Source organism: Schistocerca americana, chromosome 2, assembly GCF_021461395.2.
Source record: "Schistocerca americana isolate TAMUIC-IGC-003095 chromosome 2, iqSchAmer2.1, whole genome shotgun sequence".
Lineage (NCBI taxonomy): Eukaryota > Metazoa > Arthropoda > Insecta > Orthoptera > Acrididae > Schistocerca > Schistocerca americana.
Window position 1 is genome coordinate 712,306,022 of NC_060120.1, and position 58,731 is coordinate 712,364,752.

At 42.7% G+C, this 58,731-nt stretch overlaps 1 protein-coding gene across 1 annotated transcript; it reads right to left on the bottom strand.

The window, feature by feature from the left end:
* Positions 1–328: 328 nt before the first annotated feature.
* LOC124594368 (mitochondrial 2-oxoglutarate/malate carrier protein-like) lies at positions 329–10,834 on the bottom strand. The gene is made up of 2 exons (XM_047132736.1): positions 10,627–10,834; positions 329–432 (listed from the first exon to the last, which is right to left on the bottom strand). The coding sequence occupies exons 1-2, from the start codon at positions 10,832–10,834 to the stop codon at positions 329–331; spliced, it is 312 nt and encodes a 103-aa protein (XP_046988692.1).
* Between the last annotated feature and the right edge of the window lie 47,897 nt (positions 10,835–58,731).

Genomic DNA, 58,731 nt, shown 5'->3' on the forward strand with positions numbered 1-58,731 from the left:
ATTGAATTTTGCTTTACAAATTAAGATCGCATCATGCCGTGTTATCTGTTTACCGAAGTGACGACAACCAAGGATATGCACTGTCTGCTGCAACGATAGCAGAGATGTACATTAATCCAGCCGCCTGACGAGCAACGAATTTGGCTATTTTCAGCATTTTGTAAAAATATTTGCAGTGTGACTTAGCAGCTAAAATTTCGAGTTTGTTTCTGTCGGTGTATTCTCCCCGTGTAAACAATGTCAGGGCAAGTTCGGACCTGTAGGATTGGACCATTTCTTAGTCAACTCAACTAGCGAGAGCAAGATCCTATGTAGTAATGGCGACTACTCACCTTGTCTTGGCGAAGTCACTGGGCAAGGTGACTACGGAAGCTATGAGTCCTGTGCCTGCGCTGCAGCAGAAGTGCAGGCTAGCGCTGTCTGGTGCCATTCCTGCACACATCACACACATGCACGCCAGCGTCAAACGGCTGTGGGAACCTTCGAAATCGGAGGACACGATACTGAAAGAGGCACTTATTATATGTCAAGCCAATTATAGACCTTACTGCATTTTATATAGTCACACAGATACACACACGCATTTGGCTCACAGATGAGAGTTGAGGGAAAAATAATGCCTCCCTCCTTAGTAACTTTTTTTATGCAAAAATTTTAATAAGTAAAACGCAGAAGCAATTTTAAATAGTGCTCTTTACTTAGAGATGTTCACTTTTCCACATAATAACCCGGAAGTTGGATACATTTACACTACTGGCCATTAAAATTGCTACACCACTAAGATGACGTGCTACAGACGCAAAATTTAACCGACAGGAATAAAATGCTGTGATATGCAAATGATTAACTTTTAAGAACATTCACACAAGGTTGGCGCCGGTGGCGACACTTACAACGAGCTAACATGAGGAAAGTTTCCTACCGATTTCTCATACATAAACAGCAGTTGACCGGCGTTGCCTGGTGAAACGTTGTTGTGATGCCTCGTGTAAGGAGGAGAAATGCGTACCATCACTTTTCCGACTTTGATAAAGGTCGGATTGTAGCCTATAGCGATTGCGGTTTATCGTATCGCGATATTGCTGCTCGCGTTGGTCGAGATCCAATGACTGTTAGCAGAATATGGAATCGGTGGGTTCAGGAGGGTAATACGCAACGCCTTGCTGGATCCCAACGGCCTCGTATCACTAGCAGTCGAGATGACAGGCATCTTATCCGCATGGCTGTAACGGATCGTGCAGCCACGTCTCGATCCCTGAGTCAACAGATGGGGACGTTTGCAAGACAACAACCATCTGCACGAACAGTTCGACGACGTTTGCAGCAGCATGGACTATCAGCGCGGAGACCATGGCTGCGGTTACCCTTGACGCTGCATCACAGACAGGAGCGCCTGCGATGGTGTACTCAACGGCGAACCTGGGTGCACGAATGGGAAAACGTCATTTTTTCAGATTAAACTAGGTTCTGTTTAGAGAATATTGATGGGTGCATCCGTGTTTGGCGACGGTGAAAGCACATTGGAAGCGTGTATTCGTCATCGCCATATTGGCGTATCACCTGGCGTGATGGTATGGGATGCCATTGATTACGCGTCTCGGTCACCTCTTGTTCGCATTGACGGCAATTTGAACAGTGCATGTTACATTTCAGATGTGTTACGACCATTGGCACTACCCTTCATTCGATTCCTGCGAAACCCTACATTTCAGCAGGATAATGCACGACCGAATGTTGCAGGTCCTGTACGGGCCTTTCTGGATACACAAAATGTTCGACTGCTGCCCTGGCCAACACATTCTCCAGATCTCTCACCAACTGAAAACGTCTGGTCAATGGTGGCCGAGCAACTGGCTCGTCACAATAAGCCAGTCACTACTCTTGATGAAATGTGGTATCGTGTTGAAGCTGCATGGGCAGCTGTACCTGTACACGCCATCCAGGCGCTGTTTGATTCAATGTCCAGGAGTATCAAGGCCGCTATTACGGCTAGAGGTGGTTGTTCTGGATACTGATTTCTCAGGATCTATGCACCCAAATTGCGTGAAAATGTAATCACATGTCAGTTCTAGTATAATATATTTGTGCAATGAATACCCATTTATCATCTGCCTTTCTTCTTGGTGTAGCCATTTTAATGGCCAGCAGTGTATCTCAACGATGAAAAGTGTCCTGAGGCCGTCACAGAAGAAGGCGCTACACTGTTTCCGCAGCCAGCCTCTCACACTTCCCACGGCTTCTTCTTAATACGCATAGTGACGTCTCAGTAGCATTTCTTTCATTGCGTGGAACAGATGGAAGTCAGGCGGTGCTGAATTTGAGCAGTATGCAGGATGCTGTACAGTGGTGAACTTCAGTTTCCGATGTTCTGTTATGATGACATGTGAGGTGTGTGGTCTGGCACTGTCATACTGCCGAAAAACATTTCCCTTTGCCTTCTACACCAATGTTAGTAGACGAATCAAAGTTGTTGTTCCTCTTTCAAGGAAATCGGTGTGGATAAACGCCATTTGTCTCCCATAATACTGATGCCACGATTTTTCCAGCTGAGGACTGTACCTCGAATTTCTTTTTCTGGAGAGAGCTTTTGTGTCGGTACTCCACATACCAACAAGTCAACAAACACCATAAATGGGAGGCATTCTTTGATAAAGTTAATATGGGGTGACACCTTCTGTAAAATACCATATGCACACCTCATCTTTTTTCTAGTTTCTGTGACTATTGTATACGTCAGAGAAAGCCGTTTCCTGCATCATGGAAGTAATGGTCCAGTTTATCCCTTATCCCCCAAAATGTGTGATGGTTTGGACCGATCATGCTGTTTTCAAGTGTGAGTGATTCTCACAGGAGGGTTGGTGTTTCCTAACAACCTCTAGGAAATAAACCTGAGAAGCCCTAGGCGGAAGCAGTTCTTCGCTGAGTTCTATTAGTGGGAACCGAAAGCAGTCAGTGGAAAATTTAAATGCGAACATTTTAGGGTAGGCTTTACCGTGACTGTTATTGACATTAAATGAAACAACAAGTTTACTGTTGCCAGTCACCGTTTTATTTATTTCCACGACGCGTTTCAAAGGTTTAAACCTCCATCATCGGGTGGATTTACATTAGTTAGTATGACATTTGTGTGTGTGTGTGTGTGTGTGTGTGTGTGTGTGTGTGTGTTGTGTTACGATTTTTTGGAGGAACTTGTGGCACTGTCTCCAGTGGTCATAGGTTCTTTTCGCTGTCGTAACACATCACATGTATACTGTCATATTTGTAATATTTGTTTACAAATATGGCAGTATACATGTGATGTGTTATGTCAGCGAAAGGAACCTGTGAACACTGGAGACAGTGCCACACGTTCCTCCAAAAAATCGTAACACAACACGCATACAAATTTCATACTAACTAATGTAAATCCAACCGATGATGGAGGTTTAAAACCTTTGAAGCGCGTCGTGGAAATAAATAAAACGGTGACTGGTAACAGTAAACTTGTTGTTTCATTTAAAGTCATTGGAAATGTTTGAATTCTATTCCTTTAGCTGAATAGCCGGAAGGTCTAAACGTTAAAATTGAAAGACTGCAGTCAGTCCACCTTTCATGAAATTTTGTAGATTAACAAGTTCTGCAGACAGGCTTTTCTTTGCCTGTTTTTTTCTCATTTCTTAAAATGCAAAGGGGGAGATCACTCTGGGAATCGAGTTAAGTGAGTTTCATTTCTATTACGTTTGATATTCAGAATGCCATGTATCTTTAACCACCTTTCCTACACATTGATGGTCGTTAGATCCTATAAATGTGGGTGTAATTGCAAAAGCATGCACTTTGATGATATTCAGATGGACTTTCTTGGTTCAGTCTTGTGATATACGTCTGGGAACGGTCGTAGGGTTGAATTTTCGAACCTGGCTTGAGTTACCACTCCAGCAGGGTAGTTATCTGCCCGAATTTTCTTAACGTTCTGCCTCGCCACTGGTTCCTTCAGACCCAATCATATGCCACGTGGTTGTTCACATTTTAAAAGTTGAACCGATGGGAAATTTTGGGCGAAGTAAACAAAATACGTGTTGTCTCTCGTGTCTTCTGATTGGAGAAAATACCTGGTGCCACTGAAAAATTCGACTTGTCGATTGGCGGCAGTTCACCCCCTCCAAGCTTTTTTCGATCTCTTTGTAAGGGAGACAAGTTGTATTTTTGTATAGAGTTGGTCAGTCGCTGAATAGTCTTGGTGATGGCGTGTGGTGAGTACGATGTGCTACTTCTGAGGACATCTGAAAGGTAATTTTGTGTGGAAGTTAGCTCAGTCTTTCGTGTTACGAATTTTCTGTAATTTTTAACGTCATTTATCAGAAGTTTTATGGGGTTCTCACGAGTGATGTACAGTATATGCTATCATTTAATTAGATTCAGATAGGGTCGATTTTGTTTTTTATCCAGTTACAAATCACCGCATCCATCGTAATTCCGATTATGTTTCGATCTTCTTTTCGTTGTGAGTCACAAGCTACTTTTAACAGCTCAACCTTTACTAGAAAATGGGAATTCTGCCTTCAGTTATTCTCTGGGTGTTTGAATCTTTGCGTGTGAAAAAATGCACGCTCATGTTGCGTTCCTTAGTTTACTTAATCCTCGCTGAATAATGATGATCAATATAACGACAAACATTTTCCTTTACGGAACCACGGTGTTAGGCTTTTATACTTGTTAAATGTTTACTGAAATTCAGGAATACTCTCCATTTTGTGAATAAATGTCCGTTTGAAATCAACTCCCTTCGTCAAACTCTTCCCAATGTGTGTTTTAGCACGCCATCGCGCTCCTGTGGTCATTAACCTCATATGCCGTGTAAGAAAGATACTAGGAAGCAGTTAGTAAACTTCAGTTCTTGATCGGTCGGTCTGAAGCCAAACAGTTAAATTCCCATTGCGATATTTTTTTGTGGTAGAATGTAGGGGCAACTTCAGTTAAAGTTTATGGGACTTAAGACGGCTTGGCATTCAGTGAAAGACAGAGAATGACAAGAACTATTTTTTCAATAGGAAGCTCGCGACTACGAAAAAAAAAAAAAGTTTCGTGAAGAAAGTACGTCCCACAGAAGAACCAGTTACCATTATTTAGACATTTTCGATACTTGAATAAACAATGTGCGCCTTTTAAAATAATTTCGTGAAGTGGTTTGGTGGTGTCGTATGTGCTCTGGGCGGACATAGTGTTCTGAAGTGTGTTTCTGAAGTCAGTAGTTAATGGTATGGAGTGACCAATCAAGTTATTTTTTCAATTACGGCAAGTCTACACGAAACAAACGTGCGTTCCTATGAGACAGCGTGGAATTCTTTGCTAGGCCTGTTGCTTTGAACTGTGTGTGCAAGTGTCCGGCCGGTAGAGCCCTCATCTTAAATTTCGTGTCCGCAGCTCGTGGTCTAGTGGCTAGCGTTGCTGCCTCTAGATCAGGGGGTCCCGGTTTCGATTCCCGACCAGGTTGTGGATTTTCTCATCATTTCATCATCACCACTTGTGGATTGTGTACGAAAAATTGGACTGTGTAAAAATTGCGACTTTGTAAGGGCGCTGGTAACCGCATTGCTGAGAGCCCCACAAACCAAACATCCACGCTGTAATTCCCCTTCGTGTTTTTTTGCTACTGACAGCGTTTGCGGGTGCGGCATTCAGTTTTTCAGGGACTTTTACAGCTGTTGTCCTCTTATTTATCGCCACAATTCTCTTCAAAGATCATCTGTCACGATCACAAAATAAACACTTTTGTTCGTCTTATGACCTAGCGGACGATGTTTCCCCGCTTTCCCCGTATGTGGTACAAATCTTTGACTTGGTGCCTGTTGAAACTCTCAGCACTCCGGCTACCTTGGCTATGGAAGCGTTCATCATACGAGTACCAATAATAGGGCCACGTTCGAATTCGCTGAGTTCTGACATAATGCACGCAAAACCACAGAGAAGACCGTTCTGAAGACGACCAACGCTTGCAACGTATTGATGCACAGGTCCTTTTCCTGATCAAATACAGCAGCGCAACGTACAAGCTTAGTTAGCACCTGCATTTATATGCAAGCATGCATTTCCCGTGGTGTTCCCATACTTTTGTCCAATCCCTGTATATACTCCAGTGCAGCAGTCCGATTTCGGAACTGTTCTGGAAGTCCTGATTGTGGCGCTCACCTGCACGGCGCCAAACACGCATACGACCATCATTGGCACCAAGGCAGAAGCGACTCTCATCGCTGAAGACGACACGTCTCCATTCGTCCCTCCATTCACGCCTGTCGCGACACCACTGGAGGCGGGCTGCACGATGTTGGGGCGTGAGCGGAAGACGGCCTAACGGTGTGCGGGACCGTAGCCCAGCTTCATGGAGACGGTTGCGAATCGTCCTCGCCGATACCCCAGGAGCAACAGTGTCCCTAATTTGCTGGGAAGTGGCGGTGCGGTCCCCTACGGCACTGCGTAGGATCCTACGGTCTTGGCGTGCATCCGTGCGTCGCTGCGGTCCGGTCCCAGGTCGACGGGCACGTGCACCTTCCGCCGACCACTGGCGACAACATCGATGTACTGTGGAGACCTCACGCCCCACGTGTTGAGCAATTCGGCGGTACGTCCACCCGGCCTCCCGCATGCCCACTATACGCCCACGCTCAAAGTCCGTCAACTGCACATACGGTTCACGTCCACGCTGTCGCGGCATGCTACCAGTGTTAAAGACTGCGATGGAGCTCCGTATGCCACGGCAAACTGGCTTACACTGACGGCGGCGGTGCACAAATGCTGCGCAGCTAGCGCCATTCGACGGCCAACACCGCGGTTCCTGGTGTGTCCGCTGTGCCGTGCGTGTGATCATTGCTTGTACAGCCCTCTCGCAGTGTCCGGAGCAAGTATGGTGGGTCTGACACACCGGTGTCAATGTGTTCTTTTTTCCATTTCCAGGAGTGTAATTAACTTTTTACGTTACACACCAGAAGCGCTAACATGAAGGTCTAATTTTTGCGAATCGTTAGTAACGAAAAGTTGTGTACTGTAAAGTGTGTTAAGTGATTTAATTCTATTTTTGAGCATTTAATCTGTGTTGCAATGTGTAATAATGTGGGTGTTGCCATAGGGTAGTCAGACACACAGAGTGGTATGGGTAAATTGTAGGTTGGTATTCCACTAGGGTTACTGTAGAGGAGAACTGAATCAGGAATTCAGTGAGAGTCTCCCATGGAACCGTTGTCTCTGCGAAAAAGACAAGAGAATCGCCGGGCAAGAGATAAAGATTTGTGCCCTTCAACCTGAATTAGAACATGCGGAATTTGAACTCGATAGGCTGGAGGGGGAATAATATTGTAGGAACTGGGTAAAGGTAACAGGTAATGGATGAAAGATTAACAGCTCTTCAACTACATTTGGGCTATCAGTTTTTAATTTAATAAGTTTGACTTATTACCTGAAGAAGAGAGGGTAGAGCCTCATACAACTGTAGGTCACATTAGGCTACAGCAGACTTATAGCAAAGAAACTAAGTGTAGGTCGGGACCAAAAGATAGAATGAAGGAAAGTGTTATGGTGCTAGGTAGTAGCCCTGGCAGGGGTGTAGGCCAGGTGGTACAGGACAAGTTAGGAATAGTGTACCAGGTCGCAAGTAAGTTGAAGTCAAATGCTAGCCTTAGCCAGATGAGAGAGGTCGTAGGGAATCTGTGCAAAGATTTTGACGAAAATGGTCAGGTTATTATAGTAGATAGAGTAGGAAACGGCGTGGCTAAGGACTGAAACTACACTACTAGGGGTGACATGGATGAAATAGGAGTACAAACTACACTCACAAATGTGAGTTTTGTGGAGGTCCTAGAGCATCGTTCATTAGCCCTGGGTTAACACTACTGTGAATTGTGTGAACACTGAGTCGAGCAGGCTGCTGCTGACTGAAATGAAATCTCATATGATCGCAGTGCCTGTCGTTACAATTGGAAGACGAGATATACTAAACATGGCCTAAAGCAAAATCCCAGTAAGTACTAGTATCGGAGAGTTACATTTTTATTTTATGAAGACTTAACAATAAATAATTTCGGTGCCAGATGGAATATCATGATCTCTGCAGAAAAACAGTAGATATGTATAGGTTGATCTTGTTTTGTCGCAATTTTGGCGTTGAACGGAGTTTGGGCAAATGAGAGTAGGCACATTCATTAATTAATAATAATCATTCAAGTGAAAAAATCGGTGTAAACAATTATTGTTGTCCTGTGGCACGTTTTATTGCAGAGAAGGCGAAAGGGTTTTGCTGCTCATCGAGGTTGTAAAAGGAGGTACGTGAAAAAGGATTATTTCTGGCTGGCTTGGACTGTGTAAAATGGCCGCTTGAGCGGTACGTAAGAATTGAGTAGAATTCTCACACTTTTCAAGAGCTTGCAATCTTTACTTTCCGATTTCACGGTCACAGCATGAAAGGACTAATAGTTTTCTCCGGGTCAGCTCATCGCAGAAGCCCTCTGCCCCCGCATACCGATCTATTTCGAGCCAGTTATTTTTTTCTAGATCGTTAAACTAGCTACAATCATGAAATAGGGCACTATGAAATAACCCGTTCGTACCTCTCTCGCTAATGCAATTTTTTTTTGTGCTAAGACTAACGATTCCATCGAGTGTCATCCTCAAATTACAGGCGTATCTAATTTTAAAAAATCATTACATAATTTTTCTCTCACTAAGCAGTCAAAATGCTTGGGAAAGTCACACAGATGGAGCTTTTATACTTCCAATTACGGTTCAGGCTGCCTGTTATAAAAGAAGCTCAAATAACAGAAGAGCCTCACAATATGCTTAAGAATACACTGGAAAGTAAGGTTAATTGATTTCATCAGAATATTGGGGGACTGAGAATTAAGATGGAAGAGCTTCTTGTCTGCCTGGAAAATTTAGAGCGCTCAGAAAAGATCCTGTGCCTAGCTGAGCACCACATAGCCAAACGGTTAGAAAAGTTGCAAATAAAAGATTACGCTGCACCATCTCAATCATCCAGAACTAGTATGGGAAAAGAAGGAGTTGCTACTTATTTTAAGACAGAATAAAAGTTCAAAAACATTGAGTCTTGCAGATTATGTGTTGATCTGCACATAGAAGTGTGTGCTGCTGAATTAATAAGTGAAAATGGTTCACTTGTAATTGTAAATGTATATAGGAACCAATGGGAAATTCTGGACTGTTTATGAGGAATTTGCATTCCTTACATTGCTGATGGTCAGACAACAGCATGCAGTTAATAGGCTGTGGTGATTTCAATGTAGATTTTCTAAATGATTCTGATAGAAAAAGAACATGGAAACTTAATGTAGATCCTCCTACTTGATCTCAGTAATTAACTTTCCAACACAGGCGGACAACGACAGTAGGACCCTCATTGATAAAGATTCCTTTGAGGAAGTTCAAAGCAACAGAATTACTGTTTACTCACTAACAAATACTGTCTCTTATCACGACGTTCAGTTAGGATAAATATGATAATTCCCTCCAGTATTGATACTCCCCATAAGGAGAAGACAAGAAGTACCATGCCCCGATTTCCCAGAAACTCCGCTGAGTGGAAGAGGGGTCAAAATAAGTGAACATGTATCTCGGCTTATCCGTTGATACTTGACCGTTTCTGAGAAAACGACGGTCAGAACCCAGTTATTATTTTATTAATTTTTGTTTTTCGTTTATTTACCCCTGTCCATAGGACATAACTACAGAAATGCTTTCCATTGTACCCGGAAATAACGTTGTCTTTATTGGTCTTCTAATTGTATGGTGAATGAATTAAAGAGAAAAAAGACAATAAATTAATGGAAAAATTATTTTAAATTGTTTTCGGCGAATTCCTGTGATTTATCTCGATTCATACAACCATCTTATTTTCATTGTTTTCGTTTTGCCTTTTCCCATATGGAGTCGTCCTTGTTATGTATCGGTTTTGGCGATGTTAGTGATGTCTGGTGGCCGGATGTGCTTCCTGATACCACCATTCCCCCCTTGTGAAGAGATCTACGTGTCCCTCTTGTCTGCGGCTAGTGCAGCTCTTTATACTGAACTTCGAAAGTCTTTTTCTAAATCTTTGTTCAGTGTGCAGGACGTTGGTACGTGTCCGGCATTTACCCAGATGGATGTGCGAAACAGCCCAAAAAACCACATCCAGACTGACTGTATCAACAGCTCACATCATTAATCTGCGAAGCTGGCTTCTACCCGGGGCTGGCTTGTCTCCCTGTGTCCAGGAAGTGTGAGTGTTAGCGCTCTTGGGTCACTGTCATACAACCAGTAATTAGATAAAATATTATTTCATCAAAAAGTAGAATACGATATTTGTTAATTAACATTTCCATTTGTCAATAAATATGAAATGTCGGTAATAGGAAACTAGGGTTACTACTAACGAGATGCAAATAAGTGATATCTCCACTACAAATCTATAATGGGACGCACTGAGTTATCGATGAATACATTTATAGGCTAGAAATGTTTTGCAGCTCGACAGTGTATTAGGTAACTGATGTCCAGACACCGAGCTTAAAATCCAGTAAGAATGACGAATATGGAAGAGGGACAGTCTGTGAGGTCCGCTTGTCAGAGTACGAAATAGAGTGAATGGATGGACGAGCGACTGACCAGAGGCGATGAGTGAGGAGCGCATGCCGGCATAGAAGGGCATGGAGACACCGAGGCTGAGCACGGTGCGCACCACGCTGTGGAGAGAGCCGGACCACAGCGCCCACAGGCCCTCCTCGTGCCGTATGCGCCGCATCGCGTCCATTACGTGGCGGTACTGCTGGCGCTTCGATTTCCGCAGCATTCCATCCGTCGCCATCCGCACCATCGCCACCTATCCGAATGGCCAACAATTACCCTCTGCACAACGCTGTCACTTACGCACATTTAGAGCTACTACACCAACTATAAATGTGAGCATGAAATAGCTATGATGGAATCTTGGAAATTTTTTGGTGCCCATACTCCAAAAAGAGGTAAGTGCTGAAAAATGTGAATATCACGTAACTATCAGTTTAATAAGTCATAACTGCAAAATACTGATGCGAATTACACTACTGGCTATTAAAATTGCTACATCACGAAGATGACGAGGTACAGACGCGAAATTTAAGCGACAGGAAGAAGATGCTGTGATATGCAAATGATTAGCTTTTAAGAGCATTCACACAAGGTTGGCGCCGGTGGCGACACTTACAACGAGCTAACATGAGGAAAGTTTCCTACCGATTTCTCATACATAAACAGCAGTTGACCGGCGTTGCCTGGTGAAACGTTGTTGTGATGCCTCGTGTAAGGAGGAGAAATGCGTACCATCACGTTTCCGACTTTGATAAAGGTCGGATTGTAGCCTATAGCGATTGCGGTTTATCGTATCGCGATATTGCTGCTCGCGTTGGTCGAGATCCAATGACTGTTAGCAGAATATGGAATCGGTGGGTTCAGGAGAGTAATACGCAACGCCGTGCTGGATCCCAACGGCCTCGTATCACTAGCAGTCGAGATGACAGGCATCTTATCCGCATGCTGTAACGGATCGTGCAGCCACGTCTCGATCCTTGAGTCAACAGATGGGGACGTTTGCAAGACAACAACCATCTGCACGAACAGTTCGACGACGTTTGCAGCAGCATGGACTATCAGCTCGGAGACCATGGCTGCGGTTACCCTTGACACTGCATCACAGACAGGAACGCCTGCGATGGTGTAGTCAACGACGAAACTGGGTGCACGAATGGCAAAACGCCATTTTTTTCGGATGAATCCAGGTTCTGTTTACAGCATCATGATGGTGGCATCCGTGTTTGGCGACATCGCGGTGAACACACATTGGAAGCGTGTATTCGTCATAGCCATACTGGCGTATCACACGGCGTGATGGTATGAGGTGCCATCGGTTACACGTCTCGGTCACTTCTTGTTCGCATTGACGGCACTTTGAACAGTGGACGTTACATTTCGGATGTGTTACGACCCGTGGCTCTACCCTTCATGGCCGGCCGCGGTGGTCTCTCGGTTCTAGGCGCGCAGTCCGGAACCGCGCGACTGCTACGGTCGCAGGTTCGAATCCTGCCTCGGGCATGGATGCGTGTTCTGCCCTAGGTTAGTTAGGTTTAAGTAGTTGTAAGTTCTAGGGGACTGATGACCACAGCTGTTAAGTCCCATAGTGCTCAGAGCCATTTGAACCATTTTCTACCCTTCATTCAGTTTCTGCGAAACCCTACATTTCAGCAGGATAATGCACGACCGCATGTTACAGGTTCTGTACGGGCCTTTCTGGATACAGAAAATGTTTGACTGCTGCCCTGGCCAACACATTCTCCAGATCTTTCACCAATTGAAAACGTCTGGTCAATGGTGGCCGAGCAACTGGCTCGTCACAATACGACAGTCACTACTCTTGATGAACTGTGGTATCGTGTTGAAGCTGCATGGGCAGCTGTACCTGTACACGCCATCCAAGCTCTGTTTGACTCAATGTCCAGGCGTATCAGGGCCGTTATTACGGCCAAGGTGGTTGTGCTGGGTACTGATTTTTCAGGATCTATGCTCCCAAATTGCGTGAAAATGTAGTTACATGTCAGTTCTAGTACAATATATTTGTCCAATGAATGCCCGTTTATCATCTGCATTTCTTCTTGGTGTAGCAATTTTAATGGCCAGTAGTGTACTTACAGAAAAATGGGAAACCTGGTTAAGGTATCGGAAAATGAGACACAATACTGAATCTACAATTTATCTTAGAAGAGTGCTTCCCAATCTGGTAATTTTCTGAGTGGTAGAAAGCAAAGGGTTCGATTATGTTTCAGTCACAAAAGTTACTCTAATAAATAATTAATATTATCATTATTTCGTAAGACTGATACTGACTACATAATTTACCGGCAGTTAATCTAGAACTAACGTACGACACAATGTGGTGGAGGTTACAGCATGTGGAACGCAAATATTAATAACGTCTTCCTCAGAGTCCACGCACTACAAACATACTTTGTACCGTGCCTCTGTGGAGATGCAGAGAGCTGTGATCTCAACGAGTGTAGGACGCCGAGGTCGGAGCGCAGGAGTGTGGTCCAGTGAAAGGCCCGAGACCGTCAGTGGCAGAGTGTTGGCTGCAAATACCTTTATTTCTGGAGTCATACAATGCAAACATCTTCTCGGTGGCGTCGACGAAAGGCAGCCAGGAGTTTCTGACACACCCAGCACAGTGGCGTCTACGCTGCATGCTGGAAGTCAAGAACTGCATCTTCAGCACCGACACGTCGGGCAGAATGGCGATCCAGGGTTCTGTAGCCATTGTCTACCCAGTTGGGATGCTGGTAGCAAGGTGCACTGCTTAATGGGAGTGCTCTCGAACCCATCGTAGTTTGTGCCTAGGTCAGTGGCCAACAGATCTGTGTGGCACGATGAGAAGTATGCCCAGGCCTCTCAACAAGAGGCGGGAACAATTGCAGCATCTGTTCACAGATACAGCCAGCGGGCAATTCAAGTTCGCCCCTCTCCCGGACAGTGTCTGTGGCCGGCAGCTGGCAGGTCACACCTGGGTGACCCCCAGCTCAGGTCTACACATTAGTGGCAGCAGTGGCATTCCACAGCTGTGCAGTGAATCAGGCAGGCTAGTGTCTTGCAGTTGAATTCAGTAGATGAATATTAGGCAGCACATTGTGGAACAGCCTTGACGTGGATTCACTGTAACTCACAATTCTGTCAAGCTAAATGGTTACTGCCTACCTGCAACGAAACAGCATTCAATAAAATCGAATCGAATGGTTTGTGTGCTTCAGAAGTCGCAGTATTTATGCTGATCGGATTATGCCGATGAAGTTATCGAGTTGCGTGGATGGGAGAATTTGGCCCCATTTTCTAAGGCTGGTAGCTCTGAATGACCACGCTGCAATGTCCCAACTACGGCTCTGAGCTCTTCTGCTTAGCTCTTTCTGCTATATCAGCATGCTGAAAGGCTTTCCTGGATACAATTTACGTTTTGTTACAGCGCCGCGCAGTGCTGTCAGAATGATATTATGATTCGACCATTCTGCTGCAATTGCATTCTCCACTCAGTTTGGGTTGTTGTGGCAATGCCCCAGTTGTGTGTCTCGCTAACCGCTACATTGGTTTTTCTTCCTGGTTACGCTCTGACTGTGACACCGTGCTTGGGCCTGCATTGGCTCTGGTCGACACTTACTGGGGGAAAAAAACTTTAAAAATTTACATTCACACAGAATTCCTTGCTGTGGTGCAACACATCTAAGACAGTAATTTTGAGACGTATACAGGGTGTTACAAAAAGGTACGACCAAACTTTCAGGAAACATTCCTCACACACAAAGAAAGAAAATATGTTATGTGGACAGGTGTCCGGAAACGCTTACTTTCCATGTTAGAGCTCATTTTATTACTTCTCTACACATCACATTAATCATGGAATGGAAACACACAGCAACAGAACGAACCAGCGTGACTTCAAACACTTTGTTACAGGAAATGTTCAAAATGTCCTCCGTTAGCGAGGATACATGCATCCACCCTCCGTCGCATGGAATCCCTGATGCGCTGATGCAGCCCTGGAGAATGGCGTATTGTATCACAGCCGTCCACAATACGAGCACGAAGAGTCTCTACATTTGGTACCGGGGTTGCGTAGACAAGAGCTTTCAAATGCCCCCATAAATGAAAGTCAAGAGGGTTGAGGTCAGGAGAACGTGGAGGCCATGGAATTGGTCCGCCTCTATCAATCCATCGGTCACCGAATATGTTGTTGAGACGCGTACGAACACATCGACTGAAATGTGCAGGAGCTCCATCGTGCATGAACCACATGTTGTGTTGTACTTATAAAGGCACATGTTCTAGCAGCATAGGTAGAGTGTGCCGTACGAAATCATGATAACGTGCTCCATTGAGCATAGGTGGAAGAACATGGGGCCCAATCAAGACATCAGCAACAATGCCTGCCCAAACGTTCACAGAAAATCTGTGTTGATGACGTGATTGCACAATTGCGTGCGGATTCTCGTCAGCCCACACATGTTGATTGTGAAAATTTATAATTTGATCACGTTGGAATGAAGCCTCATCCGTAAAGAGAACATTTGCACTGAAATGAGGATTGACACATTGTTGGACGAACCATTCGTAGAAGTGTACACGTGGAGGCCAATCAGCTGCTGATAGTGCCTGCACACGCTGTACATGGTACGGAAACAACTGGTTCTCCCGTAGCACTCTCCATACAGTGACGTGGTCAACGTTACCTTGTACAGCAGCAACTTCTCTGACGCTGATTTTAGGGTTATCGTCAACTGCACGAAGAATTGCCTCGTCCACTACAGGTGTCCTCGTCGTTCTAGGTCTTCCCCAGTCGCGAGTCATAGGCTGGACTGTTCCGTGCTCCCTAAGACGCCGATCAATTGCTTCGAACGTCTTCCTGTCGGGACACCTTCGTTCTGGAAATCTGTCTCGATACAAACGTACCGCGCCTCGGCTATTGCCCCATGCTAATCCATAAATCAAATGGGCATCTGCCAACTCCGCATTTGTAAACATTGCACTGACTGCAAAACAACGTTCGTGATGAACACTAACCTGTTGATGCTACGTACTGATGCGCTTGATGCTAGTACTGTAGAGCAATGAGTCGCATGTCAACACAAGCACTGAAGTCAACATTACCTTCCTTCAATTGGGCCAACTGGCGGTGAATCGAGGAAGTACAGTACATACTGACGAAACTAAAATGAGCTCTAACATGGAAATTAAGCGTTTCCGGACACATGTCCACATAGCATCTTTTCTTTATTTGTGTGTGAAGAATGTTTCCTGAAAGTTTGGCCGTACCTTTTTGTAACACCCTGTACATCACATATGTATATATCTCTTGAAAAAGCCTTCTTTGGGTTGTAGCTACTTTCCGCAATGGACCAGAAATTGCTTTATGATTTACTTCGCAACGGATGAAGGATCAAATTGACGGAACAACACAACAGTATCTATACCAGGTGTCCCTCCTAACATTCGTCAGGCGCATTTTCTCTGGTGTTTCAACCGATATTTGCAATTTCATTTTTCCAACGTAGGCCTATAGCAGGAGTCATCCCAGAACAAATACTGCTCGTGATGACGCCCAGTTTCGATGGAATGTGTCGGTTTGTTTGCCATTACAAACAAAATTATTTTTAAAGTGAAATTTCAAGTGTCCATTCGATAGAATGGTTCCAGATTAGTTTAGTATGATATCCGTTCTGTCGATATGTACACTCCTGGAAATTGAAATAAGAACACCGTGAATTCATTGTCCCAGGAAGGGGAAACCTTATTGACACATTCCTGGGGTCAGATACATCACATGATCACACTGACAGAACCACAGGCACATAGACACAGGCAACAGAGCATGCACAATGTCGGCACTAGTACAGTGTATATCCACCTTTCGCAGCAATGCAGGCTGCTATTCTCCCATGGAGACGATCGTAGAGATGCTGGATGTAGTCCTGTGGAACGGCTTGCCATGCCATTTCCACCTGGCGCCTCAGTTGGACCAGCGTTCGTGCTGGACGTGCAGACCGCGAGAGACGACGCTTCATCCAGTCCCAAACATGCTCAATGGGAGACAGGTCCGGAGATCTTGCTGGCCAGGGTAGTTGACTTACACCTTCTAGAGCACGTTGAGTGGCACGGGATACATGCGGACGTGCATTGTCCTGTTGGAACAGCAAGTTCCCTTGCCGGTCTAGGAATGGTAGAACGATGGGTTCGATGACGGTTTGGATGTACCGTGCACTATTCAGTGTCCCCTCGACGATCACCAGTGGTGTACGGCCAGTGTAGGAGATCGCTCCCCACACCATGATGCCGGGTGTTGGCCCTGTGTGCCTCGGTCGTATGCAGTCCTGATTGTGGCGCTCACCTGCACGGCGCCAAACACGCATACGACCATCATTGGCACCAAGGCAGAAGCGACTCTCATCGCTGAAGACGACACGTCTCCATTCGTCCCTCCATTCACGCCTGTCGCGACACCACTGGAGGCGGGCTGCACGATGTTGGGGCGTGAGCGGAAGACGGCCTAACGGTGTGCGGGACCGTAGCCCAGCTTCATGGAGACGGTTGCGAATGGTCCTCGCCGATACCCCAGGAGCAACAGTGTCCCTAATTTGCTGGGAAGTGGCGGTGCGGTCCCCTACGGCACTGCGTAGGATCCTACGGTCTTGGCGTGCATCCGTGCGTCGCTGCGGTCCGGTCCCAGGTCGACGGGCACGTGCACCCTCCGCCGACCACTGGCGACAACATCGATGTACTGTGGAGACCTCACGCCCCACGTGTTGAGCAATTCGGCGGTACGTCCACCCGGCCTCCCGCATGCCCACTATACGCCCTCGCTCAAAGTCCGTCAACTGCACATACGGTTCACGTCCACGCTGTCGCGGCATGCTACCAGTGTTAAAGACTGCGATGGAGCTCCGTATGCCACGGCAAACTGGCTTACACTGACGGCGGCGGTGCACAAATGCTGCGCAGCTAGCGCCATTCGACGGCCAACACCGCGGTTCCTGGTGTGTCCGCTGTGCCGTGCGTGTGATCATTGCTTGTACAGCCCTCTCGCAGTGTCCGGAGCAAGTATGGTGGGTCTGACACACCGGTGTCAATGTGTTCTTTTTTCCATTTCCAGGAGTGTATTTAAAGGGACCGCAAAACTCAAAGAATAACCAGTACTCCAACAGCATTGGCTCTGGTCTACACTTATCGGGGGAAAAAACTTTAAAAAATTTACATTCACACAGAATTCTTTGGTGTGGTGCAACACATCTAAGACAGTAATTTTGAGACGTATATATTGTAAGCAGGCTGTTTATGTTTTCTTGTTGGCAACGTTACGTAGCGCTCTGTATGAAAATCACTGGCTGTACTGTGTGCAGTCTGTGGCTAGTTTGCATTGTTGTCTGCCATTGTAGTGTTGGGCAGCGGCAGCTGGATGTGAACTGCGCGTAGCGTTGCGCAGTTGGAGGTGAGCCGCCAGCAGTGGTGGATGTGGGGAGAGAGATGGCGGACTTTTGAAATTTGTCATGAACTGATATATATATTATGACTATTAAGGTAAATACATTGTTTGTTCTCTATTAAAATCTTTCATTTGCTAACTATGCCTATCAGTAGTTAGTGCCTTCAGTAGTTTGAATCTTTTATTTAGCTGGCAGTAGTGGCGCTCGCTGTATTGCAGTAGCTTGAGTAACGAAGATTTTTGTGAGGTAAGTGATTTGTGAAACGTATAGTTTAATGTTAGTCAGAGCCATTCATTTGTAGGGTTTTTGAAAGTCAGATTGCGTTGCGCCAAAAATATTGTGTGTCAGGTTAAGCACAGTCGTGTGCAATTTTTCAAAGGGGACGTTTCATATGTCGACCCTTAGCCTAGGATACCTCACTGGAATCTTCTGATTTTTTCTTGTAGTTTGTGTAATTAGTGTAGCTTTTGTTTATTGCTAGCGCGTAATTGTAGAGAGAATCTCCTTTGTAGTTGCAGTCTTTCATTGTTGTTGTGGCATGCATGTTAATTTGCACCAAGTATTTCGCAGCTGTTGTGTTTTTCTGTGTTATCGTGTGAAATATTGTGACAATAATGGCGTGTGAAAAACGTAACACTAGGTTCCAAAGTAAAGTGAGAAATAATAGTGACGACGAGCGTAGCTTGCCAGCACCACTGTGTAATGAATTAACAGACGTTCAAAGTAGTAATTTGGTAACTGTGCATAGGGAAATGGAGCGGGCTGCAAACAATGGCGTAGACAGTGAAACAGGTAGTGAACAGGGAAGCACTATCGATCGATCACTCGGCAACAGCTCGCCTCAGGAATCCGAAATGACACGACACAATTTTGCAAATACTGTAGATTCAGGTTTTGCATCCTCACCGTTTTCTCATATGAGTCAAGACACATTTTCCGCTTGTCAAAATGTGAATGTTGCCGGTGCAAATTCACTGCCGAAAAGCACTGAGGAACATGTTTCAGACACCAGTGCATTGTTATTACAATTAATGCAACAAATGGGACAAAAGCTTGAAAAGTTAGACACAATGGAACAAAATCAGAGACAAACACAGCAACAGTTAGACACAATGGAACAAAATCAGAGACAAACACAGCAAAAGCTTCAAAAGTTAGACACAATGGAACAAAATCAGAGACAAACACAGCAAAAGCTTCAAAAGTTAGACACAGTGGAACAAAATCTTAAAAAGTTAGACTCATTGTAACAAACTCTTGAACAAACACGTGAAGATTTAACTACTGAGTTACATAACATTGAATCGAAATGTCAAAAAGTCTGTAATGACGTAAAAACTCAAATTTGTGAGCATTTTCAACCTATTTTTTCGCGGCATGAAAATGCATTACAGAATCACGAAGCAGCCATAAAAGAACTGCAAACTATTGTTCGTGAAAATCATGCGACCTTGCAAGCTAAATTGGACTCAATTGCATCTACCGATTCGGTTACGCAACTTGCAAAAACTCAGGAAAACTTGAAGGACACAGTAGATTCGATTTCAACACAAATGAACACTCTGAAACTTGGTTCAGAAAAACACACTGAGGAAATGTGTTCACTATCGGAGAAAGTAGCCGAACTTTCAGATCAGGTCACTAACTTATCTACAAAGGTAGATGATGATCTGAATGACACAAGACCTGTAGCCTTCACTGACACAGAAGAGTATGAACAAATTAGAAAATTCAAACAAAATCAAAATCAAATCAATACACAGTACAAAAGAGAAATCCGGGAAGTACAAGATCAGTTGACGCAGGTAATACAAGAATTACATATTTCAGAGGACACTCGCGCTCCAGTACGGGAAGAGGGACATAGAAATACGGAACAACCACAAAATAATAACACAGGACACTTCGGAAATTATGAAAGAAATTGGCAAGGCGCATTGGATTTTGAGATGGAACCGCCGACAAGACGTAACAATGACCGATATGCTACTCGCCGACATGATGATTTTGACTATAAGCTGTTCATTACTACACGTAAATTCAAAACGTTTAAGAATTCTGCCAACGACATTCATCCACAAGTGTGGCTCCATCCCCCAACTGGTCATTGGAGCACAGGTTAGAATTTATGTGTGGCTACTTGGAGAATGAACCAGCTGTAAGAATGCGATCGGTCATTGACAATTGTCACAGTGAAGGAGAATTTTATCATGCCTTCCTCTCAGCGTATTGGTCTCAAGCTACACAAGACCGAATAAAACATAGCATCATAATGATGAAACGTTTCGTACAATCTGAATTTTCCAGTCTTATGAAATATTTTGAAGACATGTTGCATAAGAATCAGTATCTTTCAAATCCGTACAGCCCCTCAGAACTCATCCGCATTTGCTTAATCAAATTACCTGAACATTTACGGCATATTATTTTAGCAGGATGTTGCAAAGACGACATTGAAGCTTTTCAGGGACTGTTACAAGAACTGGAAATCGACACTGACAATCGCGGAACCTGAAAACAGGAGCACAACAATTACAGATCACATTCGTCACAATTCCGCGATGAAAGAAATAATAACTGGACACGACAAGGCTATTCTCACAACACATATCGTGACCAAACAGACTCACCCGTATGACAATCGTTGGCAGAGTAGTAATAATTACAGGGAAAGATCACCTCTCCGCGGTAATGACTATCACAGAGACAATCAGAGAAACAGACAATATGAGAACCAAAACAATTATTATTACGGGAGACAGAATAACTTTAGACGCAACGGTCCAGCGCGCAGTTACGATTCAGGGAGAAATTCTCCACCACGTGACCGACAAGAAACAAACTATGGAATCTACCGACATGACGACAGACGATATGATCGTAACGACAGACCTGAATTGCATCAGAACTGGCGGGATTCAAACAGAGCAGGGCCCTCTCGAGGAGGTGAATTTGTAGAAGTTAGGTCTCCAAATCCCAATAACGACGCGCGCCAACAAAGAGGCAATAGGCAATGACTCATACCGCTGGCAGCCACGAAACGTACGTATGAAACTGACGACGCAGCTGCCGTAGTTAGTAATTACGTAAAAATGGAAGACATTAGGGACATCTTACTCCAGGAACACGACATAAAACATAACAACACTGCATATCCTGTGATTCACATTACTGTAAATGACGTAAAATTTACGGCAGTACTTGAATCTGGCAGTCCCATTTCAGTAATTAGTGAAACAGCTTTTAGCAAATGCAACAAATCGAACGATTGCCCCACACTTTCGTTACGTAACATTAAATTACAAGGTGCAATCTTTGGAAAAAGTGTAGATGTACGCCAACAAACCAATTTAGAATTCTTTTGTCAAAGCCACAGCTTCGCTATGAACTTTCTCATTGTTCCATTATTGTCGACGCAAATTATATTGGGAGTAGACTTTTTGAATGAATACAAAGCAATCTTACACTTTCACGATGCTGAAATAAGTTTAGAGAAAGAAGGTAAGTCAATAGCTTTGAAATTTGAAGATTGGCTCTCAAACCATGACGAGGAAATTAATCGGCTTTACCTTCTGTTAGACAACAGTTCGGAATTTTCTACGGAACTAGACACTAACAATCACTCTGCAAGTACTGACAGGGATGATATCGACGGCATATTTGAAATTAATGAGTTAATTCAGAATAAAATTCAAACAATTGAGATTTGTAATGACACTGATAGGCAGGACCTTTTTGAGATTTTACAAGCACATTCCACAGTTTTTACTCATAAAACAGGAACAATCAAGGGATTTCAATACCAATTTCGTGTTCGTCAGCATACTAAATTTTGTGTTAGACCATATGTAATTCCAGCACATTATAGGGACCGTGTTAGAACAAAAATACAATCTATGCTTGACGAGGGCATTATTGAGCCTGCAGTAAGCTCATACAACAATCCATTACGTGTTGTTGAGAAGAAAAATGGATCGATCAGGCTTGTCTTAGGTTCGAGACAAATCAATACTATCATTATTCCTGAAACAGACAGGCCGCAAACGTTGGAAGAACTTCTTCAAAATTTTAATGGTGTAAAAGTGTTGTCTTTCATTGATCTCAGATCCAGCTTTTATCAGATCGAACTTCATCCAGAATGTAGAAAATACACAGCTTTCCTTTGTTTCGGCGTTTGTTATCAGTTTCGGAAATTTCCCTTTGGTTTGAACATTTCTTCAGCAGCATTCATTCGCGGGCTAAATTCCATATTACCTGAGTTCTTAAAACGTCACATCACCTTTTATGTGGACGATATTCTAATAGCAGAAGCTTCATGGGAACTACATAATCGCATCCTCAACAGTTTGTTACGTATTTTTGCAGAATCTGGAATTACAGTTAACTTGGAAAAGTCTGAATTCGGTAGGTCAAAGGTGAGGTTTTTGGGACATATTATTTCTTCTGAAGGCATTCAGCCGGATCCTGAAAAGTTAGAAGCAATCAGAGCCATTCCAGTTCCATCCACAAAAAAACAAGTACGCAGTTTTCTAGGTCTCGTAAATTTTTACCGTCGTTTTCTGAATATGCAAATTCTTGTTACACCAAAACTTTGTTCTCTCACTGAAAAAAATACTGTTTGGAACTGGGACGAACAAGCACAGTTGGAATTCAATTCTTTGAAAGAATCGCTACTTAACGCGCCAATACTAGCTCATCCAGATCTGTCACAAGATTTCTGCCTTAGCACGGATTTTTCTTAAGTTGGTCTTGGTGCCCATTTATTTCAGGAAGCCACAGAAAATGACACCACTGTTCAGAAAACCATTGCTTTTGCTAGCCGAGTGCTAACAAAATCTGAAAAAAATTATTCCGTTACTGAATTAGAAGCTTTAGCTATCGTTTGGGCATTTAACAAATTCCGTTTCTTTCTTTCTGGTAAGCACGTAAAAGTATACAGTGATCATCGTGCATTACAATTTCTTATGTCTTCAAAATTAAATCATGGCAGGTTAAAACGTTGGGCATTGTTTCTGCAAGAATTCCGCTTCACAATAGTCTACATTCCCGGCAAGGAGAACATTGTTGCGGACGCACTGTCACGCGCACCGGCTGGGCTTGAGAAAAGTAACACAGAAGGCAACCTCGAGAAAATTTTCAGTATTCTTTACATTCAGAAAGTCGCCTTTGAAAACTTCATCACCACATCTTTAAAGGACATTGCTCATGAACAAGGTAAAGATCCGATTTGGAAAGACATCAAGAGCAAATGGCATGAAAAGACACACACTCAGATTCGGCATTATTATCTCCTTAGAAACAACATACTTTTCAAACGCTGCACTGTTGATGACAAGCTATGGGTACTTTGCATTCCTGACGATTTTGTTAATAAGCTCATTTGGTACATTCATTTCAGCTATGCACATTTTGGCCCACGAAAATGTTATCATATTCTTCGAACGACTTGTTATTTTAACAATATGGAAAAGAGAATTCGAAGAGTCTTGTCTATTTGTAAACTTTGTCAAAAGGCGAAACCATCTACTATCTCCCATCGTGCTCCGCTGTTTCCTATCATTCCTTCTAAATTAAAAGAATTTGCTGCTGTTGATCTCTTGGGACCGCTTGTCAGAACATCTAATGGATTTTCGTACGTTCTAGTCGCTGTTGAACTTACTTCAAAATTTGTTTCTTTCACACCGTTACGTAAAGCCACTGGACGGTCTGTATCCAACGCCTTTGTTAAAAATTTCTTACGTGATGTTGGACACGTTAGTAAAGTCATTTCAGATAACGGACCACAATTCAGATCTGCTGTTTGGTCACGCATGCTTCGCAATCATAAAATCAAACCTGTTTTTATTTCATTGTACTCACCACATTGTAACCCCTCCGAACGGATTATGAAAGAAATCAATAAGCTTTGCAGACTTTATTGTCACAGAAAGCATCAGCATTGGGACAGATATTTACACTTATTTCAAAACGTGCTGAATGAAATGCCTCATGATTCCACTGCTTTACCACCTATTCTTGTACTAAAGAATGAAGAACCACCGAACAGAATCAGAGAGCTTTTACCTTTCCCGAATACACGTAAACTTCGACACAAAGACATAATTGATTTGGCTCTTAAAAATATAAAATCTGCAGCAGACAAAAGGAGAAAACTACACGGTAAAGCAAATGCAATGAAATTGTATATTGGTCAGAAAGTTCTCATTAAAGCTCATTCATTGTCACATAAGAAGAAACACTAGAGTCACAAATTCTTTCTAGTTTACAATGGACCTTACAGAATCCGACGTATACCACATGATAATTGCGTTGAAGTTGAAACTCTGCGTACTAGGAAGAGTAAAGGTTTACACCACATTTCACATGTAAAACCGTTTATTGAAAGATAATCTGCTTTTTAACTTTGTCTTTGCCATAAAAATTTTCACTTCACATTTCTAGTATGCTTTGTCAGACTTAGAATCTGTCAACATGCAACAATGTTTGAAGTTAAATATCCAGTCAAGAACCAAGAGAACTTATTTAAACAGAAATTACGAATGCATTGTTATAGTGAACAGACGACACAGTGTTGTTATTTGTACATTCTTGCTTGTTAGTTGCACGATTACGTAACGACTATCAGGCTTACATACATAGAACATGTACTGGTACTGCTAATGAGATTTTAGTGCAACATTTTGGTTTACTTGAAAATGCATTATGGATTCATGGTGCTTTCTGAGAGATACCAGATGACACAGTGGTTAGTTTATTTGACAGCTACACGACTATATCACGACGCTACTAATGTGTGACACAATTTACCTTGTTGCTTTTGCGGTGTATCTGTTTTATATCTGCACAGTTTTTATGAATTCTTCTGGAAAGTAAAACATGTTTTAGTAGTAACTTTTGTGGTATAGCTACAAGGAGCAGCCTTTTCTGTAGCACAACAATACGTTACAGCACAGTACTTTCTTCATCACGGCAATAAGCGTTATAACTAAGATATCTATACTCAAAGCATTTCACTTTTGTTTATCATGAGGTAAGTACATTGACTTTTGCAGAACTTAGCTTTCGGAGGACGATAATTACGACACTTCCACAAAATTATCTTACAGCAAGACGCACATTTAGCGCTACAGGACACGCATTTGAGTGATTAATTTTGTACTTAAAACATTTATTTTTAAAGATATTTGAAGTACAATGATACGAAGTTTTTCCATGATACATTTCATTCCATTGCCATAATCTGTAACACCTGAGGGTATAATTACATTAATCCTCAGGGGGGTACACGCTTACTTTGTGTATCATGTGTTTGGCAAGCACAAGGAGCGCTAGCTAATATGGTATTTGCTTACACAACTTTACACATCAGTACCATATTTCTCCAACACATAATTACACAGTTATCTGATCATTTAACTGAGAGAGACAAACGTTTTTACTACGGCAGTGACATATGTTTACGCAATTACACAGTTGGGTAACTTCACACTTACGAAATTGTATTTTGTCTGTACTTTGTAAACTGTTCATATTTTTTCGGAACCATTGTGATACTATGAGAGCTTTGAATGATGTATTTGGTATGGGATCATGATTTTTAAAGTATGTTTGAGGCAGATGACACTTTTGACATGAGCAGAGAATTTTTTTTAGGTTTTGACACTATTGGAGGATGCTACGACGATTTTGAGATTTGGCTGAGGTTTTATGATGTTATTATTACGATGATGATGTGTATTATGCTGTTGCGGTATGTTTATGATCAGTAAGCTGATGCTATATGAGGAATTTGATTATGCTACATATTTATTATGATGAAATATTGAAGAAGTGTCGACGAATATGTATATGTGTAATAAGGTAAGGAATAATGAGTAGTGGTTAGGGACTCTGATTTGTGAAAAAGGATGTTGGAAACCAAGAATCGTACTTTAAGAGTTATGAAATGTGTGTATATGCGTCAATGCATCACAATGCCGCCGAAAATTTTTTGGACACTGTTATATTTACAGGATTTTGTTTCCACACATTTATAACGCAAATTCTCGACCTGTGAAAATTTTTATATGAGACTGTCGCTGTAGCGCAAACTGCTGTCGTAAATATTTCGATAGGAAAGTTAAGTGACGTTTGCGTAATGCACTTTGGGTGCCCAGCTGAGAGATAGTCGTCTGAAAAAAGAAGGCCATTAGGTGGAGAAAAAGAAAGAGGCCATTATCCTCGCTATTGACATTTCTTTGTCGAAAGCATCGCAAATACGACACGCTCAAACTTGAAAACATATGATTACACTGTGGAGCTCTTAATTTATGATATTTACTAAAATGCCTAATGAATGATGAGAAACATTTTACATCTATTGTCTTTCTAGTTGAGAGATTGTTCATTTTGTTTAATATCTGGTTTCCAGCTGTGTTGCAGCATTGGTTTTATAAAATAAAATTACATGCATTTGCTAATGTGAACACTTTCTGTCAACAGACCTATTAAATAATTATTTTATGATCCACATTCCTCGAAAAAGGAGCACTTGGAAAGGAAAGAACAATAAGAAGGGATTAATAACAGTTACTGCATACATAACTTTCTTTTCAACTACTTGGTAATATTTTTGGTAGAATAACTTCTTGTGGTGCACCACTTTAATGACATAGATATTAAGATGTGAACAGACATTTTCCTTATTTGTGTTGTTGTCTTTAGTGTACTATTTTTTCTGCTTGAGCTTTGTCATGTTTAGGTTTATAGCATTTGCTGCTGCTGCTTGCCAGGCATAGTGTTACTGAATTTGACTTTGTATTACTGGGTTAAGCCAGTTTTACTACTGATTTATTTTTATTGTTTGCTGCACATTGCCTTATATTAGTTGTAATATTGCAATTGCTCTGCTAATTTATGCTGCTTGCTTTAGCATTTGTATTTTTTTATCATTGCTGTTTGTGTTAATTGTCTTGTGCTGCTGCATTGTCTCGTTCCTTAGTTTAGCATCTGAGCTCATTAGATTTAAGTTAGCTTAAGATGGGGTAAGCTATATGAGAGAACAAGTTGTGATGAATGGAAAGAAATGCATTGAGAAGCTATAAGAAAATGGTTGGCCAAAAAAAGTATTTAAAAGACGATATGAACAAAGAAGTAGGGTTTAGGTAGGATTTTCTTGGATATAAATGATGAGGTAAGATAATGGAAAATAAATAATGAGGTAAGAAATATGTAAACATATAAATACAGAAAGCATGCTTGGATAGGATTTTTTTTGGTGGAAACAAATGTTGAAATAAGACGTAAGATCTATGGAATGAAGTTTTGGGTTGGACTGCAGTACCAAATGTTACCCTGAAAACGAACCCTGTCTTTCCTTTCGTATTATTCCGCTATGTGTTTATGTATCCTTGTGTATTTGTCTTTTTCCTGTCTTTATGTGTTTGGCTAATAAGATTTATATTGTAGAATTTTTCAAATACTATGTTACTTTCTTTGTAAAGATGTTTAGACATTATTTATTCCGTTCTGTTTTAATGCTCATGTGTGAAGTCGATGTTTCAATAATTATTCTGATCTTTTATGTATGTACTTATGTCATAATTCCTGTAACACTGATGTATATGTTATTTCGATTCTTTTGTAAAGCCTATATTACTACAAATGTTATCTGTATTGTTATGTTCTTTAATGATGTATTTTGTACCTTTGTTATTGTATTCTCATGTTATAAAATTGTAATTGACACCAGTTCATCAAATTAAGCAACTTGTAAGTTACATTTCACTGGACACGTTTCTGTTGGTCATAGTATATGGACAATATGTGAGAAGTAGGGACTGATAGTGTTTGCACATGTGTTAATGATTCAGCAAGGGACTGGATAACAGCATTGCTGGTTCTAAGGACAATTCCAAAAATTTCGTGAGTGGACAAGTGATGGTTTATGAACTTGCTATAAGTGATGGTTTATGAACTTGCTATATTCTCCGCAAGACTCTTCGATGCTGATTGTGCACCTGCACAGTTGCAACAGATGGCTGCTGGCCGTCTCTACTTTTTTTTTTTTTTTTTTTTGTGGTTTTAGGGCGCACAACTTCAATGGTCATTAGCGCCCTGACTACTCTAAGAATGCACCGCGAGGCACAAGTTGACCACAACAACTAAAAGGGAAAACACGATAAAAGACAGACTGACAGGCATAGGATTAAAAAACAGCATCATCAAATGTCCTTAGCGAGGTGTGTCAAATTGATAAAACGAAGAACACGAGCAGCTGCTCGTGGGTCATCCGCTAAAATGGCATCGAAAGTATTTGGCAGGTTAAGACCGAGGCGCAGTGTGTTAAGATCTGGACAGGACATTAAAATGTGTCTAACCGTCAGCAAGTGCCCACATGGGCAGAACGGCGCCGGCGCAGCCGTCAGCAGATGGCGATGGCTGAACCGGCAGTGTCCAATTCTTAACCGGGCTAAAACGACCTCCTCCCGCCGAGAAGGGCGTGAGGAGGACGTCCAAGCCACGGGAAGAGGTTTTAAAGCCCGAAGCTTGTTGTCGGTAAGTGCAGCCCAATCGGCATGCCACAGAGATAAGATGCGCCGACAAATCACCCTGCTAAAATCGGACGAAGGGACGCAACAAGAAGCTGTTCGAGGCTGGAGGACCGCAGCCTTGGCCGCGGCATCTGCAGCTTCGTTCCCAGGGATACCGACATGGCCCGGAACCCACATAAAGCTAACTGGAGAACCGACGTCCACCAGCTGCTGAAGAGAGCGTTGGATCCGGTGTACGAAAGGGTGAACCGGGTACGGATCACTGAGGCTCTGGATGGCGCTCAGGGAATCTGAGCAGATGACATAAGCAGAATGTCGGTGGCGGCAGATGTAAAGAACAGCCTGGTAGAGGGCAAAGAGCTCAGCTGTGAAGACCGAACAATGGCCATGGAGCCGGTATTTGAAACTTTGTGCCTCGACAATAAAGGAACACCCGACCCCGTCATTGGTCTTAGAGCCATCTGTATAAATGAAAGTCATGTCGATGAACTTCGAACGAAGTTCCAAAAAACGGGAGTGGTAGACCGAACCGGGGGTGACCTCTTTTGGGAGCGAGCTGAGGTCAAGGTGAATGCGGACCTGAGCCTGGAGCCAAGGTGGCGTGCGGCTCTCGCCCACTCGAAAGGTTGCAGGGAGGGAAAAAGTAAGGTGTTGAAGGAGGCGACGAAAGCGAACGCCAGGGGGTAGCAGGGCAGAGACATACAACCCGTATTGACGGTCAAGAGAGTCGTCAAAAAAGGAACGATAAGACGGATGGTCGGGCATTGACAGTAGCCGACAGGCATACCGACAAAGCAGTATATCGCGCCGGTAGGTGAGTGGCAATTCGCCAGCGTCAGCATGAAGACTCTCTACGGGACTGGTATAAAATGCTCCGATCGCAAGTCGTAAACCCCGATGTTGTATGGAGTTGAGGCGGCGTAAGATGGATGGCCGTGCAGAGGAGTATACGAAGCTCCCATAATCCAGCTTGGAGCGGACGATCGACCGATACAGACGAAGCAGGACGGTTCGATCCGCTCCCCACGACAGACCACTGAGAACACGGAGGACATTTAAAGAACGGGTACAACGGGCGGCCAAATATGACACATGTGGAGACCAGCTAAGTTTCCTGTCAAATGTAAGGCCTAAAAATTTGGTTGTCTCCACGATTGGGAGAGCAACGGGACCGAGTCTTAAGGACGGTGGGAGAAACTCTTTGTATCGCCAGAAGTTAATACAGACCGTCTTCTCGGCAGAAAAACGGAAGCCATTGGCGACACTCCAGGAGTAAAGACGGTCAAGAGAACGCTGAAGACAGCGCTCCAGGACACGTGTACACTGCGCGCTGCAATAGATGGTAAAATCGTCCACGAAAAGGGAGCCTGATACATCAGCTGGGAGGCAATCCATTATTGGATTGATCGCGATGGCGAAGAGAGCGACGCTCAAAACTGAGCCCTGTGGCACCCCATTCTCCTGGCGAAAGGTGTCGGACAGGACAGAACCCACACGTACCCTGAACTGTCGATCCATTAAAAAGGAACGAATAAAAAGAGGGAGGCGACCGCGAAGGCCCCATGTATGCATGGTGCGGAGGATGCCCGCCTTCCAACAGGTGTCGTAAGCCTTCTCCAAATCAAAGAACACAGCCGCGGTCGGGCGCTTCCGCAAGAAGTTATTCATAATGAAGGTCGACAAGGTAACCAGATGGTCAACAGCAGAGCGGCGCCTACGAAATCCACATTGTACATTGGTATGTAGGCGTCGAGACTCGAGCAGCCAAACCAATCGAGAGTTAACCATTCGCTCCATCACTTTACAGACACAGCTGGTAAGCGAGATAGGTCGATAACTGGAAGGCAAGTGCTTGTCCTTCCCCGGCTTAGGAATCGGGACAACAATAGACTCGCGCCAGCATGCGGGAACATGTCCCTCAATCCAGATGCGATTGTATGTACGAAGAAGAAAACCTTTACCCGCAGGAGAAAGGTTCTTCAGCATCTGAATATGAATAGAATCTGGCCCTGGAGCAGAGGACCGTGATCGGCCAAGTGCGTTTTCGAGTTCCCGCATGGTGAATGGGGCATTATAACTTTCACAATTCGAGGAGCGGAAGTTAGGTGGCCTAGCCTCCTCTGCCTGTTTGCGGGGGAGGAAGGCAGGGTGGTAATGAGCGGAGCTCGAAACCTCTGCGAAAAAGCGGCCGAAGGCATTGGAGACAGCCTCAGGGGCCACAAGGACGTCATTCGCGACCTTCAAGCCAGAAACTGGTGAGTGGACCTTAGTGCCAGATAGCCGGCGCAGGCTACCCCAGACAACAGAAGAAGGAGTAAAACTGTTGAAGGTGCTTGTGAAAGCAGCCCAGCTGGCTTTCTTGCTTTCTTTGATAATACGACGACACTGAGCACGTAATCGTTTATAATTGATACAATTCGCCACTGTAGGGTGGCGTTTAAAAGTGCGTAAAGCACGTCGACGAGCACGTAAAGCGTCTCTACATGCTGCGGTCCACCAGGGGACCGGTACGCGACGTGGAGAAGAAGGAGGGTGAGGGATGGAATATTCAGCAGCAGCGAGAATGACTTCCGTGAGGTGTGCGACCTGACGATCGCAGCTTGTAAAGGTTTGATCCTGAAAGGTCGCCCTGGAAGAGAAGAGCCCCCAGTCTGCCTTGGAGATGGTCCAATTAGAGAAGCACGGAGAGGGGGTATGCTGCAGGAGATGGATAACACACGGGAAGTGGTCGCTCGAATATGTATCAGAAAGTGCATACCACTCAAACCGGCGTGCAAGTTGGGGAGTACATATAGAGAGGTCTAAATGGGAACAGGTGTGAGATGTGTCCGAAAGAAAAGTAGGGGCGCCAGTATTGAGGCAGACAAGATCGAGTTGGTTGAAAAGGTCTGCTAACAAGGAGCCCCTCGGGCAGGATGCTGGAGAGCCCCAAAGGGGATGGTGGGCATTGAAGTCTCCAGTTAACAAAAATGGTGCAGGTAGCTGACCAATAAGTTGCATCACGTCTGCCCTGGTAACGGCAGATGACGATGGAGTGTAAACGGTACAAAAGGAAAACGTAAAAGTGGGGAGAGTAATGCGGATGGCAACTGCCTGCAGGCCGGTGTGCAACGTGATGGGATCGTAGTAAATATCATCCCGGACCAGCAACATAACCCCTCCATGAGCTGGGATACCTACCACAGGGGGTAGGTCAAAACGCACAGAGGTGTAGTGTGCCAAGGCAATTTGATCGCATGGGCGTAGCTTCGTTTCCTGGAGGGCTACGACAAGCGGACGGTGCAAGCGGAGCAGCAACTTCAAGTCCTCTCGGTTGGAGCGAATGCTGCGAATATTCCAGTGAATAAGTGCCATCGTAAGAAAAGAAAGATGAGAGAAGTGGTCACCTCGAAGGCCGCTTAGGGCCTGGCTTCGAGCGAGCACTGCCGCCGCTATCAGTAGGCGGACAGTCATCGTCCATTGGGTCTATAGGGTCATCGGCCATCTCGGGAGGATGGCCGGGAGGGGGAGCTTCCTCCGCCAGTGAACGGCCAGATGTACGGCGACCAGCGGTGCGGCCAGGCGAAACGGATGACGGCCTGGGGCGGCAGCCGCTGGGTGGCGCAAGAGAAGAAATGCGCCGTGGCGGGGAAGGAGAACTGTGCTTCCTATGCGCCTTTTTGGAAGGACGTGTAGTGGAAGTACCAGTCGAAGGCTGGGAGGTCGAGGTACGGAGGAAGTCTGCACGGGATGGTTCCTTCTTGAAGGCCCGTGCATCTGACTTCGGTGTCTTCGTCTTAGCAGAAGCTGAGGAAGGTGCTCGTGTCTGTGGGGTGATGGGAGGAAGAGGAGACGTCGACCGCGCGATCTTAGCACTGGCCGAACGGACGACCGTGGTGCTGAAGGTCAGATCGCATGTCTGGGTTGCTACCTCCCGGGTAGTCCGAGGAGAGGCGAGGACAGTACTGTATTTCCCCGCTGGGAGCAGCGTGGGCTTCCTACTAGCCAATAGCTTCCGAGCAGCCGAGGTGGACACTTTCTCTTTGACCCGAATTTCCTGGATACAGCGTTCTTCCTTATAGACAGGACAGTTGCGGGAGGATGCGGCATGGTCACCCTGACAGTTCACACAACAAGGAGACGGAGGTGGACAGTCACCCTCATGGGCATCCCTGCCACAGGTGACACATTTAGCCGCATTGGAACAAGACTGTCGAGTGTGATTGAAACGCTGACACTGGTAGCAGCGTGTAGGTGTCGGGATATAGGGGCGAACAGAAATAACCTCGTAGCCCGCCTTGATGCGCGATGGCAGCTTAACACTATCGAAGGTCAAGAAAATTGTCCGGGTCGGTACAAGGTCATTGTTGACCTTTTTCATGACCCTATGGACAGCCGTCACGCCCTGCTCGGCGAGGAATGATTGAAGCTCCTCGTCAGTCAATCCGTCGAGGGAGCCAGTATAGACCACACCACGAGACGAATTCAAAGTTCGGTGGGCCTCCACCCGGACAGGGAACGTGTACAGGAGGGTGGCCCGAAGCAGTTTTTGTGCCTGAAAGGCACTCTCAGTTTCTAGTAATAAGGTGCCGTTACGCAACCTGGTACAGGATTTGACAGATCCGGCTATGGCATCTACGCCCTTCTGAATAACGAATGGGTTGACAGAGGAAAAATCCTTTCCGTCCTCAGTTCGAGAAACTACGAGGAACTGTGGGGCAGGCGGTAGTACTTTTGTCACTGTTGGCTGGTCACGTTTCCGTTTTTGGGTCGAAGTCGAAAGAGATGGAGTAGAATCCATTGCGGAGGAATCCCCCATGATTGCCAGCGTCTCCGATGGCGCGCTCCTTCCTTGTGGGGACCCTCTCAGAGGGCACTCCCGCCTTAGGTGAATGTTTACACCTCAGGTCACACCTCCCGAGAAACAGACGGAGGGACCAATCGGCATGGTCAGAAGGTATCAGCTCAGGCAATCACCCCTCCCCGGGCCTGGCCTTTACCAGGGGGTACGCGCGTGCCTTACATGTCTACCCAGGGCGGGGACTTACGCGTTACCCCGTCACCGGCTACGCGTGCGAACGCGTGGGTCGGCCTTCAGGCACGCACAGGGAGGAAGGAAGAAGAGGAAAAAGAAGAGAGAGAGGGAGAAAGAGGACAGACTGTCTCAAACGCCGAGGCGGAGACCAGAGAAGGCAAGGAGAAGAAGGCAATGAGAAAGCAAGGGGAAGAAGGCAATGAGAAGGCAAGGAGAAGAAGGCAATGAGAAGGCAAAGAGAAAAAGGCAATGAGAAGGCAAGGGAAAGAGTAAGGAAGACAGTGAGGTGGAGAAGAGCAAAGAAAGGAACCAACAAAAGGAAGGAAGAAACGAGAAGTGAAAAAACCAAAAGGACCACGATGATAGGTCGTGGAACCGTCCGTCTCCGGACGCAGGCGCGAACTACCCCCGTGAGGGGGATGGACTCCTTTTAGTCGCCTCTTACGACAGGCAGGAATACCGCGGGCCTATTCTAATCCCCGGACCCGCAGGGGGGGGCCGTCTCTACATGGACTACAGTGGGTCTGCATCTTTGATGACCCACCAATACCATTATTTCTACAAGGACTACAGTGGGTCTACACCTTTGCTGACTCACCAGTACCATTATTTCTACAAGGACTGCAGTGGGTCTGCACCTCTGGTGGCCCACCATACTGTAATCTTTACCAGGACTACAGTGGGCCTGCTCTGTGATGACCTACCTACCAATACTCTTCAAAACGTCGAATGACTATGCTGTGTGTTTGCTCTGTTGTGGCCCATTACCTATCAGCATGTCAAGAGTCAGCATTGTCTTTCTGTTGGAAGGACAACACTACTTCTTCAAGACTGCATGGAAATCCACTACTTCCGTGTGCATTTTCTTTTACTGCTCACACTTTGAGAAAATTTTAGCTTTTGACCAACATTTTATCAATGCATTTGATATCTGTGTTATTGTAATTATGAAAAATTTTATCAAATCATTATTGGCCACTGCCCAATACAATTTGTAAATTTTTTTGTGGGAAGCATGGGGGCTATGTAAGTAGGCTGTTTATGTTTTCTTGTTGGCAACGTTACGTAGCGCTCTGTATGAAAATCACTGGCTGTACTGTGTGCAGTCTGTGGCTAGTTTGCATTGTTGTCTGCCATTGTAGTGTTGGGCAGCGGCAGCTGGATGTGAACAGCGCGTAGCGTTGCGCAGTTGGAGGTGAGCCGCCAGCAGTGGTGGATGTGGGGAGAGAGATGGCGGACTTTTGAAATTTGTCATGAACTGATATATATATTATGACTATTAAGGTAAATACATTGTTTGTTCTCTATTAAAATCTTTCATTTGCTAACTATGCCTATCAGTAGTTAGTGCCTTCAGTAGTTTGAATCTTTTATTTAGCTGGCAGTGGTGGCGCTCGCTGTATTGCAGTAGCTTGAGTAACGAAGATTTTTGTGAAGTAAGTGATTTGTGAAACGTATAGTTTAATGTTAGTCAGGGCCATTCATTTGTAGGGTTTTTGAAAGTCAGATTGCGTTGCGCCAAAAATATTGTGTGTCAGGTTAAGCACAGTCATGTGCAATTTTTCAAAGGGGACGTTTCAATATCACATATATTTATATATCTTATGATTGCTACCGCCATGCAACAGCGCTGCTCAAGTCGCTCCTCGAGTACTGGTTAATCTTACGGCCCCTGTTACTACATATCGATAAAAAGAATAACTCATTAGACTAACAACGGAATGATCCAATCTGACACGAAGCCTACCCTGAAATTGTTCACACAGGAACAACACACCGAAAGAAACAAGCAGTCAAAATTTTAGCTGCTAAGACGCTCTGCAAGTACTTAAAAAATGTTCAAATTACTCAGTTTTTCCGCACGAAGAACAGCTTATGAAAGCAGTTTCTACACCCCCCCCCCTCCTTCCTGCATAGCGCGGGATCCGGTGAATAAGCTGACACTGCCTTGACGAGAGAACGTAGCACCGTGCAGCGCCGTCTAGAGCGAAGTCCAAAGTGCACACACGCGAATTTTAAGTACTTAAACCACACCAAAAATGTCTCAAATAGTTAATTTTTGAATCTTTCGTAGTTCATACTGACAGGCAAACAGTTGCAGATGTAGCTGTAACACTCAAGTGACTGGCAGAGGAAATAAAAACATGGCAGTGTATTATGTTACTTTACAGACGACTTCTACAATTGATACTTTGTTGACATGAAATATTTTATACAAATTCTTGTAGCACGATTCATATGGTAAGTTTTGGATACGTTTATTTTACTAACAATGAAACAGTTGCTTGTTTATACGCTGTAGTAGTCACAAAAAATGCAAAGAGTGTGGTGACGAAACGTTTTCCTTGTCCAAGATACACCTGGTAAAACAAAATTTAATGCATTCAGGCACTGCACAGCAATGACTACTAGGTCTTCAACTTTGCTTCCGCCGTTTTTTCTCGAAGTTCGGGGCTTTATTGTGAAAAACTTACAAAAAAATTGATTCATAGCATTGCCCATCACTGGCCACTACATTATCCCATCTTTTGGATAGCACATGAATCCCGTGGCGGAAGAACTGGGCGTCTTTTGTGGGGATCCATTAATCGATTCAATTTTGCACTTGTTCATATGATCGGAAGTGATGGTCAGCCAGACTGTATGCCATTGATGGAAAAAGTTGGTAGTCAGAGAGAGCAACGTATGGAGAATACGGCGGGAGGGATAGAACTTCTCATTTCAACGTTTCCATGTATATTTTGACGGGTTTTGCGACGTGGGGTCGAGCACTGACCTGCTGCAAAATTACCTTTACGTGACTATCGCTGTATTGTGGCCGTTTATGATTCAGTGCTGGGCTCGAACGCATCAGTTGCTTTCGATAATCATGTCCTGTGACTGTCTTCGTCTGTCTTCCACCGCCATGCCGGTCTTCAAAAATCAATACCACCGTTCTTAAGGCGTTGAAAACATTCTCTGCGCGTTCTTCCACTAATAGTTCCCTCACCATTGGTCTTACCCAGCATTTTAAAAGCCACAGCCGCAGATTTCTTCATGTTAAAGCAGAAAATTAAAACATCCCGCAAATGGCGAGAAATGGGTACGTAAGTTGAGTACTTAATCGAGAATGACCTTATGATGCAATCACAAATCCATTTATGTCACATACTTTGATACTCGCAAACTCGCTCATCAAAACCTATAGGATGTTTCTCGTTGACCTAGTATCATAAAATTTGGCAAGAAGCAAGGTTTCACAATACAAACAAAGGAAAAAAAATCCAAAAACTGTAAATTTGTAATTATATAAGACGAACCAATTGTTTTATCGTTTCTTATCTGTCTGTCCGTTCGTCCGTCTGTTGAGACCCATTTTTCTCAGGAACTGGTTGACGAATCAAGCTGAAATTTGTTACATACTAAGGTCTCAGGCTCTTGGCGAGGTAATAAATGTAAGTTTCTAAGTCAATATAAGCAAGTCACATATTTTGACACTCGCAGACTCCCTCACCAAAACCTACAGTGTACTTTCTGTTGGCCTAGAATCATGAAATTTAACAAAAAAGGACTCACAGCACAATCAAAGCAAAAATCCGAAAACTTCAGATCTATAATTATATCACAAGAAAAAAATTTTTTGTCCTTTGTTATCTAACTCTGTTCGTCCGTATGCTAAGACTCCTTTCTCTCAGATCAGGGTAGCTGTATCAAGTTAAAATTTATTTCACATGTTAAGGTTTGTAGGCTCTTGGTGGTGTAATAAGTGTAAGCTTCTACAAGGGTTGACTGAAAAGTAATGCCTCCACCTTCGTAACACTTCAACGGTTGGCAGCATTGGTATGTGACAGCTACTGGCTTGTTGCGTAGTCTTTTCTCTGCAGCTCTAGTTGGCGGGAAGCCTTAGCATTGAACGGTTGTGTTGTAACAGTGTAAAGTATGGAACGCTGCGCAGACGGTCGGTCAATGCGATTTAAGCAACGTGCAGGCATTGAATTCTTGACAGTCGAAGGTGTCACTTGAGGAAACTTCGTAATTTTGCGACTTCAAAATGGTTCAAATGGCTCTGAGCACTATGGGACTCAACTGCTGTGGTCATAAGTCCCCTCGAACTTAGAACTACTTAAACCTAACTAACCTAAGGACATCACACACATCCATGCCCGAGGCAGGATTCGAACCTGCGACCGTAACGGTCGTGCGGTTCCAGACAGTAGCGCCTTTAACCGCTCGGCCACTCTGGCCGGCTTTGCGACTTCCTTTTCCGTGTAATTTTCTGAATCTGTTTAGCCACGTCGAAGAAGCCTGGAAAGCAGTAATGTTCACCTCAGTTGCAATTCAGAAGGTCTTGTCCCGTAAATTTCACTTGGCAATGGTGAACTAACTCTCCCAAGCAGTTCTAAATCTTCCGAATAGTTTTTCTTTCACACTTTCGCGAGTTTGAGTTTGCCGCACATTCCGTACTGCGTGTAAATCTTCCTTGTGTCAATACAATTCATTTTCAGATTTTGCGAACGAAACCGGCTTTGCACGCAGCTTAACGTTAGGCGTTTTCTCCCTCCTTCGTTCAACTGAAAAATTTAAAGCCATTTCTTTTTTCATTGAAAGCTATTACTCTCAATGTTTTCTTTGGGCAACGAAGGTACTGTATTTTTGCTCTGAACTTAAATTAGCACAACAATCATCGTTCGACTCAAAAAGTAGGACCCAAAGAAAAGTAGGAAGTTATGTTTGCTCAGCAAGGGTGACAGGATACAAATTTCAGAATATCTCAGCAGTCAGCATCAAATATTCGGTTATGAGGACGAAGATGTGGAGAACAAATGGAAAAAATTCAAAGGCATCGTTCAATATGCTCTAGACAGGTATGATCCGAGTAAAGTTTTAAGCGATGGGAAAGATCCACTATGGTTTAACAGTCGTGTTAGAAAAGCACAACGTAAGCAAAGAACACTTCATCTCAGATTCAAGAGAAGTAAAAACCTAGCTGACAAAATAAACTGAACGAAGCGAAAATGAGCGTAAGGAGAGCAATGAGAGAAGCGTTCAATGATTTTGAAAGTAAGACGATGTCAACCGACCTGCGTAAAAACCCTAAGAGATTTTGGTCGTATGTAGAATCAGTAAGTCGGTAAAAATCATCTATTCATTCTCTCAGCGACCACACCGGCACCGAAACGGAAGATAACAGAGAGAAGGCCACTAAATTCGGTCTTCCGAAGTTGTTTCACCGCGGAAGATCGTAGCACTGACCCTCCTTTCAATCGTCGTACGAACGAAGATATTGAGGTAACCGATCTCGGAATTGAAAAGCAGCTACAATCGCTTAGTAGTGGAAAGGCGTCAGGACCAGATGAGATACATGTAAGATTCTATAAAGATTATGCGAAATAACTTGCTCCTCTTCTAGCAGTAATTTATCGTAGATCGCTTAAGCAACGAAAGGTACCTAACGACTGGAAAAAAAGCGCAGGTCATTCCCGTGTTTAAGAACGACCGTAAGATAGAACCACACAATTATAGATCTATAGCATTGACGTCAATCTGTTACAGAATTATGGAACAAGTTTTAAGCTGCAGAATTATGACGTTTTTGAAAAAGAAACATCTCCTCTATAAAAATCAACCTTGGATTCCGCAGACAGAGATCCTGCGAAACTCAGCTCGCTCTATTGCTCTATGGGATCCACAGTGCAATAGACAAACGGCGCTCAGGTTGATGCCGTGTTCCTTGATTTCTGTAAGGCATTTGACACCGTCCCGCATTGCCGTTAACGAAAAAAATACGAGCTTACGGAGTATCGGAGCAGACTTGGGATTGAATTCAAGACTTTCTTGCAGACAGAATTCAAGGCGTAGCTCTTAACGCAAGAAAATCGACAGATGTAAAGATAATATCCGGAGTGCCACAGGAAAGTGTGATAGGACCATTGCTGTTTACAATATGTATAAATGATCTAATAGAAAGCGTCGGATGCTCTTTAAGGCTATTCGCAGATGATGCAGTTGTCTATATCAAAGTAGGAACGCCAGAAGATAGTAGGAATTTGCAGAACGACCTGCAGAGAAGTGATGAATGGTGCAGGCTCTGGCAACTGACCCTGAACGTAAATAATTGTAACGTATTGCGCATACATAGGAAAAGAAATCCACTACTGTACAGCTGCACTATTGATGACAAACAGCTGGAGACAGCGTCTGCCGTAAAATATCTAGGCATAACTATCCACAGCGACGTTAAATGGAATGACCACATAAAACAGATATTGCGAAATGCAGATACCAGACTCAGATTCATCGGAACAATCTGAAGGAAATGTAACTCATCCACGAAAGAAATGGCTTGTAAGGCGCTTGTTTGACCGATTCTTGAGTATTGTTCATCTGTCTGGGATCCCTAGCAGGTAGGACTAGTAGAGAAGATAGAGAAGATACAACGAAGGGCGGCGCGTTTCGTCACGGGATCGTTTAGCTGGCGAGAGAGTGTTACAGTGATGCTAAACAAACTCCATTGGCGGACGTTACAAGAGAGACGCTATGAATCGCGGAGAGATTTACTATTGAAATTTCGGAACAGCACTTTTCAGGAGGAGTTGGACAACATATTACCACCCCGCACAGACATCTCGCGTATTGAACACAAGGAGAAAATTCGAGAAATCAGAGAAATTTTGTGAAAACACATTCATTTTACGTATGTGTCCATATACATATTACAGTTGCTTGTTGCAACAAGCAACTATGAGTAATATGTATATGGGCATAGCCTATTGCACAATGTGCTTTATGTTTTTAAGTATTTTAGCGATGACAAACCTTTTACAATGTGCTATTTTTATCCACTTGCCTTCTTGTACGTGAGGTCAGCATAATACGAACGTGTTTTATAACAGATTTTAAGACTTGACGATGACAGCGTAGTCTGTTGAAATCGGTTATCTTAAATAAAAAATATTTTATGCTCTCTTGGCTATAGAATGTTTTAACAGCTAATAAGCTGATCGAAGGAACTGTTACAGCTTTGAATTTAAATGATAACACTGTTTTGAAGATTGGCTAGGATACGGCCTGTCCCCTTAGGGCAGTAGTAGTTCTTTCTGGTAATGCACTAAAAGTGTCCACACACCGACTAGCTACTAGGTAAGCATGAGAGAATTGTCAAGTGGTTGCTAGCGGTCGTGACCTGGATAGAAGGTGGAAGTGAAGTGTGTCTCTCGAGTTCCAGCCTTGGTATGAGCAGACAATTTTGTTTTCTAGGATTGAGGCGTGGCAGACGGTATCATAGTATACCAGCGTTTCCTTTAATTAGCACTTTCGATTCCAAACACCTCCCTTCCAGCGTCCCCCATCCCATCCTTGACAGAGGCCGCCTCCATGGCAGGTGTGGACTGTGCGTTTGCACAATCTGAGGTTTCGTTGTGGGTATTTCTGTGGCCATAAACTGTTGAAGATGAGGAAAGATAAAGATGCATGACTGATCAAAAAATGTAATAAATAGTTATAAATGTGGTGATCTGTTTCTAGTAATGAAATCAAGGGGGCAACTGCTTAGCTCTTAACGGATGAGTGCTGAGCATTGCACATCACAATTAACTCCAAAGATCTCCGACACAGCTCCATTTCAGAGCACATCGAAACATGATTTATTCCTAAGACTTAGCTGGGATAATTTGTTCATCTATCTTAAAACAAAACAAAAAAAGGTTTCTTGCTGGTCGAAGATTCTGTAATGCCATTACGAAATCATTTTCGTAAACTTTCCTCATCTCGCCATAAAAATTTGCTCGTGCAAATAAAAATTAAATCAAATCATAGTTCAGATCTTCCAAAACTCTCGTTCAGTAAGCTGAATGTTTTGGGAGTTTAAGGCAGGTGAATGAAATGTAAGATTACTCACGTGCTTTGTGTGTGATGTGGCAACTGTGCTCCATGCCTCCACGTGCTCCCGCCAAAAGGACAGTGTCAAAGTAATTTTGAACTGAGTTTAATATATCTCATAATCTATGTTATCACTTTACACTTAGTTCTGTTTCTACGTCAGTCCATCGTCTGTGTCGCTTTCCCCCGATACACTACCACTGGTACTGTTATCTGCCTCGCTATAGCGGAGTCGCCGAAAAAAGACCCTGACTAGGAGTGTGATAAACTGTGACGTTCCGATAACAGTGCTTTACGTGAAATCTATTTTCGGTAGCTGTGATTTTAGTTGCGATTTGTCGCAGTTTTTTACAATTTTTATCACGGTAGCTGTTACACTGTGATTTAGTCACAAACAGCATCTAACAGACAATAGCAAATATTTTAAAGATTATTCCAAAGCATTACGGAACTTTTTCTCGCTGACAGCACCCACAAAATGATTAAAGGGAAAAAGTTTATCTCCTACTACATTTTTGTTCTTGCAGTAAAACTTCAGCATCAGACATGACGTTATAATTTATTACTTCTCTACTACTAACTCTACTCGTATTCCCAACACACCTCGTAGACCGTATCCAATTTCATTGAACGTATCTGCAAAATTATATCATTGCACAACATTGACGTCATAAAGACAGAGACCTGTGAAAAACCTAGCTTTTGCCTAAAATAGAGCACAAAAATACTTCAGCATCAGGCAAGACGCTGTAATTTATTTCTTCTTTACTACTAACTCTATTCGCAACACACTTTTCCGACAGCATTTACATATGTCACTGAATTTGTCTGCAAAATTATATAGCCCTACGACACATAGTTGAGAACAAGGTCTGGTTCAGGACATATGACGTCATAAACATTGAAATGTGTGAAAAACTAGCTTTAGCTTAAAATGGAGCGCAAATTATCCAGACAGTATTCAGCCAATGTCTCATAAGAACAAAAGTTAGCGACTTCCAGCAAATTTCAAACGTAATTTCGAATCTTTGCCAAACTCGTTCTCGGTTACGTCAAATATTTAGCAGATTAATTCATTTGTAAAGCAATCAGTCGTTGAAGCTGTGTGATAGATTTGAGCAGGTGAACTGTGTTAAATGCAGCAGAAGTGACATGTTCTCATCCGTAAAGTGTGCAAATTGAGTTTTTCAACAGCGTGTCGTTACAGTTACTATGCGAATTGAAATCGATGATAAATAAACAGGAAATACACTGTGAGTGAATAACATGAAAATTACATTTTCCTCTTGTTTAAGCTGAGCCATATCCCTAAATTTTCTGCTTTGTGGTTATTAATAAAGACTTGGTTATGTGTTTAAAGTTGATGATACGCGCATGAGAAGGGTAGGAAATACATAGCTTTCAGTTAATTTCAATTTCTTGGGTGATCGATTTCGATCATCTAAGAGATCGTCATCAGATCTACATTTCTTGATGACAGTAAGACTCGCTGGCGTGCAGCAGGTTCGCCAGTGTTCTCCATGCCAGCACAGATGGACCTGCTCCACGCCACCGATTCCTATTCTCATCAAGAAATGTAGATCTAATGACGATCTCCTAGAAGATCGAGATCGGTCACCTAAAACATAGAAATTAACAATTTAAATGCGATCACGAATGTGTTTATTTAATAAGTTTCAGTTAAAAGCTGACATCAGGAATAGTGTAAGTGCAATACTTGCATATAACCTACTGCTGAAAAAAAAAAAAAAAACCTCTGTGAATACGCTTGCTAAAAGTTACGTAGTGGACCCTCCCCCTGCATTTTTCGTAGTTCATGTGCAATATGTGTGGATAACATGCATCAAAATACTGGTCGGAGCCTTGTCCATTATCTAATATATCTTTCCTGAATTTATCTTGCCGTATTAGTATTTGATAGAAAGTAAGTGTATTTCAACATGGCCTGAACGTGAACACTATCGTACGCCACAGGTCAACCTTTTATTTGGCACTCAGATTCGTTTGGTTCACAAACCCAGCCGAATTATCTGCCTTCAACCTAACCTAAATCTCGGTCTATGCTACACAACCAAGATTTCCACAGTAGATGGGAGTCCAGAGACATCCTCGCCAAACATATCAGGTAAACAAGTGTAAAATTTTTGTCAGCGCAAACTGGCATCTTGATTGATTCCTTCCACAATAGGTAGGCTATGCAGCCATAGCGTCATACACAAGATACTTAGAAAAGAAGTACGAACTTCACAAACAGGTAGCACATGCCGTTGAATGTTAAATGCTGATTTTAGTTGCTATTTTACACTTATAACTACTAGTAGTGATTGAAATCGCAGCCAGATACTGTAAAATTGTTATTGTGAAACCTGCGACTTCCCACACACCGTCATTTGTAACAGATACGTGATTTCTTCCCCACCCCTATCTCTGACAGTTGTAGTGTGGTTGGAGCAGCTGCCTCCATGTCTACCTCAATCAGTCACGTAAAGTGATTTTGCATACCCTGAGGTGACAAGTCATGGGATACCTCTTAATGTCTCGAAATATGGTTCAAATGGCTCTAAGCACTATGGGACTTAACACCTAAGGTCATCAGTCCCCAAGACTTAGAACTACTTAAACTCAACTAGCTCAAGGATTAATACTCATCCAGGCCTGTGGCTGGATTCGAACCTGCGACCATATCAGCAGTGCGGTTCCAGACTGAAGCGCCTAGAACCATTCAGCCACAGCAGCCGCCTCTCGATATCTCATTGGACATAATTTTGCTCGGTGTAGCGCAGCAACTCGACATGGCATAGACTTAATATGTTGTTGGAAATACCCTACAGAAATATTGAGCCATGTCGTCTCTATAGGCATACCCCATTGTGAAGGCGTTGCCGGTGCAGGATTTTGTGCACAAACTGACCTCTCGATTATGTCCCATACATGTTAAACAGGATTCATGTCAGGCAATCTGGGGGGCCAAATCATTCGCTCGAATTGCCCAGAATATTCTTCAAACCAATTGTAAACAATTGTGGCCCTGTGACATGGTGCACTGTCATCCATTAAAATTCAATCATTGTTTGCGAATATTAAGTCCATGAATGGCTGCAAATGGCCTCCAAGTAGCCGAACGTAACCGTTTCCAGACAGTGACCCAGTCAGTTCCATGTAAATAATGGAGGAACTACCAGCTTGCACAGTGCCTGTCGACAACTTGGGCCCATGGCATCGTGGGGTCTGCGCCACACTCAGACACCACCACCAGCTCTTACCAACCGAAATCAGGTCTCATCTGACCAGGCCACGGTTTTCCAGTCATCTGTGGTCCAACCGATATGGTCACGAGTCCAGGAGAGGCGCTGCAGGCGATGTTGTGCTGCTAGCAAAGGCACTCAAATCTGTAGTTTGTTGCCGTAGTGCATTAACACCAAATTCCGGTGCACTGCCCTAATGGTTACGTTCGTCGTATGTCCCACAATGATTTCTGGGGTTATTTCACGCAGTTATGCTCGTCCATTAGGAGTGACAACTCTATGCAAACGCCGCTGCTCTCGGTTGTTAAGTGAAGGTCGTGGGCCACTACATTGTCTGTGGTGAGTTGCAGGGTAAGGATGCGTAATTCAGTGCTATTTTTCGTATTGTGTTGCTCAGTGTCCATAAATGATAAGAAGTCATGTAAATAACATGTCATGTAGACATTTTCATTGTTCTCTAACCTTTCTTATTTTGCTAGTTATTGTTAATTCCTACACATAAAACAAAAAATATAGAAATAAATCAAGTGACAGAGGCTCCTAATGCATGGCAAGATTCCTAAATCTGTGATAGTGGTATCCTAATTCCATGAGTTCAAAAAAAAACATAAAAAATACAAAACTATTACTTTCTAACATTTCATTGTCATGCATTACATTGCTGTAATGTTGCAACATATTAGCGTGATCAAAAAGACCTAAATTTCAAAATCTACAGAAAAATATTACACCTAAAATAACACAGATGAAAATAATGAGATGTTCAATAGTGAAAAAAACAAAAACAAAGATAACCAATAAAAAGTCCAAATACAAAAAGAGAAACCACATATCTCATTATACAAACAAAAACATTAATCTGCACACACTTAGCACATATAAACATCTTTGTCGCAATCATCCCCTAGAGCTTCTCATTTGTTGTGATACCAATGAAGACAGAAGCAACACTGTATCCACTCTGCTCCACCAAATGCACATCACATTCATAGTTCAAATTGCACACTGAACACACAATTTTGTCATGAGATTTGGCATTTCTTCCCCCATTTCTTCCCTGTGGTCTTTTAGAAGACGGGCCAGGTTCAGAAGACCTATCAGCATTGCATGTAGTGGGCAAGATGGTATGAACTTGTGCAGACTGTGATTTTCTGCGAGTGCTCCTTACTGGAGAAGGTTCACATACAGGAATGGACAATATCTGCTCTTCCTCTGGCGTGACATTAACATCAGCAACTGGTTTATCAGAAATCGAAGAGGGTGCTAGGGCTTCTGGTGGATTTGAATCTCTGTTAAAAGGGTGTATCAGTGCCTTCTTGATACCTGATTTAATTGTTTGAGGGCAGAATGATTTGTCATAACATGCATTGAAGAGTGCATGGAAATCATATCTGCTTGGCGCCTTTCTGGGATTCCTCCTCATATGCGAATCAAGTTCAGCTTTCCAGGAACTTTTTAGTGATTTGTAGACACTAACGTCAAGGGGCTGCAGTAGGTGCCTCGTATGAGATGGAAAGGTCAGTAGAATTATCCCATTTTCTTCAGCCATTTGCAGTGCTTCTGGAGACAAAAGTGACCCATGAGAGTCCATCAGCAAGGGAACAGGTCTGGCAGGTGGAAGTGATCTGATGAAATGCTGCATCCATTTCACAAAAATGTCATTGTTTACCCAACCTTTTGGAGTAACTTCTACGATGGCATCACAGTAGGTACCAACTTTTAATGCTGGAATATTCTGCACTCCTTTAAAGATTATTAGGACTGTACAAGACTTCCCAGCAGCATTGCCACAGCCAAGGATTGTAGTTGTTGTTGTTCCTCTTTCAGCATAAACTCATCTGTAGATGTATTTTTTCCCTATGCTTGTCACAATTTTTAACCCAGCTGTGACAAACATCAGCCATGTTTCGTCACAATTCCATATCTGATTGGGTGAATTCATCAAATTGTCATTATTCATAACTTTCTCAAGATAGTCATAAAATCCTTGAATTAATACCAGATTTGCACAAGATGCACGATATCTGGATAAGTTTGTAGTTGTTCGCAATGTTAGATTGAATCCACATTTAAAACCAGCATACCTCTTTTTTCCAGCAATTTTATTTTCCTAACTGAATCTTACCGTTGTTTTAGGGCTACACTTTTCTTCTAATTTGTAGGCAAGTTTCCTTATGTGTATAACAGTCCAAATCAAATCTCCTGCATTTTAATGATGTAGGATGCAAGCTGCACTTCAACATCTGAAGGAAGAGCAAACGGCCTACCCACTTTCCCAAGTTCAAAGTTTTTAAGTTTGTTTGTGTTGCAGCCAAAATGTTCAGTAGCTTTCATGACATTTTCTTTTGAAGTGATCCAAGGGATTGAATAAGCCTTCAATGCTTTGTAAACTGACCAGTCTTCCCGCAAAACTTTCCTTAGAGCCAGTTCAAGCCTTCTTCCATCATATGATTTGATGGAATGTTTTCCACGTTTGATCTCTTTATTGCGTTTTCCCATTATGACAGCAGAACAAACCTAAAGCAAAAATATAGAAATTACTCTATATTCTATCTTACTGGCATTGTATCCCCAGAAAATAAATATAAAAAAATGTTTCACCCATTATGACATAATAATGTTGACTTGAAAATATTTCTGCCATTATAGCATCAAAACATTTAATTAAAATTATATATTTATTTGTTTTACACTCTACAGAATATATATGTATGCATAGCATCCCTTTCATGAACTTTTCTAGTTTCAGTAAGAGGCCATATTGCAGAAAATGCAAAAATAAAGCATGGAAATGGAAAAGTGTTCCAGGACTGTGTGAGCACAATATAATTATAATACTGACATGCAATGATTCACTGTACGTTTATCTATATTAGGAAGCATTTTTAACGTTTTGTCACTAATATTTACCTGTCAAATCAGTATTTCTTGAGCAACGGTAACATAGCACAGCAATTCTCGAGGGTTTGACCGATGTTCACTGCACAGTGCACTAGCCGTGTTGTAGTTCCGTTCTTTCCCGCAGAGCGCCGGGGTGCATAGAACTGGAAAGCACACAACCTGCGCTATCTGTTGGATGCTTCAGAAAGCAAGGCATATGGATCCTAACGCCGTGGCACATTGCTGAACCAAGTATCACGGTATTAGGGGTATCACGGAATAAGGCATCCTTACCCTAATGCCTGAAATATGGTGTTCTCGACACGCTTTTGAGGCTGTGAATCTCCAAATATTGAATTCCCTAATGATTTCCGAACTGGGCTGTCCTGTGCGTTCAGTTCCAACTATTCCACGTTCAAAGACCGTTAATTCCCGTCGTGCGGCCATAATCACGTCACGAATCACACGAGTATATGTGACAGCTCTGTCCATTTGTACCTTGCGTACTCGATACTACCGCCATCTGTATATGCGCGTACTGTGTGCCTCAGGTTTACACGCATGAAATGCTGTATACAGTAAGACAGAGGTAAATGCATAGGGGCGACAGGTGACTAACCTCGGCGGGGTTGGACATGATGGCCGCCACGACGCCGACGATGGCCCCGTAGCAGAAGCCCCTGAGCACGCCGTGCTCGTGCAACGTGTCGGGCCAGTTCACCTGCAGGTGGAAGCCCATGATGTTGGCCATCGAGCCTCGGCCGCTCAGCAGGCGCTGCGCGGCGCCAATCGGCCGCTGGTTCCTGCCAACATGTACTCTTACTGCCACTCACACCGACACGCATAAGCAGCGCTTGTTCTTCTACGGTAACAGAAGTTAAATACAAGCATGTGATACCAGCTGCGAGAAATTGCAAAGCGAAAAGCATTAAAAAATACCACGAAGACAGCATGTCACAAACGTCATACTGACCGCTTTCCCCTACCACCATCGCCGACGGACCACTGACCTCAGTATGCATCCGCTTCAGTTTGGCGGCAAGCATGTGATACCAACTGCGAGAAATTGCAAAGCGAAAAGCATTAAAAAATACCACGAAGACAGCATGTCACAGACGTCATACTGACCGCTTTCCCCTACCACCATCGCCGACGGACCACTGACCTCAGTATGCATCCGCTTCAGTTTGGTGGCAGCTACTATCCAATACGGTTGATTACTGCTTGCAAGGGAACCTCCCCATCGCACCCCCCTCAGATTTAGTTATAAGTTGGCACAGTGGATAGGCCTTGAAAAACTGAACACAGATCAATCGAGAAAACAGGATGAAGTTGTGTGGAACTATGAAAAAAAAATAAGCAAAATATACAAACTGAGTAGTCCATGCGCAAGATATGCAACTCAAGGATAGTGTAAGCTCAGGAGCGCCGTGGTCCCGTGGTTAGCGTGAGCAGCTCTCGTCCTTGGTTCAAGTCTTCCCTCGAGTGAACAGTTTAATTTTTTTATTTTCAGACAATTATTATCTGTCCGTCTTTTGGGAGTGATTATCAAATCCACAACAAAACCTAAATCGAGCATGGTAGAAGAATCTTTTTACCCATTCGCCAAGTGCACAAGTTAGGTGGGTCGACAACATATTCCTGTCATATGACGCACATGCCATCACCAGTGTCGCATAGAATATATCAGACGTGTTTTCCTGTGAAGGAATCGGTTGACCTATGACCTTGCGATCAAATGTTTTCGGTTCCCATTGTGAGGCACGTCCTCTCGTCTACTATAGTTCAATTTTTTTATCTTGGCGGTTCGCGCATGCCCGCCTAGACGCGCGAGACTGCTGCGTTGCCAGTTGTACGCGCCAAGAGAAGCAGCGCCATAGTATAGTTCGTAAACTTACGTTTAGGGGGGAGCGCGCAATTTATGAAGTAAAGCCACCACGGCCGCATTAACCCTTTCGCTGCTACAGAGACGTGCTCCCCGCATTCCGCGATGTGCGCGATTTTGTCATCATTGCACTGCTCGCCTGTGCAGACACATGGTGTTTCGACTGCTTTGACACACTTTATCATTCGATTTCACAAACACTATTTGGCCCAAAAATTTGATTTTTACACATCTTCTTGACTGATACCTTCCCCCCATAAATGACTTAATTTTGTTTCGATGTTCAACGCAGTTATTGTGCAGCACTAGATGTAGTAAACCATTGCACGAAATTTTGAAGAGTTTGCAGAGGTAAAAGTCCATAGCGTATACTTTCCGTATGGTCGATTTTAGTTGCCACTAGAAATTTCAAAAAATCACATTCAAACGAATAAAATTCATGAAATAAGACACTTCGATATTGTTTTTAAGTAAAGAAAATATTAAGCATCGATCAAGGTTTGAATTCAGAACCTTTCATTTAGCAGCCAGACACTTTAACCATTACGCTAAGGCAGCTCATCGTTCAATACGTCTCCCAGAGGACTTTAAACTATCACGCGAAATACCGACAAATACTGTTGGTGTGATTATGAATTACTCACGTTTCGTCGAAGTACAATAGGAAATAAACAATTACCGCTGTTCTTTATTGCGAAAAAGCGGTTAGTGAGAATGATACAAACACCTTTCCTTGCTATCGCCTGAATTAGGAGGCTTATTGCTTGTTTGGTTTAATTAATTAATAGAATATGGAGCAATTGGTATAAAGAATTCTTTTTCCAAACTTTCTACAAAAGAAAGTCAAGACATTGCTTTTGTTCAATAACTTTATTTATGACTGAACGTTTCTAAAACTGAAGACACTCGTCCATGCTCTACACTGCAGTCGAGCTCTGGCAACGTCGTTCTCTGTTCATTGGCTGACTGTGTTTTGCGACGTCAGATGCGCAGAACGAACCTAAACTCGGCCGTCGTCATAAATGGTGCGCACTTTAATAGCACGGTTTTGCGGTGCGGTCGCAAAACACAGACACTAAACTTATTACAGTGAACAGAGACGTCAATGAACGAACGAACAGATCATAACTTTGCGAGAATAAATAAAGTAAATTTATCACTCAGGGGAAGACTTGAACCGAGGACCTATCGTTTCAGAGCTGCTCACGCTAACCACTGGACCATGGCGCGCTTTAGCTCATGGTGCCCTTGACGTTGCCTATCTAGCGCATGGACTACTCAGTTTGTATATTTTGCTTATTTTTTTTTTTCATTGTTACACACAACTTATTCCTGTATTCTCGATTGATCTGTGTTCAGTTTTTCAAGGCCTATCCACTCTGCCAACTTATAACTAAATCTGAGGGGGTTGCGATGGGGAGGTTCCCTTGTTAGTTGTGCAACTTAAACATGTGTGACAAAATTGAAGATCGCTGCAAGTGTGACGTGTGCAGTGTTACCTGTTTATTACACGCGAAAAAAGTCCGACCCATCGAAATTTATTGACAGATAACTCAAGTTTACAGTAACGTGATGAACGAAGAGTTAGTTCGCAAGTCGTGTATCACGTTTAATGGCGGACGGAAGATGTTCAAGACGAAGATCGCTCGGGCAGGTCCTCGATTGTGACTTTAAGCAAGAATTGACACAAAAACCCAAGAAGATAGCGTTTCAGAATTGGTACACTGCGGCGGCGTACTTCAACGAATTCGCTGCGCGCCATTAAAAACACGCGGTGCGGAATGCTAACCAATGAAATATACGTTCAGAAGAAATCGGTAAGTTGTCATCCAAGGATTTCATTGTACTACTCGGCGGCTCTAATGATATGTACCGCAATGAAACATCAGTAGCCTGCCAAGAACTAAAGAAGTGCTTGTGTTATCTAGGACACACAAATGTAATATATGTAAACATTCCACAGAGGTACGACTTACTTCAGTCGTCTCGTGTGAACAGAGAGATCAAACTTGCAAATGAATAGCTCTCAAACGTATGTAAACAGTTAACAGTTTAAAAATGTAAATGTTCTAGATGTAAGTGGTGTTGGTCGAAGATTCCGTACCTCACATGGGCTTCATTTGAACAGTCTTGGGAAAAGGTTCCTAGCACAAAAACTAATTGAAATAAGCACAGGCAACAGTTTTACTACAAATTCAACAGTAATGACAAAATTTGTTTCGTCGCCAACCACAGAAAAGAAAAATAGTGATTTTTCTCCCACAGCAACACATTCCAGTAATAGTCAACACTCAAATAAGATCTTTTTTAGGCTAAAGAACAGAAGAGAGCACAGTGTAAATGTTGTACCTTTTGTTAATTTAACTTGTGTGAAAACTAACATTAAGGAACCAGTTAAAAATACAATTGCTAAGCTATATTGTTTTAAAATATTTCATCAGAATATAAAAAGTCTTTTGAATAAAAAAGAAGAGCTGATGCTTGCACTGCAAGAAGCAGCTGACACAGACGGAATTATTCCTGATGTGCTCTGCCGAACTGAACATCACTTGCAAGACACAGAAATTAATCAGCTACATTTAAATAGTTGTAAAATTGATTCTTCCTACTGTCGGAGCAATTTAAAACAAGGTGGTGTGGCAATTTACACACACAATACTATAGGTCACAAGTTATAGATGTATCTACATATTGTATTGAACAGCACTTTGAATGTTGTGCAGTCAAATTAGAGCTTGAAACACAGTTCCTGATCATAGTAACAGTTTACAGGTCACCTATGGGAGACATTCAAAAATTTCTCTCTCAGCTAGAAACAGTTCTTACTAAACTTTATAGAAACAATAGTAATGTCATCATATGTGGTGACTTTAACATAAACTTACTCACAAAAAATAACAACCAGAAACTATTAGAATCACTACTGTTAACCTTCAATCTGCTCCCCATGATCTCATTCCCAACAGAGTATATGGGCACAGCAAGACCCTGATTGATAATCTGTTCCTCGATCCCACAAACTACAATGAAGTGATGACACGGGCAGTAACAAATGGTCTGTCTGATCACGACAGTCAAATGACAACCCTAAAACTTGCCAGCAGAAAAACAACTCATGGCCATTGCACCCAAGTTAAACATGGTAGATCAATAAATGCTGAATCTACTTGCTTGTTCAGAAATAGTTTATGCCATGAACAATGGGAGGAAGTATACCATGCTGACACAGTGAATGAGAGGTTCAACTCATTCCTGAACTTATTCCTTAAACATTTTTTAGCTTCTTTCCCCCAAAGACAGATTAAAATCAAACCAACCTATAGTAAGAGGAAATAATGGCTAACTACTGGCATAAAAATATCATGTAACAAAAAGAGAGATCTGTATGTACAACAGAGGACTAGTACAGACCCAGCAGTAAAGTTACATTACAAGAAATACTGTAAAATTCTAACAAGTGTAATCAAGAAGGCCAAACAGTTGCACTATGCACAAAAAATTAGCAATTCAAAAAATACAATAAAAACCATATGGCACATCATAAAAAGTGAGACAAATAGGAACATAAAACCTGACAATAATAAACACAAAGCTGCAGCCTCAGATTTCAACAATTTTTTTCTCTCTGTAGCTGAAAAACCAGTGAACCATAAAAAACAGGCTCACACAGAAGCTCTTGAACTACTTAACCACATGCAAATAACATCTGAAGTAGCGCTTCATTTCAGAAGTGCAACCCTAAAGAAATTGAAAAAACCATAAAATTACTCAAAAACTCAGATTCCTGTGGATACGATGGCATACAGAGTAGGATTCTAAAATCATGTGCAGACTTAATCAGTTATATATTGTGCTATTTGTGTAACCAATCTATGGAAACTGGTGTGTTCCCAGATAGATTAAAACATGCAGTAGTGATCCCAATCCACAAAAGTGGAGCAAGGGATGAAATATCCAACTATTGGCCCATCTCCCTGCTGCCAGTATTCTCAAAGGTATTTGAGAGAATAGTGTATGATAAGATTTATAGTCACACTACACAAAATGGCTTACTGGCTCCTACACAGTTCGGCTTTCGTAAGGGCTCCTCCACAGACAGAGCTATATTTAACCTAACACATGAAATTTTAGTTGAACTAAATTACAAAAGGTATCCAGTGGGGATATTTTGTGACCTTGCCAAGGCATTTGATTGTGTAGATCACAACACACTCTTAAAAAAGCTTCCACATTATGGCATTAAAGGCAAATCTTTGACTTGGTTAGAATCATACTTATAGAACAGGAAGCAAAGGGTTGTCTTGAGGGAGACAGTAACAGCATTAACATCAGTCTGGGGAAATATAAAGTATAGAGTCCCACAGGGCTCAATTCTTGAGCCATTAATTTTCCTGATCTACATTAATGATCTACCAATCACAATTAACAACAGAGCAAAAATAGTAATGTTTACCAACGATACAAGTATCCTCATAAAAGGACCCAACTCAACAATGTAGGATACAGCCATGATAGTCTGTACTCAAGTACACAAATGGTTCACTGTGAATAGCCTAACCTTAAATATTTCAAAAACCAATATGATACAGTTTCTGACAAAAAATAAAAAAATTAAAGTTCCTGAAATACATGTTAACAATCACAAAATTAATGAAACCACACATACAAAATTCTTAGGTATCCAGATAGACAGTCACCTAAGATGGAAAGAGCAAATTGATCAGCTGGTCAAGAAACTTAGCTCATTGTGATTTGCACTAAGAGCTCCCCATCAGTTAGTAGACAGAGAAATAATGTTGTTGTCATACTTTGCATATTTCCATTCTGTTCTCTCCTATGGCATTATCTTCTGGGGAAATGCTGCAGGTGTTGAAAAAGTCTTCAGAATACAAAAACGAGCAGTGAGGCTAATATGTGGGGTCCCTAATGGGACATCTTGCAGAAGTGTCTTCAAATCTCTCAGGATACTTACCATCACAGGTCAGTATATATAATCACTTATGTTATTTGTAGCCAACAACAGGGATATGTTCCAGAAAAGTTGTGACATCCACAACCATGAACCAAGACCAGTGAAAAATTTTCATCAAGGCTCTGCATCTCTCACTAAAGTACATAGGGGAGTTACTGAGTCAGGTATAAAGGTCTTCAATAAGCTCGCCATCAATATAAAAAAGGAAATAAGTAATGTACAGGTTTTCAAAAGGAAACTAAAATTATTTCTCATCGAACAAACTTTCTATAAAATGAATGAATACTTAGAGTTATGATGTACAAGAGAGGGGGAAACGACCTAAGAAAAGCATTCCCTTAAAGATAAAGTGTGATGTTGTTACTTGTAGTTTGACTGAAATTGTGGTGATAAAATGTAAATTTATCTGTTTCATTATGAGAAAATGTGAACTCCCATGTGTCCCACTCTCTTGAGCATTCTCTTAAACCTCTTCTTAAGCAATGCAGTTAAAACTTGTATTCATTCAAACCATGACCATGAAGAAAATTTACTTCCTTATATATGTCAGTAGCATAAAAATATGCACTGTCACTTATTCTACTATTTTAAACAATCACTTAAACTGTTTTTGGCATAATGCAGGCTTTAATACTGCATTCAAGTAATTGTTCTTGTAAAATAAACCAATGTCTGTGCAATGTGATGTATAAATGTTAAGGTACTACTGTAATTGCATCAATTGACTTGTCCTATATTACTTGTACACTGGCTGTATAATATGTAATCAACAGGACCAAATAAATAAATTAAATTAAATAAATAAAATTGAGTCACCATCCTTCACGCTGATGCACGACCGCATGCAGCGAGAGTACCGCAGGACTTGCTTTAGTTGTTTCTGTGGGAAATGTTTCAACATACGCATTATAGTACGGACTTAGCCCCAAGTAATTATCACTTATTTCCCCAAACTGTAAGATTTTTTGAGTGGACAACGCTACTGAATTCATGATGAACTTAAAGAAGCCATTACTCAGTTGTTCAACAACTTAGCGGCAACTGAGTACACAGAAGGCATAGAAAAGGTGTAAAAACGGTAAGACAAGTGCCTAAATTTGAACGGCGACTACGTGGAAAAGTGGCTTCGTATCAAATCGTATGTAAAACACAGTTTCGTTTAATTATAACAAAATTTTCTATAGAACAAAGTTCTTTACTTTCGGAATGATCCTTAAAGATGCCTGGATATACAAATAATGTTTCAGCAAAATCGTGCGAAATAGGTAGGAGTAACGCCGTAACGTATCTAGGAAAGGTGAGAGAAGAATTAATTTCATTTTCCTTTTATTTGGCGATAAAGTTTATTATTTTGTAACTAATTATGGTAAATTGTACATAGTCATAGGGACTAAGAAAATCTCTTAAGTCTTAACCGATATTCGATGACTTGGCTATATTCAATTTTTTTTAATTAGCTTCTTGTGTCTGTATCACTCATTGCTGGAGTGTGTCGACCGAATCAGCCATACATGTAATAAAAACTCCACTTTTAAAGGGAAATATATACGAGTCATTAAGAACTCAAAAAAGTTATTCAACTAATTACTTTATAAATCCGGTATGAGAAAATGATTTCTAGTTGACAAAGACGCAGCATGGCGAGGCGGAAAAAGTGCGTCCGATCCAGGCAACAAGGGACCTAAGAAAGATTCGTTTTGGCGGACGACGACTAAATTACAGAAATTGGAAAACCACACACTGAAGAGGTAAATCGTCGACCTTAGCTATTTCCAGAAAGATCAGCACCTATAATTACTCCTGAAAGGACAATCCCTGCAAACGTTAGCATTGTATAAAAATGTTTGTAGGAAATTTTCATTGCTCTTTCATTTTCTGTAAGCGAACCCTAAAATTCTTAATTGATCGATAAAAGAGCAATATAACAGTATAGTGCCACATACATTCTGTGCGCGAGGAAAGGTTAAACGGCAGCTTTCTCATTCAGAAACTGCACTTGCATATTGTTTGTTTGGGACAAGCTCGTGACATGCCTCGTGTAAATAAGAGAGGTATCTACTAACACGTATCAGCGGCAGGACCATTCATGTGTAGCGCTTTGTATCGTGCCCATGTTGAGAGTAAAGAGACGATAGCGGGCAGACAGCTTGAGACAGTGAATCATGGTTAGCACAGGGCAGATGCACTCTAATCCAGTAGCTAGCTGCAAGTGGTTACGAGTTTGACCGAAGGGCTTCTTTCGGTCTGTGAAATTATGAAGCAGTTAAAACATATTTTGGAAACAAAACTGTAGGTTATTGTGATTATTATGACTCGTTAAATATTGCGAATTTGTTTAGTAATGTGAATCATGCTATGAATGGAAAGTAAGATATTAAATTAATACTGTTATATCTATTAACTGAGTACAAGTTAGTGTGAGAACGATTGTACAGAGAGAGTGAATCATACTCTCAGGGGAATTTCGTAATGTACAAATAGCTAGTTTATTGCAATGGGAAAACAAGAAATATGTTACGATAATTCTGTTATTTAAAGATGGAGCTATTCTGATATTTGTGGAGTTTCTGTATTTGTTCATAAAGCAAATCTATCATAAAAGCTATTAAGCTGGGAGTGGTCAAATGTAAGAGATGCGGGATTGCGCCCTTTAATACTAATACCAGACTGGCTATGATGTGTATCAGCCAGTCACAGGGCAGTAGGTTCGTGTGAATTTTGTGGGTTAAAGAATTGCTCTGTAACGTCTAGAGAGTTCAGTTCGGAGCTTAGTCATCGTGTTCGGATGCGGATACAAGGAACTTTGAATATATGCGTCAATTTTGCTGAATAACGATTCAAACTAGACCGTGAAGTGCTGAAAAGTAGGATGCGGATGTGTGAGAATAACCAAAAGCCGAATGGCATGTTATACAAACTGTGACTGCAAACTGAACATTGGTAGTCATCGAACTGGGTAATATTTGAGTGAGCATTCTGTTACAGATAATCCGATTGGTAATACTTTTGGTAACCGGTTTGGTTAATTACCAATTATCAGTGGCTGTGATTGTGTGTGTGTATGTTGGAACAAGAATTTAAAATTAACATGGGTATGGCAGCTTTTTTGAAGCAAACAAGTGTCAATAGATCGAAATTTTCACTCACAAACTATCTTTCAATTAATAGCTGAGTTAACCTGATACTGAAAAACATTTGCTGCACCCGTTGGATTCGTATAATGCTGCAGCTTTTCCTGTGGAGGAACATCATTCTTTTTTAGGAGGGAACGTGCGTGGACCGGAAGAAGATACCGCCGCAAAGTGAGTGAGTACTGTTTCTTTAGGACGAGCACACAGCAACTACGACATTTCACCATGTGCTACGAAGCCTGCGATTTATTTTTCCGCGATATTTGCGTTGGCTCGTGTCCCATGACTGTTACGCCAATACGGAATCGATGGGTTCAGGAGAGCCATGCTAAAAGCCATGTAAGATCTCAATGGGTTCACACAACAAGCATTCGGGAGAACAGACATACTGTTCATTCGAGCGTACAGCATCATACAGTCACACCACATACCTTGAGTCAGGAAATCGTTGTTGCGGCTTCCCTTGATGCTGTAGCAGAGAGAGTGACACGGAATGAGAACACTGGTCACAGGAATTGCTACATGTCTTTTTAGGCGAATCGTATAGCTGTGCAGAGACTCCAAGAGGAATGAACGTTAGCAGACTGCATTCACGATCGTAACACAAGCCCAGCATCTGGTGTCACGGAATGGGTGGCACTGGGTACATAACATGATCTGGGGTTCACATGTCAGTAATTTTGGGAGCAGGTACTACATTCCTGGTGTGTCAATGCCGGCAGCTGTACCCTAGCTTCGAAGCCTTCGTGACATTATCTTTCCACAAGATAACGCAAGACCGAATGTTTCCCGCACCGTCGTGACCTATCTCACTACACAGGGTGTTACCCTGGCCTACATGTTCTCCGTATATCCCACCTGATTGTGAGTTGCCACTAGGAAGGCCGGCCACCACTTACTAGCCACTTCAAAAAAATGGTTCAAATGGCTCTGAGCACTATGGGACTCAACTTCTGAGGTCATCAGTCCCCTAGAACTTAGAACTATTTAAACCCCACTAACCTAAGGACATCACACACATCCATGCCCGAGGCAGGATTCGAACCTGCGACCGTAGCGGTCGCGCGGCTCCGGACTGTAGCGCCTAGCCACTTCAGTTGATGAACACTGGCGACAGAGTTGTAGCACCATGGAATGACGTATCCGTGTTTGGCATCGATGCTCAGTTGGAATGGACGACTAGTCGTATTAGAGCCATTATTGTTGC

What these genes read in the sequence shown, in the direction of transcription:
- LOC124594368 (XM_047132736.1), bottom strand. Translation starts at nt 10,834, where the DNA reads ATGGTGCGGATGGCGACGGATGGAATGCTGCGGAAATCGAAGCGCCAG. An exon ending in CTCCTCACTCATCGCCTCTG is followed by an intron (nt 433 to 10,626) that starts GTCAGTCGCTCG and finishes TGATGTGTGCAG; the next exon opens with GAATGGCACCAGACAGCGCT.